The 70,463-nt window shown below is 40.5% G+C and overlaps 6 protein-coding genes across 9 annotated transcripts; 2 read left to right on the top strand and 4 right to left on the bottom strand.

Moving 5' to 3' along the window:
• Positions 1-18,757: 18,757 nt before the first annotated feature.
• On the bottom strand, positions 18,758-22,199 carry LOC115734791 (very-long-chain (3R)-3-hydroxyacyl-CoA dehydratase PASTICCINO 2A). 2 transcript variants are annotated; one of them, XM_030665721.2, is made up of 9 exons: positions 21,973-22,188; positions 21,770-21,881; positions 21,415-21,433; positions 21,226-21,314; positions 21,056-21,109; positions 19,948-20,018; positions 19,762-19,843; positions 19,117-19,213; positions 18,758-19,035 (listed from the first exon to the last, which is right to left on the bottom strand). In XM_030665721.2, exons 1-9 carry the CDS (start codon positions 22,044-22,046, stop codon positions 18,965-18,967), a joined length of 669 nt encoding a protein of 222 aa, XP_030521581.1. In that variant the 5' UTR covers positions 22,047-22,188; the 3' UTR covers positions 18,758-18,964. The 2 variants fall into 2 exon arrangements, with proteins under 2 accessions (XP_030521581.1, XP_030521582.1); XM_030665722.2 differs by lacking the exons at positions 21,226-21,314; positions 21,415-21,433 and having other exon boundaries at positions 21,973-22,199.
• Positions 22,200-22,699: 500 nt separating this feature from the next.
• Positions 22,700-25,333, bottom strand: LOC115734789 (transcription factor MYB1R1). Of its 2 annotated transcripts, none has more exons than XM_030665720.2 (3): positions 24,935-25,333; positions 24,153-24,361; positions 22,700-23,332 (listed from the first exon to the last, which is right to left on the bottom strand). In XM_030665720.2, exons 1-3 carry the CDS (start codon positions 25,200-25,202, stop codon positions 22,967-22,969), a joined length of 843 nt encoding a protein of 280 aa, XP_030521580.1. In that variant the 5' UTR covers positions 25,203-25,333; the 3' UTR covers positions 22,700-22,966. The 2 variants fall into 2 exon arrangements, with proteins under 2 accessions (XP_030521580.1, XP_030521577.1); XM_030665717.2 differs by having other exon boundaries at positions 22,700-23,407; positions 24,935-25,332.
• Positions 25,334-29,296: 3,963 nt separating this feature from the next.
• On the bottom strand, positions 29,297-34,796 carry LOC115734786 (pentatricopeptide repeat-containing protein At1g74850, chloroplastic). Its single transcript, XM_030665712.2, has 4 exons — positions 32,607-34,796; positions 31,240-31,554; positions 31,051-31,158; positions 29,297-30,115 (listed from the first exon to the last, which is right to left on the bottom strand). Exons 1-4 carry the CDS (start codon positions 34,445-34,447, stop codon positions 29,794-29,796), a joined length of 2,586 nt encoding a protein of 861 aa, XP_030521572.2. The 5' UTR covers positions 34,448-34,796; the 3' UTR covers positions 29,297-29,793.
• Positions 34,797-39,710: 4,914 nt separating this feature from the next.
• LOC115734788 lies at positions 39,711-48,752 on the top strand. Its single transcript, XM_030665714.2, has 4 exons — positions 39,711-39,865; positions 40,213-40,389; positions 45,592-46,857; positions 48,436-48,752. The coding sequence occupies exons 1-4, from the start codon at positions 39,851-39,853 to the stop codon at positions 48,463-48,465; spliced, it is 1,488 nt and encodes a 495-aa protein (XP_030521574.1). The 5' UTR covers positions 39,711-39,850; the 3' UTR covers positions 48,466-48,752.
• Positions 48,753-50,005: 1,253 nt separating this feature from the next.
• On the bottom strand, positions 50,006-53,802 carry LOC115734787 (TORTIFOLIA1-like protein 3). Of its 2 annotated transcripts, XM_048281983.1 has the most exons (6): positions 52,812-53,802; positions 52,397-52,505; positions 51,440-52,029; positions 50,874-51,088; positions 50,674-50,780; positions 50,006-50,264 (listed from the first exon to the last, which is right to left on the bottom strand). In XM_048281983.1, the coding sequence occupies exons 1-5, from the start codon at positions 53,607-53,609 to the stop codon at positions 50,690-50,692; spliced, it is 1,803 nt and encodes a 600-aa protein (XP_048137940.1). In that variant the 5' UTR covers positions 53,610-53,802; the 3' UTR covers positions 50,006-50,264; positions 50,674-50,689. The 2 variants fall into 2 exon arrangements, with proteins under 2 accessions (XP_048137940.1, XP_030521573.1); XM_030665713.2 differs by having other exon boundaries at positions 50,674-51,088.
• A 13,633-nt stretch (positions 53,803-67,435) lies between these two features.
• LOC115734790 lies at positions 67,436-69,095 on the top strand. The gene is made up of 3 exons (XM_048281984.1): positions 67,436-67,611; positions 67,748-67,814; positions 67,962-69,095. The coding sequence occupies exons 1-3, from the start codon at positions 67,537-67,539 to the stop codon at positions 68,831-68,833; spliced, it is 1,014 nt and encodes a 337-aa protein (XP_048137941.1). The 5' UTR covers positions 67,436-67,536; the 3' UTR covers positions 68,834-69,095.
• The last annotated feature ends 1,368 nt before the right edge of the window (positions 69,096-70,463 follow it).

Here is a 70,463-nt window from a genome sequence, read left to right as displayed (position 1 = left end):
TGCTAACCCTTTTCATGTGAACTTTTGAAAGATCGTCCTCCAACGACAACAATAATGATGACAAAGATGATGATATGGCCTCATAGATTTAAGAGTTTCAACGATTCTTGAAAAGAAATAAGAAATCCAAAGGCAATCATATCATGCATTCGAAGTTCGGGAAGAGGAGAAAAATCTGGAAAGAAAGATCTTTAAGCAAATCAGAATAAAGATCAGCCGATATCAAATATCGGCTTGGATATCACCAAAAGTAAACATCCGTATTGCCAGGATTTGCAAATGTTTAGCTGAATGTGATCCTACCCAAATTCTATCAACAAAGGATATCAAGTAAGTATTGACAATCATTAGATTCAAAGGTATGGCACTATTAAACATCTAGCTTGGGTAAGAGTATCAAAAGCTCTTGATTATTCTCTAACTTGCCTTACAAATATTTACACGGTTTATAATGATTCTTGATGATACTCGCTAAGTTGGTTATGATTACTCTTGATCTACATCTATAATGTTTCTTATCATTAATATAAAGCATTAATGCATTTATTTGAAAATACGGCAAGTGTAATGCTTATATGTGATAGAAACATCAACATCTCCTCTTGCAAATGTGCTAATACTACATGATATATTCTCATTGCACTTGAGATTGTTTGCATAAGGACAATCCCTTGGATATTGAAAGCAACCACTTCATGCTTTTGTCTATTCGGTTGCAAGTGCTATATTATTGGGAATGCTAATGACATGTTGGTAAGTTCAAACCAAAGGCTCATAAAGGTGCACAAAATGTGGTGAGGAAGTTTGGGACGGAATGTTGCAAGGAATGTGATAGGCAAATGGCACCGTCAACTAAACGTGAGAAGGATGAGAAATGTATGTTCTTGATGTACTTACTATCTTGCAAAGATCATCATGTTCTCTATGAAAAAAAATGCAGGTTGTAAGAGAATCCATCCATGCAAAGTTTGACATTCTTTCAAGGAAATATCAACAGCAACAAATTTCGCAAAGACCAGCAAAATTCGTAGACAGCAACATCCGCTCCCGTTTAGCCTACTAGCTATGCTACATTGAAAGGTTTGAAGTTTCTACTCTATACATTCAAATCACAAGTTATTAAAGATATACCAAAATATTTTGATTGATGTGAGTAATCCCTTAAGAGCTCCATATGAAAGGTTGGGTAGTTTCTTGATTGAAATGCTTGATATGCTCATAGATGCTGCTCCTACTTATTCGAAAACAAAGGCACATGATATTCTACTGGAGATATTATTTATTTAACATCATTCATGCAAGAATTGATGAGTTTATACAAATTGAAATCGAGATAAGCTTGATTGTTTAACTCAAATCTCCTTCTCAAACTTCAAAAAGCAAACAATGATAAGGATGATGCTGTTACAACGAAGATAGAAGTGGAACTTTCCATTCAAGACCGCAAAGCGGTGATATTAGCACCGAAAGAGAATTATCAGTACAAAGATTGTATCGGCACCATTGAAAGATGAAACAGGAGCTGATGTCAAAGATGTTTCAAATGGTGAAAATTTCTGAACCCTAATGAGAGCTATTCTCAAGAACTATGATGGTGATAGGGGGAGGAAAGCAAAAGGATGAGCTGCAATAAGAGGAAACGCAGAAGAAAGTAGAGAATCATTATATGAGAAACATCTCGTGAAGAAAGAATAAAGATCAGGCATAGACACATCTTGATGAACTTGAGCTGATTTTGGCCCGGATCCTTGTTATTATTCTAAGGATAAAAGGAGAGGTGAATGCATTGGTATAACTTACTAAGTTCCGCATAGTACGGTTAGTCAACCTTTTATATCTCTTATTCTTTATTACTTAATAATATTTATAAAGTGAGATGATTGTTCATGATATGTGCAAACAATGATGATGTTCTCTGCATGTTAATGATGTTTATATGCAAATGATGGTGATCTTAAGAGGTGATAGCATCAAAACAAGGAAAACTTGAGAAACAGGAGGAGAGTGACTGGATGTGAAAAATTTGGTTGCAAATGTTATGATATTTAGTGAAAGCACTTAGATAGGGGGAGCAACAATGTTCTTGCTAATGTTTAGATCAATTGTAAACATGTTGTCTCTCGGTGTTTGTATTTAGATAGAATTTCATGATAAATGCTTTTATTCGTCATCTCTTCGGCGATTATCATGAATTCCGATTGTCTCTATTATTTCTTGATGAATATCATGTTGAGACACTAAAATTTGCTTGTGCAAATTGTTTGAAATATCCTCAATGCATATCTTTATGTTTCCTTCGCAATATTATGCTTTTTACTATGACAAAAAGAGAGAGTTACTGTAATTGTATGCATATATGTTCCTTGACTTATATATTGATGCATATGATGTTTTATCTATCAAACACGAGCTTCATTGCATATCTTTTCTGTCCGTCCGAGCATGTCAAATTGGGGAAATGTAAACTTGTGTGAAAATGAGCCGAATTGCATATGCCTTATTAGCGTTTTTTTTATTATGATAAAACTAGGGAGAGATTTGATGAATATTGTGACATCCTGTGTTTCGACTCACTTTCTTAAACGTGATATTAATCACGGGTCGATACATGTAACTCCTAAAAGCCGTTCGTTAATTTGAGATATGCTGAAATTTCAATTAATCGAGATTGATCGCGAATCGAACTTTGGAATTTGACGTCGGACCTTCAGCGGTTCCAATAATTAAATTTTGGACATTTCCTCATCCAGAGTACGATTTATTCGCAGTTCGTCCCAAAGGGTTCGGGAAAATAAAATTTGGATTAGAAATGGGAAAAGACCCGTTTACCCTTGGAAAATATCCATTTTTCCACTTTTGTCAAAGGGTATTTTGATCAAATCACCCCCTAGTGGCCGAAATTGACTAGTCAATGTTGATGGAAATTACCAACTTGTCCTTCTTGCCTTTTAAGACCAAAATATCTTGCCCTAAAAATATCCTAACTTTTTATAGTCAATTTTTTAGTCATCTTCTTCATTATTGCAAGAAGCTTTCTCTCACTACCTCACTCTCTCTCTACTTGGCCAAATTTCATCATCCTCACCACTGCCCTCACCGAAAGTTTCCCAAGCCATCACTGCTGGCCACCCTTGAACCACCGAAGCTAGGCCGCCACCGTGAACCGTCCGGAGTCGCCGGAGTACCGTGGTTTAGAGCCGGCCGAGAGAGGATTGCCGGAGCCACCGTTTGGGGTCAAATTTCTCTCAACTTCTCACCAAAGGATTTGCTAGATTTTTTAGGTAAGATAGTTTCTACTCTTGGGTTAGGTAACTAGGATGCTAATGGATTATAGAATTGTATAGTTTTGATGAAAAATCGTTGAATTTGTGCTTGGAGTTGCTTTAGCCGAAATTTAGAGGAGAAGAGAGAGAAAGTTCGTGTTCTTGAAGTGAATAGAGATCCATGATTGGATTTGGATGGCCAAGATTGAAAGTTGCTTTATGCTAGTTGATCGTACGGCTACGATTGAATTCCGCTTTATGATACTTTAATCATGCGGCTTATATTGAATCTTGCTTTATGAAGATTAATCATGTGGTGGAGATTAATTGCACGTTAGGATATTTAAATCATACGGTCCCAATTAATTGCCACGTTAGTATAATTTAATTGGATGGTACGTATTAATTGTACGTTAGTATATTTTGATCGTACGGTGATTATTAATTGCTAGGTTAGCAAAATTTTAATCATATGACGTAGATTAATTTTTGTGGTAGCATAAATTAATCATGGGGTCCGATTGGCCGACGGCTTAAGTGTGATTTAATCGGGTGGTCCCGATTTATTATTTATTCAACGTGAGTGAATCACGTGGTCCCGATCGAATATTTATTCAATATAATTCAATCGAGTGGTCTCGATTGAGTAGTTAAAGAAAATTGGTGAGATCGTATGATCTCGATCTGCTAATCGGGAAATTTAGCAAGATCATGTGGTGAAGATGGATCGATTGGGAGGTTTCTATGAGACCGTATGGCATATGAAAAAGTGATTGAGGAATTATTATTATTATATAGTCTCTATGAGGAATAATCGAGCAGAAGTGCGGAATATTACCCTAAGGCGTTATGACGCGGGGTTCGTATTTATAAGATCATATTTTATCTTGAGGCGTTAAACGTGGGGTACTAACTTGAGGCATTATTACGCGGGTCTAGACCATATAATGGCCTAAGGTGTTATTACATGGGTCCGTCCATTTATATTACAGCCTGAGGTGTCAAACGCGGGCTTTGGAGTAAAGTGGAATTTTTATGAAGGTGTAGCAAGTTGAGAGGAAGATTGACGCTTATTCTAGAATTTATTTGGTGAATTATTGATTGTGAGAGGAATTGTTGAGAATTGCTGACCTAGGACGTATCCGGAGGCACTAGCGGCCCGATCTAGGATCGGGGACTTTCCTACTGAGATTTATTCTCACCCCGTCATGGGTTATCTCTTTTTCAGACCCTCCGCTTCGACAATGAATGACCCACCTCGGAGATTCGAAATCCCCGGGATATGGAGACAGTGGTGACGAAGTATCCGGTGGGGGTTGATAAGGTTTATTATAGGCATGCTACTACTATCCGGGTAGACATATGGGAGCTTTTCCGGAAGGCCCATACGTACGTGGCGTAGACATACCACCACGGGGATATGTTGGTGGGTCCGCTGAGGGATTTTGATATCCCCTACGATGGAGTTGGGGAATGGGACCCCACTCAAGCTGCCCCTCCGGACGGTGTAGTGGTGAGCCTTGATGCTAGACCCGAAGGCTTGGAGCCCAACCCAAAGGTTTTGGTGCCAAGAGAGGATGGGGAAGTTGTATAGCCTTCTGATGCGGAGCAGCCACCTGAGGTTGATGAGGAGGAGCAAGAAGCTATAGATTCCATAACTGACGATAGCGAGGATGGGGCCTAGTGTAGTTGGCCTCTTGGTTTTTACTTGAGGGTCTTCTTTTTTTGAAGTATAGTAGGCTTCGACCACTTGACCTTTTTATAGGACGTGGTCATAGGCTGGTATAGTGGCCTCCGAAGCCTTAAGTTGGAAAGCTGTAAAGAATATGTGTATATGTATATAAGTTTGTTTTTACAGTCCCAAGTCATCGTGATGTTATTTGTTTTTGTACGGGGAATGTTTTTTTTGCTTCGCAAGAATTTGTTGGCCTTTGGATCCTGGAGAACCTGCATACGCCGTGGCCCGGTGGGATGTCGACGAGCTCGCGGGGTTTGGGTCGTGACAAATATGCATATATGTTTGGAAGAGTATTAGTTCATATGATGTTTATTCATTCCTACTTAAAATTCATGTGACTAAATGAATTGTGTAGAAACATGAGATGTAATTATTTTTATGTTTGCTCAAAATGTTTCTACTTGTTATCTCCTATTTATTTACTAATATACCCGAGTTCAACAAAGACTAGATACAAGTATGAAGATCTTGACAAAGAGAAGAACAAGTCAAAGATGACGGGTTTCATAATGACTTGGAGATACCACGGTCGATCTACCATCAAGATGACGTCTTTGGGAACTGAGATACTTAAGAGGATCATTGGATAATTGATCATAAGTCATCAAGATGGTTTTTCTTATAAACGGCGTCGGCGGACCAAAAGATCGGGTGTGACAATGTTTACGTCGATATCGGGTTTGGCATTGTTTGAACAACATAAATGTGTGGATGTTTTGTTAGAAGAAAATATAGCCGTTGGAGGGTGAAAGATCCGTAGAGAAAGATCGGGAAGTTTATTGGGTAGAATACAGCTATTGCCATCTATCGCCTTTTTCGGAACAGTGTTAGAGCAAAAAATGTTTTAGAGCGATGTCGGAAACATTAGTTGCAGCAGTTCCGATGGATCTCTAACGACTAGTTGGACTTCGTAAGTCCCTCAAACGAAAAGAATAAAGTTGTCTGTATAATAGAAGACCATCTAGGCCAAGTGTGTGCGTGCGTTCATGCGTGCGTGCATGTGTGAGGGAGAGAGAGCAAATTGTAAAATGTATACTTGTTGTGAGCTAGGTTTCTCTCGTTGTTTCTTGTATCTCCCTAAAGAACTTCTCTGGTAATCTTTCCGTGTTGTAATTGTACTAAAGATCAAGTGTACAAGAGTAAGAGCAGAAGCTGAGTCTTGATAGTGTGGTCTATCAAGTGAAAGGATCGATGATTGCCAATTATAATTTGTTGAGTAGATTACTAGTGAATTCCAGCCTGAATTGTGATCGTTAGTCTTAAGAGTGGATGTAGGCTTGGGGATAAAGCCGAACCACTATATATCTTGTATGCTTGCATTTTACTTGATCTTTTACTCGGTCTTGCACATGTTCAAAAAATGTTTTGCGAAACATCGGCTGACCAAATTTTTTTACATCACCTACTGTTCTATGTACTCTTATTTTTTGTGATTTTCATACGCTTCAACACATAATCTTTTCACAGTATTTCAAACATCGATTAACCTAATCTCTATAATATCTTTGCAGATGTTTGATCCATTGTTTGAAATTGAACTTGTTTTATTCTGCAAAATATTTTTCAAAGTTCTCAAACAACCTATTCATCCTCCCTCTAGGATGTATTGTTAGCCCCAAAAAATTTATCGCTTTGGAATTTTTTGTAGTAAAAAAAATAATTTATGGTAAATTTATCACAAGTGTATTAGTTTTGAGTTTTCATAATATTACCCTTTGTTATTTCACATGTCCATGTCCTCAAATATTTTACAGGTGACTATGTCACCTAGATTTATCATGAAAAACAATGGATCTAAAGAATTGAAAATTGCATTTGTTAGATTCAATTTATTCTCATAACTATGTTCTGATGCAAGATACATGTGAATTGGACCGGTTATTTCGTATCCCTCGTATGGGCGGGGGACCGAACAACTTGTGTCCTCGTTGTCCTCCCACACAACCTTGAAATGACGCTTTTTGGTGTCAAACATAGTGAGTTAGTGATGCAGAGGGGGTAAGAGGCACCGGGTCCGTAGGAGTGGTGTCGGGATGATTTGTACTAAGAGTTATAGGATTAGATAGAATACATTCCTTAGGAATGCTGAAGGCGGGGTTGACCTCCCGTGTACAAACCGGTTGAGAGCTTATGTCACTCTCCCGATGAGGCCATAGCAGGCCAAAACCGGTTGTGGTTCCTAAAGTATTCTGCTCTCGCTAGATACAAAGGATGCCCGAGCTAAGCTGGATGTGATATGACTTGACACGATAAAGAAATTCGCCTAAATGTTCCATGGCACAACTAAAGAAACAGGGATAGCCTGGTGTGAACGACTCATCGGGCACCCCATGGGCTGTTCCGCGATCAAGGAATCTTTGAGCCCATGACAATTTGATATCAAAGCGGGAATCCCTCTAGTAGGTGTGTAAATTGGAAGAAATTTGTGGTCTACTCGATCCTACGAGTGCGGAGAGTGAATTGCTAAAGCCAAAACAAAAGAAAAAAGAAAAAGGCTCGAACAATGTGCGGCACTCAACTTGCTTCTGGGATGCCAATGGGGGCATAGAAAGAAACCGGTTCCTCACTGAAATGGGAGGCGTTCCTAGATCAATTCGACGAATCTCAAGATGAGTCCTCTACCATGTTTAAACAAGGAAACACCCTTCATTGGTTAGATAATGCAAAGAAAAACGTGTGTATTAGGGAGAAAGAAAGGTGCCGCCATGCGATTGACCAAAGTGCCATACTTTAAAAGTGACGGTGACTACAAAACGGTGTTGCCAAGGAAAGGCAATTGGCCAAAGAGCCACACCGAAACTACGATGACCAAAGAAAAAGAAGCTACTGATGTTGAGGAAAAACAATTACGTTAGGCAAGCGCGTGCCTCCATCTATGTAAGACCCGGATAAGTGGCGTTGATGGTAGGAAAAGACGCAAGGAAAAGACAAAAAAATCCCGCAGCAAGGGCGTTGCAAAATTGAGTGGGGGAGAATGACACAGACCCGTTGTTCCGTGTCCCTCGTATGGGCAAGGGAGCGAACAACTCATGTCCCCATTGTCCTCCCACACTCGTATAACCTTCAAGTGGCGTTTGTTGGTGTCAAACATAGTGAGTGAGTGACACAGAGAGGGTAAGAGGTAACTAGGTTTGTGGAAATGGTGTCGGGACGATTTGTGCTATGAGTTCTAGGATTAAATAAAAATACATCGCTTTAGAGCTCTGAAGGCGGGGTTGGCCTCCCGTGTACAAAATGGTCGGGAGCTGATACCACTCTCCCGATAAGACCGTGGCAGGCCGAAACCGGTTGTGGTGCCTAAAGTATTCTGCTCTCGTTCGATACAAAGGATGCCCGAACTAAGCTACACATAGTATGACTCGATACAATAAAGACATTTGCCTAAGTGTTCCATTGGATAACTAAAGAAATAGGGCTGGTTTGGTGTAAACAATTCACCAGGTGCCCCACTGGCTGTTCCGCGGCCAAGGAATCTCTAGGCCCATTACACATGCACATCAAATCCTTATCTACATGACACATTAGTCCATCATGAATTTAGACAAATTCATATTCAGGTCTTTTACTGTTTGAATCTTTACGGATGCTTACTACTAGTAAGATTTGGTTTTCCTAATACTTTGTCCCCAAATATGTCCACCGTAAGTTTGCGCCTGATTAAATGGGTTATATTTTTCTCCAAGAGGACTTTCATCGGTGGATTATGCGAATTGACTTAAATCATATTTATCTTTGGATAAGTATAAATGTGGGACACATCCATCTAGTTAGTCCACATCAATCAAGAGATAAGTCAAAACGAATTTTCTAAAATCCAGCGAGTTCCTAATTAAATCGCACATTCTTGAGGTACCATTCAAGATATGACACCGATAAACGAAGAGAACACCGATCATATGTGAATAATGAAGATGCTTCTAGAATTGAGTAACTAGAAACAACACGAGGTATCACTTTATAACACATGACATTCTACGGTAGCTATATTAGATCAACATTATCGAAAATCCCACAATGCTACGTACTTCGTGTCACTTTGTATACTTAGGCAATGGCTTGTGAGCTAAGAAGTGTTCGAACATGTTGAGCGCTTGAGTCGGCGTGTACATGGGGACTTCGTGACCGCAGACCACGATTGTGGCAAAGCTCATCCCTTCGTATATCTCGGACCAGCCACTAATCTAACATCGTATCAATCCGGATCGATCGTTAGCAAAAGGACATAGTTAATCCAACTGATTTATTTAACATGTGCTAACATTATAGAAGTGAACAAATTACCTTCTTCTTATGGCCCCAAGGATACCACTTTGCAATCCTCTTAAGATGCAACTTGGAAATAGCGGTCCGAGGGGCTATGAAGGGAATTGTTGAATCCGCATCTCCACCGATTAAAAAGAAACAAAGAAAAAGATATTCGGATTGAATAAATAACTGCTTTAATTGCAAAGACATTATACAACAAAACATTATTTTCATTCTCTTTTTTAACTTTCTACAAGGCTTCCACCATCTTAAAATGAACGAAAGCCATAAAGCACAACTTCCCTAGAGGCTTCACTCGCTTCATTTGTTTTCACACACAACAAAACAGGTTTGCTTTTTCGGATGAAAAGGAAATGAAGATTAAAAAAAACTCTCATTAAACAAACACGTAAACGTTATTGAATTCCTCACAACTCGATTACCGTCGTACAAGTTGGTGTGACTTCGAGTCCGTTCCCCCTTTAATTAATAATCATGTCGATTAATTACCTGTATATCCAAATTTGCAAGCCCGATTGAACGAGTAGCTTCAGAGTGGGCAACATTGACTTTCCCTTAGCCCGAAGGCTGTAATTATCTTGTATGGGGCTACTGCAAGGCCAAAAAGAAATAGTTTGATGAGACTTTTGAGTGGTGAATCAAAGCTAAAGCTAATAAAATATGGAATGGAAATAATGGAAGATAGGGAGGGATAAACCTGCAAGGTTTCCATATCATGGGGATTGCATGGAAGGCTTGCTGCACATCCTTCCTATTCATGTACTTGGGATAAACTAGCTTCGCGAGCTAGCGATTTACGGCCATGGCGTTTTCTTCTTCATCGTCATTGACGTGGTCTCCTTCTTCTTACGATGGCGATGGTTTGCCGAGAGAGAACACAGAGAGGGAAAGAAGAGGAACGTCGTATGAGAAAACGAAGGGGGCAATATGGTCAACAAATGGTCAAGGGAGGGGCAATATCGTAAATAAATTGCAATAATGCGTGGAAAAAACGTGCAAATCCTTAATCTCCCATTTTCACAGGTGCAAAAAGCCAACTGAAAAAAATAGTGTTGTTGGCTAGAGAATTCACCTAGAGGGGGGTGAATAGGTGATAACGTGTGATTTTAAGATTTTATTGCGAAATTCAAATCACACAGTGTAAAACAGAAATCTCAGATACTCAAGCAATTCAATTGATACTAGAAATGTAATAGGATCGATGCGTATTGACCGTGTGCAGTTTAGATATCACCAAATATTTAGAGTGATCAGAGTAAGAGATAAGGAAAACTGCACAAAAGGATTATAGTGGTTCGGCTTTGGTTAAGCCTACATCCACTTCTTCACCTGACAAACAATCGGCTAGATTCCACTATTAATGTGCTCAGAGGTTACAAATTAGTGATCTCCTTGACACGAAGGATTTCACACCTAGCGTTCAACACTCTTATGTACACCTCCTCACAATTACAATGGATGGATCAAGAAGTGTATTTAAAATGGAGTACACTCTATCTAGGAATTATGAACATTTTTCCCTCTTTACGCCGATCTCTATTCCCTTCGTCTTCGAGATGTCTTTTATACTCTTCTGCCTCCAATCTAGCCGTTGCAAGGCATCCGGAAGAGATCTCTCCAAATCTACCCTTTTGAACGAGATGTTTGCAAAAAGAAGATCTCTAAGCCGTTGGGGATCGCCAAAGGAAAGTCTTCCCCGTTTGGATCAAAAGCCCATAAAATTATGATCCCGGGTTTCCATAGATGGTTTCTTCCATTTAGAAAGTCTTGAACTGTCTTCTTGGTTCCGCATTCTTGATTGATCTCAATCAATGAGAATCTATCAAGGATGATCCAGCTCGATGGCGTCCGTTGATATACATCAATTAAGCTCAATTTGTATTCCTCTTGAAATTCTGATTACTGCTAGTGAAATACTTCTCTCAGAACTTGAGCGTCATTCCAACGTCCGAGCTCGAACCAGCATCTAAGACTCTCGAAACAACATCTCGAGCCAAATCTTTTTGCTAGATTCAATCCCGTACATCCCCACACCAAAGGATAATCTGCAAAACAAGTAAATCACAGCATTATCTCAAAATACAAGAGTACTAGGATTGTTTTGTCAACTTCAAAACCGTCTAGAGATTTTTTCTCAATAAATAGATCACCCAAACTCGAAGCAAGGCAATAAAATAACTTATTCAAGGATTATTTGGCCCAAAAAAAAGAGGAGTATTTACGATTGTGCCCTTATCCAGCAATTGATCTCTTTCCTCATCCCTTTTATGCTCGCGGCTTGAGCATTTTGTTCTTTCTTCCATTCTTCACCCTCGTCCACTTCTGGTTCTTCGTCCTCCTCTTCTTCTTCTTCCGCCCCGTGGGAGTACAGCCTTCCCCATTCGTGTCGGGATTTCCAATCTCGGGTTGATAATCCTCGCAGAACCGGAGAACGTCCCCATGGAAAATTACGGTCTCTAGGCAATAGCTGAAAAACAGATAAAAAACAAAAAAAAAGAGGCCGACAGTCAAAATTTTTAACGGCGAGCATTCTCTTGCATGCATGCACACGAGTTCGCACATGTATCATTATGTGATGTAATTGTAGAGGGTGTAAGGGGTGAACTTACCGGTGGACAGCGTATTCCTTACGATCGTTACAATAGATCAAAGTCCCGTCAAAACCAGTATCTCCGCGATGGAGGCAGACAATCGCCCGCACGAACATAAAATCATGGTAGACTTCAAACCTTATTTGGATTTTTAGGCATTTAAAAATGTACGGCCTTTAAAACCGATTAAGCTAATTCTCATAAAATGGAAACCAAATTTGTGATGGTTATAGAAAACAGTGATGACAAGTGAACCTTTACGAGAAATTAGCGACGAAAAGTCGAGGACGGCCAGAGTTTGCGTACCACTTCCTTCGCCGGATACGCTGCCACGAACGTAAAATCTCCGTCTTGGCCGTGGCGGCGGGGGTAGTCGCCACGCTCGGCGGTTCGGTCTTGTTGGACGAGAGAAATCATCCTCTCCTTCCTTTCTTTCACGAAGCTCTTAAGAACGAGAGCAAATGACCGGGAATAACTTGATTTTTGAGCTCCGAAACCGACTTCCTTCCCGTCATTATGCCGTTATAGCGGGTATAGGGGGTGGGGCCCACTCGGCGGTCATACTGCCGACCGAGCCCCGCCCTTCCCCAAAACTTGGCCCCCCTCCCTACCCCCGCCCCCACTTGGCCCCCCATGTGGTGATGCCCCCTACAGCATCTACGAAGATGCTGCGGTGCCATTATTTCCATCTGCGGCACCTTCACGGGTGCTACATTTCTTCACTGTGTTTGGAGGAAAGCTGAAGCCCCCCTCTCTCTCAGGCCAAATTCATTTCAAATTCGCACGAAATAGGACAACATCTCTTCAACTATGTAATGTGGACATCGAACGAATAAATGATGAAATATCGCGCAATTGAGATATTGTAATATTAAAAAAAAATTACACATGTAATATAAAAATCAACTAAAAAAATGAACGTAATAAATATGATTGTTGAACGATATTATAACATTACAAAAGTGTCATCAAACTATTCTACATAATTGATACAACTTTCAACTAATCCCGGGCTGATCTGTGCGCACATGTTTGCCACTTGTGCCCCGATTTCCCGCAGTTCGTGTAATGGTTACGCGAATCGCTCTTGCTCGGGGTTCTCCAATCCATATCATTACGTATCCGGGATGTACGAGGCCTTCCTTTCTTCCTAATACGCCTTGGATCCGGCACTAATGGCAACTCATTAGATTTATCCCGGGAGTCATGATGCCCTAACGGATGAAACATGTACCGGTAGCACCGAAGGGTTTTGTCCAACGTATAACATTCATCTACGAACCCAGTGTAATCAATTGCATGTAGTTGGCATACTGCAATTATGTGGGAACAAGGAATTTTCAACTGTTCAAATTTCTCACATGTTCATATTCGCACATCTAAGTGCACTTTGTATTTGTTGCCTCCAGATCCTCTAGTTCTATCACGTGTAGTTTTCACTTCGTAAATCCCTTTTTCATAGTCGAAACATCTTACCCGATGCTTATTTGCCTTTTCGCTGTTTTTTAGGAGCGTTTCACCCCCAATTTGCGTAAATTTCCATTGGTTGACCTTCTGCATCGTGTACATTATTCTCCTCGTGTCGAAATAATGGGACAACTGGTAGAATATCTTTTCAACCATGGCTGTTATTGGTAGACCACGAACAGGTTTCAGCATCCCGTTGACCGATTCAACCAAATTTGTGGTCATCGACCCATATCTCTTCCCTCCATCATAAGCCTTTGTCCATTTCTCCCCTGGAATCTGATCACACCATTCAACCGTGGGTTGATCGACCTCCCTAATTCGGCTTATGATGAAATCGAACTTCCGTTGTTGATTCGTGTAAGCTGCACATTACAACAATAATGAATACATTATAGTAAAATTTTTGAATAAGTATTTAGTTGGGAATTCACGAATTTCAATGTTTACCCGCCATCTAAACATGTTTTATCCCGTCAGCATTTTTGAAATGTTTTTTGTAGTTCTTGACAATGTGAAGAATGCAATATCTATGGTAGGCATGTGGAGGACGCCACCGTGTTGTCTGCATTACTTGTTGAATCCCGATATGTCTGTCTGATGTTACATAAAATCATCACTTCTGGTGACATATCTCTGCAGCATATTCATAAACCACCGCCAATTGTCAACATTTTCCCGAACAACCACAGCAAATGCCAATGGGAAATTATGATTGTTCCCATCAAGTGAAACCGCACAAAAGAGTGTTCCTCGGTATTTTCCATACAAGAAAGTACCGTCAATAAATATAACAGGCCGACAACTTTTGAAATATTTAATCGTCTGTTTGAAAGTCCAAAATATCCGGTCGAAAACCGTGCAGCTCCGATCCTCGCCCATGCGATCCTCAATCACGAAATGAGAACCCGGATTCTCTTTTATCATTGCGTTCATGTACCTCCTCAACCTACCGTATGACTCATCCTATTCGCCAAATTCTTTGGCAATCGCCATTTGTTTAGCCTTCCAGGTTTTACGGTAAGTAGGTTGGAAGTTCAGCTTGTCTTGAATCTCCACCATCATTGCCTTGATTTTGATATCCGGTTGAGTGGAGACCATTTGTTGGATGAAGCTGCATATGTGCATTTGAACAAGGTGCGGATGATCTACAGATGCATGTAAATTACTGCATGTATGTGGGTCATTATACTTACTTATTTTTCAAAACACGCCACCCACTTTTGTGATCGCACGGAGCCTCCAGTCGCATGGTCCATTCGGATTACCGTATTTGATGACATATTCTCTCTTCTTTGTGGTATCATAGCAAAACCTATGATTTCTTCTCATTGAGTACTCTTTGGCGACTAGCTGTACCGCATCCCGTGATGGAAAAATCTGCCCAATAGCAAATTCTTTCGACGGATCAAATATCGTACCGTCCGGCTTTGCTATTGTATCGTCTTGCATCATATCAAAGTCGATCTCCAAATAGGGCGGTGGATGTACCAATAGCTGAATGGGGTTACTATACTGCGTGTTGTAGTAACTCTCCATAATGTCAAATTCGACGACTTCGGCATCACTATCATCGGTGTTCATCCAACTATCATCTTCTTCATCACTAACCTCATCATGGTCATTATCATCATTATCACCATCATCATCATTATTATTGTTATTATCATCGGACTCACCCGGTCGATTACGCACATCATCATCATCATCATCTTCTTCTTATTCTTCTTCTTCTTCTTCACAAACATTGGACCCTTCCCCCGTATGGTAATTATGTATCACCCGGTGTTCATCTACAATGACATAAAACACTACAAACCAGGCCTCGATCTAAGCATTGATAGCAATCCATACTTGGAATTGCTCTTAAAAGTCTTACACCCGCAAAAAAATAGGCACTTCGAAAGGGGAAAACTATCCAAAAAAGTCCTAAACCTATAGTATGCATGGGTGTAGAGAGGGAGGATTTATGGAAGTCCCTCTCTAATCGAATTGTGGATGATGAGTTAATCCAAGTTCTTGTCCTCTTGTCAATTGCTTCTTGCTGTATTTACACGTTTGCACGTCGAATTAAACTTTCTATTTCCTGTCTTCCCCCCTATTTCTTTACCGGTCTCCCCGCAAAGCCGAAGCTGCGGTGAGAGAGTTTCCGAGAAGAAATTCAATGCTTGAAAGCAACCATAAACAAACCATAAGTTTAAGTTAAAGAAACTATAGCGAACCATATAATTAGGGGATAATGACATAAATAGTCTCCGAACTTTGGCTCAATGTGCAATGTGGTCTCCGAACTTTGGTTCAATATGCAATATGGTTCCTAAACTTTCAATTTGTTCAATGTGATCCCCGAACTTTAGCCTAATGTTCAACGTAATCTCTGAACTTTTAATTTGTTTGATTCGATCCGTGGACCTATGATATATGTTCAATGTAGTCCTAAACTATATTAAAAAAAATCCAGGGTAGTCATTCCATTACTTTAAGATCATGGACAATAATGAATGTTTTATATGGTTCCGGAATCTAAAAATAAAAAATAAAAAGAATGGTCCCGAGACTAAATTGAACATATACTAAAATTAAGGAAGACTGAATAAGTTAAAAATTCAAGGATCACATTGAACAAATTAAAAATTTAAGTTGTATATTTCGGCCAAAGTTCAAAAACTATGTGTGTCGGTTTTCCCTAAAATCGGGCTATTCAATGCACATGCTGACTGCAGCATTGATCACCAACAAAAAGATCAAGAAGCAGAGGAGGATGGGTCGTCATGTACTGCTCATACGTCTATAGTTATATAAAAATGACATTTAATTAGGCATAGGATGAGCAGGTTAGCTAAATAGTGATTCCATGTCATGTAGGGGCCTAATTGGAGATTAGAATAAATTACCTAAACCAATTCTGAAAAACATTATAAATAGAAATCCTCGTTGATCTAATAATTCACACTATCTTATTCATTTCGATTCGTGAAAAATCTCCTTGCATCGAAATAAAAGTCATAAAATAACCAGAAATTGGCTGCACATACATTACGAAGATAAATTGAAATAACTTCGAATTTGTACATTCTTACAAGACACAGTCTCCGATTAATTACTTAGGAAAGTAATAATCAACATGTTGTTTAGTTATTGAATAACTTCAATAAAACACGTACTATAATTTTACTCAAAATTAAAAATTTATTCTCATACAACGCACGAGTTGTGCTAGAAGGTTCAATGAGAGAAATGGACACCTATTCCTTCGGGTGTCTTCAATGGTCACCAAACTATACATATTGCTTCAATGATGTAAAACAAATGGTGTCTAACTAGATAGAACTCATCATAAGAGTATAAATTTCTAGCAAAAAATGACATAAACTAATCTACAATAATTCATTGTGAATACCTTAAAAAATGTTGAGACTGAATAAAGAGTAATATCGATCTATCTATGTGAAGGGAAAATTATACAAAAAGTCAAAAACCTGTTACACTTTTGCCAATTCAGTCACAAATCTTTTACGTTTACCAATTGAGTCCTCACCTTTTTCACATTTTTTCAATTGAGTCCATCAAGCTAGTTTTGGTATAACGTGGATGTCGATCGTCCTATTTGTGACGAGCGCCGACATGGACAATCATCTTAAAACTTTTTAAAATGAAATATTTCTTTATTATTTTTTCTCTTCTTCTTTTCATTTCTTTTGTTTTTCCTTCTTGATGTGGCTGGCGAGAATCACCAGGACCTTGCTGGCCACAGTAAGAAAAAAAAATAAAAGAAATGAGAAAAATAAAAGAAAAAATAAATAAAATATATAATAAAATATTGTTAAAAATTATGTACATAAGCATTGGTTATATCACATAGGACGGTCGATGTCCATGTCAGCAATTTCCTGTTAAAATTGACTCGATGGACTTAATCAACAAAATGAGAAAAGTTTTTAGGATTCAACTAGCACAAATAAAAGGTTTATCATTGAATTGACAAAAGCACAATAGAAGTAAGAGTTTATGAACAATTTCCCTTTTAAGCGAAAAGTAGGTTTTGCCTGACTTTTAAATTTCAATTTAACTCGGATCTACTGTGATTTTGTTATGGAGTTTAATTACAATTAGAAAAAATATTGGCCAACGAGAAAAATAAAAAGGAAAAAGGAAAAAAAAATTAACTACTCACTTTTTACTAAAAATTACATTTTGTGAAATTTTTTAATCGTCCTTCCAGTGCAACAACTAACTTCATCCTTCTCTCGTTTTCCTTTTGCCAATTATGAAAAAGAAAATGTTTGTTTTCGGTTTTTAAAAGGATAGCCAAATGTTCGTGCAATATTTCTTTCTAGAAAAGAATCAATGTAGTAGTAGAAAAAATAAAATAAGTCGCACACGTGCATCAGAACTAGTTAATCCAAACAGTTCTCACGCTCTTCGCCAGCATATCCCTTTACATTACAAACCGACGTCCTCTGCATGCATTGGTTCACAAGACCCTCGGTGTTCACGAAAATCTTCTTGAAACACCAAAAAACAGGATAACCCAAGCTTAATGCTTTACCTCGCTTAATCGAAACATTAAAAGATTAATCGCGGAATTCGTCCCGTAAGAGGCTCTGATGTTGTTTCTAAGTTCATATTAAGCAGGAGCAGATACAGCAGCAACGATTACAAAGAGACCGTTCTGCTAACAAGCAATGGAAGTTGAACGTTTGCCAAAACATTAATTAGTAACCTATACCCGATGAGCAGAGCTGGCACAGGCAATATAGCTACAAAATTTTCCCAGACATACTTCGAAATGATCTGCTGCTACTAACTGAACCATGCAACAAGCATTTTCGATTTTGTTTCGCCGACATGTAACATGCTTGTTAAAAAGCATTTTTTTTCCACTGACTAAAACTACAAAGAAACCACACAAACAGGAATGGTAAATGAAGATGAATCCGCAGCAATGAACAGCTTGCAGTATGAAGAAACGCGTTCGATTGAAAAAGATACTCATGGGCATCGAGAATGCATTCAATCGCAACATGTCATTCAATTGGCACAAGTGTAATACCAAGCATAACAGCGGGGCAGAAACTGAGCGACTTGACTTACATTCATCTGCACAGGTTATTTATCGCATCATGCATCAAGGGGCGAGGGGGTGGGTGGTGGGCATGTGCATAAGACAAGACAAAAATGGCAATATCAAGAACAAAAAAGCATTCTTCACTCGTAAAAATTAAAACATGTACATGCAGCCGCATTATTTATACAATCCACCTTCAGCACCATCATATCGTTTACCTGATTCCCGGAGGTATTTGTATGCCAGCAATTTGACAGAGTAAGTATCGACAAGATTCCACAATCAGATAGTTAAAAGTACTTGATCATGAAAGGGTGTTAAAAAGAAAAGTCGGAGAACAAAATTGAAAAAATAGCAGAAGTTAGAAGAGAAAATGAAAGGAAGACGTATATTAAAATTCTGAACTTGCATTAAATTGTTCTTTGCAAGCTGAATAAATCAATTCACAGACAGCACAAATAAACCTTGCCCCCTCCCCCCTCCCAGCAAATATATCGTTGACAGGGCTTAAAACAAAACTAAAATACAAGCTTTGGAAATTCATGTGGCATTGCAGAATCATTGTCCCATCCTACTCTCTCTTTGATTTAGCCAAAGCCTTTTTCCTCTGCCCAAGCATATAGCTGTACATGTGAGGACCCCCTGAACCAAAATTTCATTGCGCCTCTCAGATAAAAGCCTCAATAAACATTAAAATGAAGAAAGTAAATTCTTCACTCTTACCTGGGACATAGATTCCAAGAGCAAGGATAGCGGCATAGAAATAATCAAAAGAGTAGTTCCATTTGTTGGGCATTCTTACACAATACTTCTCAGATCTCTGCACAGACCGACACTTTAGTCAGTCACCAGATGCCAATTCAATCTCAAACAAATGAGCCAGAGGCAAGAAACTATCATGTATCTGATGCTGAGAATGTCAATAAGGCAAGCGATGCATTTGATTTAGGACCGCACATGGACAGTACAAAGTTGCAAGCAGGAAGTGAAACCATGAATAAGGGCCCTGCCTAGCACACACTCACTGTCTGCAAATACTTCAGATTTGAGGCAAATAACCATTTAGTGGTCCTATCTACAGAGAACTTTCATTGAAGGGCCTATGCAGAGCTCCTAACTCAACGTAGTTAATGCAGCTGCAGAAACGATCAGACAATTTGGTCTTTTCAATCCAACAAATCTTTGGCGCGATAAGCCAGACATAAAAAATCAAAACCAACCAAAGGATGATAACTGAATTATAAAAACTTGTCTTTGAGCAGAGTAGGAATACAGTGCCAAATAAAGTGGCATGTTCATCGTTTAACAATTGGCTGGAAGTAATTCAGTTAAAAAAGAATGAAAAGAAAGAAAGAAAGAAAGAAATACCTTAATGTATGGAAGTGCAATATAGATTAGCCCAACTTCACTGGCAATGCCAGTTGGATACAACAACAGGAAAGTGCTGTACCTGCACAGTGAAAACATATCATTCAGGAAAGGTACAGCAATATAATATCGGATTGATCAAACTTCTCTAAGAGTTTAAATAGGCTACAACTAATTTATTAGTACCTCAACCACAATAGCCATGATGGCGTAAAACCTAGAGTCTCCTTCATGCCAAAGAAAGAGTAACGGATAATCTGTCACAAAGAAATATCCATAATCATTCCGTAAGGCACTAAACCTCTGAGTTTTTTTGACTTCCCAATTTGACTAAAGCAACAAAGCCAGTAGCACAATTTAGTATGAATTTATATGGATAACATAGCAGCACAGACAACAGACGGTGCAAGATAAGCAAAGTCAGAAACTCATTGGACCATTTCAGTCCTTTCTACTGTTTCCATGAATTAGACCAAATTAAGAACATATGAAAGTAACAAGGCTAGAATATTACGAGTGTTGATGAACAAAGAATTATAACTAAAGACAAATTGAGGAAAAAAGAAGTCTTGAGGAATATGTTAACCAACGATAGACTACAGCAAACATTTTTGAAACTCTTTCGATGCATACGATTTAAATTTCATTGTAGAAAGGGAGGCAAACATTCGAAGGAAGATCATATATTGGATTGAATAAACCAACTTTGTTCAAATCACAGCTTAGATTAGACTACGTTCACAAGGTGATAATTACATTACGAGATATATCATATAAAGGTGTCAAAATAAATGTTTACCACATTATACAGACACTCAATAAGAGGAGTTGTATCACAGTACAAAAGGAATCAACATATTCTAGATACACAAAATTCCATTAGGAATCGTACCATGAAGGAACTAGGCAGAAATCAATGTCAGATAATGTACGTCAGTTTGGTAGTAATACGAGATGGAAGTTCCAGAAGTATACGTCATTTACATTGTCACACACAGGAAGAATATTCTGACGTCTGAACTAAATATAACAAAACGAAAAGCAGATTAAGGCAAGTGCTTCTGTCGCCTTGCGAAGTGCATGGAAACTAAACCCAAGGTCATTTATCATATAGAGAAAGTTCATGATGCTAAGTCCTTGATGTCACAGTTCATCTCACTATTCAGTAAATGCGTATCCATACATAAAAGCAGGTCTATGTATCTTTGGTATATGTTCAAAAATATCTTGTCTAAAATGGCAAGAATTTGTACAGCTGACTACCGGAGCGAGAGCACAAAAAACCTGTGTTTACCTCAGTGATGGACCAGCTAATTACCAAGGAGCTAACCATTATGTGTTTCTGAGTCTGCCCATAGGAAGTATGAGATAGTCAGTACGAGAACATTCATGAGTTTAGCTCAAATTACAATGCCCAACTACATTAAGTTGAAAAGACAAGATTGCATGAGTAGGACGAATCACCTCGGGAAAACTATAGAGGATGCCCCAAGTTACATACAATCTCGAACCAATCTGAGGCAGGGTGGCAGTTATCGGGGATCTAACCAGACCTATGAACAGAAGATTAAAGAGAAAGCGAATTAATCCAGCATCCATGAAATGTGAATAGAACAGATTCCACTTGATAATGTCAAGAGAGAATTAACTCACCAACAAGACCATGGAGGATCTACCCGAGATCCAATCCGGAAACCCAGAAAAGGGGACAACAAAGAGAGAGAAACGTGAGAGGCCATCTTTGACGAATATCAACGGCAGAGCGCAATTCAGCCACGAAAGAAGCAATTATTCGAGCGCCGAAATGAACTTCAACTCGGATAACGCAAACAAAAAGCCCTCACGGCACGCATTGTTCAGCGAATTGATAATGGCTATTCCCAAAACCTCTAAACCTGGTTCGCAGTCCAGACGCATCCTCTTTAGAAGCACACAGCCCCACGAGACAAAGTGCAATAGAAGCCGAACACTGAGCAAACACAAAGATCAATGCGGTGCGGGGGTGTACCTCCAAGATGGCGGCAGTCTGAGCGAGCTGGAGAGGGCGCTCGACGGCGCTGTAGACATGCTCGTGGCCCGATTCATGGAGCGTCTTGACAGCGAGAACCAACACTTGTAACCTGAAAACGGAACGTGGGAGTAATCAGGACGCTATTCGGGACGGGGGGAGAGAGAGAGACAGAGAGACAGAGGCGGAGTGTAATGGAGTACCATCCGAAGAAGACAGTCCAGTTGTAGATGGAGAGGTATAGGCGCCTAAGGGCCGAGGGGAGACCGCCCGCCATTCGAGGGAAAGAGAAGAGGAGACCTGAGAAACTAAATGCGACGCTCGCTCGCTCGCTCGCGGTGTCTCTTGCTCGGATATAGGGGGTTGAAGCCTCCGGAAGATGTGAATTCGGAGAGGAGTACGATGTTCGACATTCAAGAGGAGAAAGGAGGGACGGTTGAGCTGATCAACCACTTCCCACCTGCCCTCCCCCCACCCCCTCATCATTGGCATAATGAGCCGACAAGTCCGCAAATAGGTAAGGCTTTTGGAGATGGAGAACGATTAACAAAAAGGCCGGCCCGTCTCCTTCTTATTGGGCTCTCCACTCCCCCGGCTATGCCCAATCAAATCCTATGGAACAGTTCCATCCTCGGATATGGGATCGCGATCGTATATCGACGTGCTTGTATGCTTCGACATTTTGTGCGACAAATACGATGAAATGTACCTAAGGATACGTCCGTTTTCAGGACGAGACTCTAGAAACCCATGTCCATTCATCCGATCCGGTTCACACTTATTTGTGAAGCCCAACTAGGCCACCGATAGTTATTTCTTGGGTTCATTTGTAAACCCGACCCCCAACGAATCTTGCTCACTATCTTCCAGTGAAACTCCATAGCTGACCTTGACATGTGAAAGTCGAGAGCAAGCAAGCAACACTAATAGTAGCCAAAGACAGATGATATTATTGTTTTCAGTCACACGAGAGCCGACAACTTAGTAACCATCTGACCGGGATAGAGAGAGCATTAAACAGAAAGGGAAAAGCACATGGCAATGTTTACTTTGTTGCCCCGTGCTCTGTACAACAATTGGCAAATCAAATTCAGTAGCCCGGTCACCAAGTATCTTATCTTTACCCGGATGATTATCCAAAGCATGAACCACCCCTTCTTCTTTTTTTTTGCCTTTTCTATCAAGATAAAAAGATTCTCAAGCAACACTGATTATGCTCTCTCCACTGTGGAAGCCCGACATCCCCTGAAAGGCTGGATGCCTTGAAGGCGAATCTCCTTGATCTGAGGGCAGAGAGAGGTTGAGGGATAGGGACAGTGGCTCCATTGTCAACTTCGTACTCGCACCGGGACTGGAGGTAATTGAAGCATGAGGGATTGGGACAAGAGGTGTCGGCTGGTTGAGCTTCGATGGCGAATCCCCAGGCCCATCGCCTTGCACTAGAGTTAAATTCGGGACCTGATTCTGAACAGGAACTGAAAATGCTGCTGGTCCAATCGGCACCTGGAAAGGGGCCATTGTAAGATATCCATTTGGGTTGCAAGTATCTTGCAACAGGGAATGCTGAGGCAAGGAATTCAGCTGAAATGTATTATGTTGATGAGGAACATGTTCGTTCTCCATTGTACTTGCAGTTACCTAAAAGAAATGGACGCAGCAGCATCAGAAAAATTGCGTGATTTTAACGTAAAGATCAAGATTTGGCACAAAAGATTAGAAAGACAAAGGTTGCAAGGGGGTTCCAGTTTTTTAATTGCCACAGCAAGAGAGCAACGTGATCCTTCACTCAATTTTTTAAAAGCCTTGCACATGGAAGAGCGAGCTTTTTCCTAGTACTTACTCCACAGTAAACAAATTGGCTTTTCTAAATCCGAGAAACCAAACCCACCATAAGCACATGATTGAGATCTAACTTAATACACTAAACTTTTCCTCGATTTTGTTGTAAGAACCAGAATGCCTAACAAAAACAGTGACCTCCTCCTGCTTTTCTCTAAGAAAATGAAAGAAAGAAAAGGACACAGTTTGCCTGAGTAAAGAAAACTCATCCATAAATTTATGGCAGCTATTCAGGAGATTCATGCTTCAAGCCACTTGATCACTTCATCTAGACATGAGCTCCATGAAACCACAGCCTGATTTCTTCTTTCATCTCATTCTATTGTGTATGAGTAAAAGAAAGGCTGTGATTAGGTCGCTCAATTAAGGCAGGGCCTGAAGTCAATATTTACTTTGATTGAACCTGAAGAAACTAGACCGAAAAAAAGGCTCTATTGATCTAGGTCAACTTTCAGACACTTTCATCGAATCTCATCAGCTAACGGGAACAAAGACAGACCTTCAAAGATAACAGAGGCCAGCACAAAGTTAACAAAATACGTACAGAATCGGTGGTTATGTCGAAGAGGCTAGACCGACGCCGCCGACGATTGAGGTTGCTTCGCCGAAGGAAATATTTCTGAGCATGGCTTGCAACCTGAGTGGGCGTGCGAGTCTTGACAAAGTTTCTGGAGATTGCTCTCCAATCTCCTTTTCCCACTTTCTGTAAACCCAACAAGAACAACCTGTGCTCCTCCTCTGTCCAGGGAACTCCTGATTAAGTCCACAGACAAAAACACGTTAACACATTTCAGATAAACATATGGTCAAATTCCATCTGATTGAGGCATCAAATGACTTTCCTTGTACATGTTAACGGCAATAACGGCAATAACTCAACATCAGAAGACCTTCAAGGAGAAGACCGATATAAACTAGCAAAAGCCACCGATTTTAGAACATTCACATCAGTATTTGTGAACTGACATCAAATCAGGCTTTCATTGTGCAGCTGATTAATACTAACAGCTCTTAATTAATCTTCCGTATTGAAACTAATTCATTGAAAGTTCTAATTAAAGTCATCGAAATCAACGGTTCCCGCAGAATCGCATCGGATAAAGAAACTATAAGGTAGATACAATAATCGAAATGACGAGTGATAAATGATGAGAAGTTTGTAGAAAGCAGTGATCACATCGCATGCGGGTAATTAAATCTCGAATCAGGCACTTTGGAGACCGATTACTACTAATACCTCTACGTATGCACTACTCCAAAGATCGACCGACCATTCCAACGAAAACGCATCGAAATTAACTGGAAAATAAAGAGCGAAATGCATACCTCTCTTGCGCTCGCGGCCACCGCCGGAGTTGTGCACGACATCGTCGGCCGATGCATAACCTTTGGCGACCTCTTCCTTGTTGCCGCTTCCATTGTCGGCGCTAGGAATTGCATCCTGATGCTGCTGATACTGAGACAAGTTGTTCAGACTCACGCTCTTCCTCATCGAGTCCACAACCACCCTCACGCCGAACAGCATGATCTCTCCAGCACCGGCGCCAGAGCTTTCGCCGCCGGCGACGTCGGTGGTGGCGCGTGAAGGAGACATTCTAGCACCAGCGACGGCGAGGAGCCGAGTTCTCTCCGTTCCTTTTTGCGACGAGACCGAGAGTCCGTACAGTTGGAGAGGGAAAGGGAGAGAGAGAGAGAGAGGAGAGGAGGCAAGACGAGTGAGACGGAATGAAAATGGCATATATAAGGCGAAAGTCAAAAAAGAAAAAGTAAAAAAAAAATGGACGGTGCATTTTACTTGTCGTGAAACGTGGATATTTCCCTAATCTGACGGCTGAGATACTTTCTGAATGAAATTCACTTGGAATTCAGTCCATGTGCAACGAGGATTAGGGGCTGAGATGTCACTGCTTTGGTTTTTTTGTTTTTTTTTTGTGTATTATAGCTGAGAATTAGGTTTGCCAAATGATTGAGTCGGGTCAAATTTGAATCGGAACATAAATGATCCGACTCAAACTGATCCATTAACTCGTTTATGACTCATTTATTCGAATTCGAATGCAAAGTTCTTGAATCATATCTGATCCGACACATATCGCTAACATGCTTCTCTATTTATCTCAATTTAAGAAAACTTAGTTTTTATAATTTTATATTGCTAAAACACTTCTATGCAATATAAATTTAATGGACAACTTTCATAGTTTTTTATCAGTAGCATTAAATTGAAGCTTTCTTATTCGATTATGTGCTAAAGTTTAGATATATTTCGTACACACTCTCTTTAATGCACAATAAATTAGCATCTTTTCATGAATTTCAAAAATGGTTATCTCAAATATATTTTGTTGGTAATGTTGTCCTAAGTTCTTCATGCTTAATGCACAAATTGAGCATGTTTTGTTTTTGTACACACATCTCGCATGAGTCAATGCTAGAATGGCTAGATACAAGTCACATAGATTTGAAGGAATTTCATTGACTTGGGGGTCATTGTGCAAGAGATTTTTTGCCAAAGGGGATTCTGTATGATTTGGCACTTTGAGCAGAGAGACTTGCGGTTCTAAATTGAACAGCTGTAGTTGTCGAAAGTAGGAAGAAGTAGAAGAAATCTGAGAAGCGCTCGTCGCTATGAATGTCAAAACGTCGATATCATCCCTCATCGATTCGCCTCGCGTCCATTCACTGCAATTATCCTAGTAGTGTCAACAATCATGTAATGAGTTCTTCGGAACCATCATTTGTGGGTCTCTTAGAAAAATTGTTCGAAAAATCCTAAGCATATTACATTTTTGCCAATGCAATCCTAAACCTTTTAATTTTGCCAATTCAATCCTAAATATTTTCACGTTTTGCCAATTGAATCCAATTCGGCCAAATTTGGGCATAAATCGATGACGTGAAAAGTTTTTGATAATTCCTTAATATTTCTTCTCGTGTATTTTCTTTTCTTTTCTTTTCTTTTTACTGTCTTCCCTTCTTTCTCTAGCAAGTCACGCAATTTTCAAGCAAAATTGACTTAATATACTCAATTAGCAAAACATGAAAACATATAAGACTCAATTGGCAAAATTAAATAATTTAGGACCGAATTGACAAAAGTATAATAGATTTAGGACTTTTTGGACAATTTTCTCATATCTTTTAGATGTTAAAAAAAAAATGAAAAAACACTCTGTTACTTCACCTGCAAAAAATAACTAAAGTAAGATATCAAGGACAAGATACATTCGGGTGAAATAAACTTCTTAATTTTCGGACGAAGAAAAGGAAAGGTATCTCGAATGTGGATTTTTTATTTTTTATTTTACCAGTCCAACCAGATTGCAACAACCAACCTCAGAACTCCCAATAGCATGTGACTCGCAGAATCGAGAATGGAGCACACAGCACATGATCCTCAACCCGAGGGCCCTTCTATGAAATATTATCATCATCTCCAAAAGTACACACTTTCCTTAGCCAAACGAATCTGGTCAAAATACGTTCAGAGGTTGTTGTCTCATGAGTTGGGCCTCTTTAGAAAATAAAATATTTGTCGATCTAGGACAAAAACCAACAGTTTCCAGCCATTATGGCCGCTAAATAATCCCATCTGACCTAAATCGACTCGATAATTTAGTAGTGAAAAGCAATATCCACTCGAGTCCTTTCCCCTTTTTTATCCAAAATAAAGCAAAGCGAAGTGCCAAAGCTACCTTCGCTTCTTCCTAGAATACACAGACAATACCCCCTAGCTGTCATGCACGCCAATTCCGAAATAGAAAGAAAGAAGAACGCGGACCTTATCATAATTTGCTTCTTTACGACCACGACGTCGAGCATCCGACTAATTTTCATTAACCTAAACGCTCCCGTTTTGACTAATTACCGATGCTGAGATTTGCACGCCTCACTAGCGTTGTTAAGAGGACGCAACTAATACCTCGAGCACGAACAGAGCTAAAAGGCTGAACACTGTTATCAAACATCTAAACAATCTCTAGGGTTTACAATGGAAATAGAAAACGAATAAGATGTTGGGTTGAACTATTCTTTGTTTGAGGGGGAGGAGATGGCAATTCTTTGGGGGGGGGGCCAATGAAGATGGCGTTTCGAGGGTGGGAATCGAATATTCGATCTTTATCAAATGAAGAAGAGATATATATATATTTGACTTTAGTCTTATCTCTGGACGTCCGTACAATTTTGTGAACCCTTGGTGGTGGGGGTGCGTTGGCAGGATAAGACGAGATAAGGTTTTCTGGGCCTCCACCAATAACCATCAATCAACTCCCGTCTCACCTTAAAAGTTCCAAAAAAATTTCTCACAATTCCGTGGACATCTTATCAATCATCGTAGGTTATATATAACTTATGTTAGCCCTCTCCTTAATTTGAGCTAGAACAAGTAACATCTGAAGTAATAAAATTAGACCCGTCAAGAGCATATACAATCATAGAACCCGAACCCACCCATAACATTTAAGGAAATACACTAGGATAGTTTAGTTCAAAAATCGGAACCCAAAAGTCCTCTTGGCCTATACAAAGTAGGGAAAATCCAACTACTGAATTCGATGAACGATCCAAACCAAAGATAGTTGAAAAGACATAAAGAACAATTGATTGTCAGTAATCTTGACGGAAATGCAAGCAACTGTTCTCTCAATATGCGTGCCCGCTCGCATAATTTGCCCATGACATTTTGCGAACTATCTTTTCTACTCCAAAAATTCCAGACTACAAATAGTAGGTAAAAGCTAAAGTGGTTCCTTAGTCTCGAAGATAAATCATGTCTCCCTAAATTGGATAAAAAGAGAGAAAGAAGCGAGTAGGATCGAAAGCAACAGCCACGTATGTTACATCGACTTTTGCTTCGAATAATCCAAAAGCCGTAAAGTGGAGAAAACACCATGCTTTCCCAAGTTAGGATCTTATCTTTTTGAGCTATTCAGATACATATCAGACTCCACCTTTTGATCTTTTCACTGAAGTCTAACAAAATGGAGAGAGCTGTGACTAGTTATACAGAGAGGGTAGAGGCACACCACGAATAATCTATGCGCCACAACAGATGTAAAGTCATTTTTGCCAAGTCTCAAAAACCTACTCTACGTCTTGATTAATTGCAAGTTGTTGCTAATGAAATCACGTTTCATCTTTACTCATTGTACTCTTTACCAGAGATCTGCTTTTTATAATAATGCCATTTGAGCAGCACGAGTAACATGCACTCTGCTTTTGAACTGTGCTTTTCCCAGTTTCTATTTGTTCATAAAAGATTCTCAAATCCCACCAGTGCGAAAAAGGAAGAGAATAGTAAAACAATGTTAGTGGTGAAGTACCACTTACCAGCTTTTCACAATAAAGCCCCACTCATGTCCACTGCCCATGCAAAGAGTCCACAACCATCAATACACAGGGCGAAACAGCAACTTGGCGCCTCCCTGAATCGAAGAAGTAGTTGCCAAGTTAAACACAAGTTTCAATTGCTACAAAATCTAGGATAGTTGATGTATTCTCAGAAGACTTGATAAAGGTATGATTAAGGAAAAGAAATCCACTTCGCAGGACAATTCCTCATGTCCTCTGAAGCTACGGGAATTTTCTGCACCCAAAAGCTCTCTATGATCTAACAGAAATTAATGATATTTGTCCAGAAGAAAACAGATCAGAAACAAAAATCAGCACATACCTTGGAAGCAAGCATTTCACGACCAGCTTCTCTTTATTCAAGTCATTATATTGGCTTCCGACCATTACTTGAAGATCAAGTTTGAGAGAAACCTAGAATAAATGCCAATGTAGCGCAAGCTTCTTGCTTCACTGAATGACCTTATAACAGAAACAATAACACTGACACGCAATTGCAAGTTCAAAAAGACAACCCTTTACTACATGCAAAATTTAACGTACATCTTAAGCTGAAGGTAAGAAATATCTCCAAAGCTGCAAAATCATAATCCTTCCATTCATTCTGTTTGTATCCCAGTGTGGAGTTGAAGGACCAAGTCTCCATTACTGGCTTGTCTTCCTGGGGCAGAGTCTCCCTGAGATTTGGCCAAGGCCTTAACCGCTCTTGAAAAGGAGATTCTTCAGCCAAATTGTGTAGCTGGAGCTGATTCTTGAAATCCCAACTCTGTCACTGAGTTGGGAAGAAACATGTCACGTTTTCACAGAACTGAGGACAGATTTCATATACCCCTTCAGGCTGTGCTAGTAACAAGCTCTCTCTTTTTCCTCTCTTTTGCTTTGGTACGGGGATTATCGTTCCTTTGAGAGATTCTCGTTCCCGAAGGAGAAAAGGGGGAGTTGCTTAAAATTACTAATCTATCATTTTTGGATCCTTCTGAAGAGGATTCGATCCCAGAAAGAAGTTTCTTTAGCTGTGTCCTCTGGCAGACAATTCTGCCCCTGTTCCAGCCTGGGGAGCCAAAGGACGATGACAAAGTTTCTTGAAGGAATGACCAGGCAGCCTTTGCAATAGGAGATTCTTGACTGGTTGAGCTTTTCTCCGTCTGTCCTCGACTGGCCAACGCATAACCGAGTGAGAATAAGGAAGCATGAGCAGTTTAACACAAGGCAAACAATTAAAACATAAGTACAAATGGACTCAAAAGCCTCATTGTTTGACCAGTACTCTGAGAATTGTCAATGGCGAACATGAGAGGCAAAATGGACTTGATAGCATATTTAACAACCACATGATACGAAAGAGAAACTCATGAATCTTGATTAGTAGAATGAGCCTAGGAGACCAAGTAAGGATTCTGATTGATCATCAATTGTGTATTATCCTCAATGAGAAGCAGAAATGCTAAGAATCTGCCACAAATTGATTGTGCGGTTTTCATAGTTAGCTTGACTTATCTTTCCTGTCAAATTTCCCCAAATAGCCCGCGATAGGCAATTCACGACCTTAAAATTGGAAAGAAAGTAATGTTTGCAGCTGTTGGACAATTCAACTAATGCAAGGATATGAGGAGCAGTAAGGAGTCCAACAATACTCTAACCAAAAGAAAGCAAGTGCGTCGCTACTTAAAAGCTTCAGTAGGAAGGGTTAAGAAGCATATTCGTTTAATGGATTTTTCTAAACCTAGCTGCTGCTCATTGAGATTCCACCGATAAAGCCACAAAGAATTGAGTTCAAGAAAGTTCTCACCAGGTGCATAAAATAAATATGGCATCACTTGTAGCTTACATGTCAGAGTACTAATTTGACAAATACACTAAAGATTGTCGGACTTTTTAGCACCCTAGGACCAAGGTTTAATCTCATTATTGGAGAAATGGGTGCACCTGCCAGGTGCAGCTCATAAACTTGGAGAGACTCAACTTAGCTCAACCCAGTGAAAAATCATGGCTGGAATTTAATTACAGCTAACATCTTTATTCAATGTATCCATTTATCATTATAAATGTGAAGAAGAGAAAAGCAGAATATGAGCAGAAAAGGAGCTTACACAACAACAATGCTTGCGATTTGAGGAAGATCCTCTCCATTCAATAACGCTTCCCTCATACTATTTAGCCAAACTGATATGGCAGTATATGCACCACCTTCCCACATTCTGTGACACATGCGACGTCAGCACAGAGAAGCAAATGGTTTAAGAGAATATAAGTGAGAATAAAAGACAAATCCTACATACCTGTGTACGTCAACGGACCATACTAGTTTGCTTTTCCGAAAAAGTTCAGGAAACAGACCCCTCTTGGTCGCTTCACTGAGCACTCTGGCAGCACGTTCTCTTTGGCCTAGCCACCAAAGTGCCTCTAAAAGCGCATTGTAAAATCTCTTTCCCAAACCACATCCTTCGGAGTTAAGTTTGTCAAGAACATACTCCACAATCTGCCAATTGGCATCGTGATCATAGTCCCCTTTAATCATTTGCCCAATCACTTGATGAATATTTGATCCACTATTTATGCACATCTCATCCAGCAAACCACAGGCGTCATCCCACCTGGAAATACAGCAGCTTAAAAGTGAGAATGATCATCAAGAGGTACACTGCAAAAGGGTATTTTACTTCTTGACGGAGTATGGAACCACCAAATCCTCTTGCAGTAATGGTTGGTAATTCCTCTAAAGTGTTTAGCATTTAGTAGATAATTCACCAACGCACCAATGATGACATCCAGCACATGGATACAATTGCAGATTTCCAACCATAAAACCAGATAAACAGACAAGGTAAGACAAAAACACAATTCTACCATGTACTTCTGATTTATTTATGTTTTCCCACATTAAACTTGTAAAAGATAATACCACAAAAGCAATAAATATTTCCTACTGAGATAAGGTATTCATAAAGCATAAACATGAAAGGATAGAGATCACTTTAACGATGAAAACATTATTAACTGAATCTCACTCCGGATAACATTAGCTCATCCACACGAAAACAAGGTATGGATCATCATTCTCTACTATCTATCTTTTCATATTGACTTGTTCCCTTAAATTTAGGCAAAAAAGGTCGACCAAGTGAAGTAATTTGTGGAAAAACAGAATTAGGGCATTGTAGAGCAGGATTTCATGGATAAATGAGTCATCATACCTGAGCCAACCAAGAGATGGGCTCAGGGAAAATAAATCCAAGTTAGCTATGCAAAAAGAATTACAGGATATAAGGATTTCTGACAACAATTTAATTGATGATTCTTCCATATAGGAAAGGACGGCCATCTCCATAGCAGTAAGATGTAGAGACTAATTACCTAGCAGACACAATCCCTATCAGTAGGTTAAACTTGAGATACTGAAGAGAGATGATCAAGTAATGTCATCTTTCTCTAAGAGCAAGGACAGCATTACATAGCACAATTGACACTAAGAACTTCCTAGCACTACTGCTGCTTTGTTTCTCAAACAACCAGTAATCCATGCCTATTCATTAAAGTGGATGAAACCATGAACGAGCACTATGGCAGAAGTGGCCAGGCAGCACAGCACAGGTAGAGTGTAAAGTGACTTTTAAATTTTTTGGATGAAGACAGAATGAGCACTCACCGGTCACACTTTGCATAGACTGCCACCATCATACAGTAACACATAACGCTAGGCAATATTCCAGAGGATTTGATTTCCTTGAACTGCTCTTCACTCTCATCAACTAGCCCTGAAAAGCAGTAAACGCTCAAAACAGCTTCAAGAGTCCTCTCGTCGGGATTACATCGGACCTTTTCCATATCAACGTAAGTTTTAATTGCTTCTTCAAATTGGCCTCCTTGCCTGAAAGCCTCAATCATGCCATTGAAGGAGTCCCTGTTCCTTGCAACTCCTAAGTCTCCCATCCTTGTCAATATTACTTCAGCCTCTTTATATAGACCACCTCCTGCAAATGTATGAATAAGCGAGTTGTAGGTTTCAACATTTGGCTTGCTACCCACCTCATTCATTGTATTAAAAGCAACAAGAGCTTCCTCATAGAATGAAGCTTGCCCATATGCTTCGATGACCCCAGTAAAGACCTTGGAACTTGGTAATATCCCTCTCTCATTCATGTGAAGTAATACCTTCTTAGAATCCTCATACAGTCCTCCCCTCCCACATGCATAAATTAAGCCTTCATATGTTTCCATATTTGGCTTAACATTCTCCTCTACCATATCATTGAACAAAGTCACCACCTCCTTGAAGTAACCACCCTCACCAAATACTTGGATCAGTATATTATATGTAGCAGCATCAGGCTCAGTATTGCTCACTTTCATCTCAAGAAAGAGGTCACGAACGTCATCATATCTCCCCTGCTTCCCATAAAGATTCAACAGTATACTATAAGTAGATGCATTAGGGGCGCACCCGGCTGCCTGCATCTGCCTAAACACATCCATAGACTCTTTGATAGACCCAGATTGCGCATACGCCTCTAACAAAACATTATACGATGTGATATCTGGCAGATTCCCTCCGGACTCCATTTCCTTAAGGAGTTCCGAAACCTTCTCTAGCTTACCCAATTTCCCGAAAGTCTCAACAAGGTAACTGTAAGTCGTTATATCAGGAATTACCCCTCCTTCATTCATAGTCCTAAAAACCATCTCTGCCTCGTCACCTAAACCCCTATTTGAACAAGCACTCAGCAATGTATTGTAAGTAACCAGATCAGGTTGTATTCCCTCGTGCCTCATCTCCGCAAACAAACCCAACAAGCCCTCCCAATCCAAACCACCTCTAGCACAAGAATTGATCACAGTATTGTAAGTCAAAATACTAGGAGGCACCCTCTCCTTCTTCATTTGATCAAGGAACTCGAGTGAAACCTCGTACTGACCATTTCTCCCATACGCATTGATCAGAGCCGTGTACGAGAACACGCTTCGAGAGACGCCGTTGCTGGGCATTTCATCGAATATCTCTCTGCACTTATCTAGCAAGCCCTCGCGCCCCAACAGGCTGATCATAATTGTATAAATGTGCTCGTTCGGCTTGCACCAGATTTGCCGCTGCATGTACTTGAAGAGACGGAGCGAGCGCTGCCAATCACCTCGCTGCGCGAACTCCTTGAACACCAGAGCGAAGTCGTTCAACGATAGCTTGTTCTTGAAGACGTCGAGGCAACGCGCTATGCTGCCGCGGGGTGGCAAGCTGCTTAGCTTGTTGATTAGGGTTTCGACGTCGTAGCTGTACTTGCCTTTCTCGACGGTCACCGACGGGTTGCCGAGGACCAGGTCCTTGGGCTTGGCTCTGACTATTCCGGCGCCGGAGCAGCATCTCCGCTCGCCGGCGAGGAAGTTGAGGTCCCCGGTGAGGAATCTCCGGCCAATGGGGAATTCCAGGATTTCCTTGGAGGATCGAAGACTCTGATGTTTAGGAGAAGGTAAGGGAAGAGAGAGTGAGAAGGTCATTGCGGTAATTTAACTAATCATGAGGTTCCCAGCTCGATGGAAATTGAAGGTCGACTGATTGTCCAAACTCTCCGCGAAGTGCTGTTCTGCTACGGAGAGAGCGACCGAGCGCGAGACGGAGGTTGAAGATGGACACGTGGTGCGCTTTCTTGGATAAACAGGGCCATTATCCGGGGCGAGATGGAATGGGTCGGGTCGTCCGATTAGAATCTGCAATCCAAACAGGATTCGTCGACGTGTCGAGGTGAAGATATGTCTTTAAGGACAATAGTCAAACAATTACAAATGGTCGTTACTCGTCAGGCGACGTTCATGAATTCACACCCCTCTCTCTCTCTCTCTCTCTCTCTCTCTCTCTCTCTCTCTCTATATATCCTTCTCCTTCCTTAATCTTCATCTTCGACTTTTACGGTTTTCTTCTTCTCGCTGCCATAGCCGCGCTCTGCGCGAAGCTCGCACAACCCTGGTGAGCGTGAGGCCAATCTCGCGCGGCTCACTGCGGCACAAGGAGAGGGTCGGCGGCTGACCGTGGGCATCGATGGCACGTCAAGCTGCTACGGGGATGTCAGCATTGGGCGACGGCTTCCCTCTCCCGGAGAGTCAGGTAAGAGCAACGTCCGGTATAGCTAGACATGACCGGTTCGGCCGAACCACCGGTTCCGATTCCTGTCCGGGAACCGCCGATTTCCGAGCCCAACGGCTCTTTCCCCTCAGGCCTCCTCTTTTTTTTTTTTTAACGGAGCGGAACCGGAACTGGAACCGGCCCTTGAGGACCAGTGGCTCACGGTTCTATTTGGCCATATCTAGGTATAACTTTCTCAAAAGGAATTTTATTAGACCTCCAAAATCTATTGAAAAAAGGATATTTTCGTTAGAAATCCTACTATCACTTTTAAATTGGCAAATGAAAAATATTGACGTGGCTTTTTAAATATTTTCTCTCTCCTTCGTAGCGATAACGTGGCTAAAACGATATCGTTTTGACCAAAATCAAATTTTTAATGTAACTTTTATTTAGATTAATTTAAAAATGAACTGTAAAAAAAGAACTAGAACCAATGACGGGGGGCGGCAAAAAACAAATAAAACCAGAACAAGAACCGCCCTTGTCACCGCCGCCACACCACCGTCGAGAAAGGCCGGCAATGTTGGGGGAGTGGTTGGCGGGGGTTGGCGGCCTCTGGCTAGGCCCAACGGTCAAAGACAAAGCTGTGACAGAGCGTTGGAACTACACGTGGATCTATGAAAATAAAAAATTCAGTCCGCCTTTTTCTCAGGCATTTCATCGAACATCATCCTAGAGCCGAGAATCAACCTCTATTAACGAAGCTCGACGAAGGACGGCGGGGATCTGGCAACAGCTATAGAATCACTCGATGGAGATGCTCAGGTACGATTGGCTTTGGCCTGAGCAAGATGAGGGAACTTGGACTAAAAATAGCCAAATCAATGACGGATCGAAGCTGGAATTGCGAAAACGAAGATGCAACCAGAGAGCTCTGCCATGGAAGAAGCTCTAGAATGGCGTTCTGGAAAGCACGAGGGAGATGTGATGTGGTTGAGATCACTCGAAATAAAATCGAAACAAATTGAGTCTTGCGGTTGGCGAGAGTTGCCGGGCCCCGGTCACCACTTCCCCACCATCATCGGCCCTACCCGGCCGTGCTAGGGTGGCGTCAAGGGCAGCAAAGCCCTTGCCACAGGTTTTGGTTCTGGGTTTTTTTTTTTTTCTTAATTTTAGCTTATTTTTATAGTTATATTTTAAATAAAAATTATATTAAGAATCATATTTGGACCAAAACAACGTCGTTTTAGTCATGTCATTGCCTCGTAGGGTTTAGAAAATATTTAAAAAGTCATACCAACATTTTCCGTTAACCAAATTGAACGGAGTAAATGGAAAGACTCAATTGTAATTTTTACAAATTTTAGGACTTAATTGAGCTAATTTTAGGATTTCTAGTGAACATATCCATCGAAAAAAAGGCCCAAGCATTTGGCATATTTTTTCAAGACAATTCGGAGAAATATCATATTGACAAAGCTGAAAGAACTACCTTGACCTTTCGGAAATTGCGGAAAGCTATCTTTAGATTTAATGATTTTTTTTTTCTTTTCATCTTACCCTCATTAAATTATCTAAACTTGTGTTCTGCCCTCACATTACACACCAAGCTATCTTTAGATTTAATGATTTTTTTTTCTTTTCATCTTACCCTCATTAAATTATCTAAACTTATGTTCTGCCCTCACATTACACACCAAGCTCTCTCTCCTCCATAGTGCCCTTGCTCAACTCTGCCATCTCCGGCGAGCCTAATTTGACACCGACAGCCCTCATGACCTCGGTCAAGGGTCGCCCGAGGTAGTGCAACATCAACTTGTGGTCATTGGGGTCATGCAACCCCAAACAGCCCTCATCGGAGGTCACTTGAGGTGATGCAACCTTAGGTGAGGCTAATTGCCTGCATCTAACTGTCGTAAGTAGATTTTCCTTTTTTAATTAATTAATTTAGAATATTTAACGAAAGTCATTTACAAGTTTAGTTTTTCCAAATAGTATTCAAATTAAAGTCAATTCCCAAGGCACTCTCTAATTACACTTCACAAAATATTATTTGTATTTTGAATATGCTATTTAACTTAATGTCTTTATATTTTTCCAATTCTTTCCTTGAATACCAAACCAAACGCAACCTAAATTGTGTGTTAATAGAGGGGGTGGTTGCTTAGTATTAGATCACCTAGTCACGCATAATGCAGATGAGGATTTAATCTTTGAATCAACCATTTAAAAACGAACGATCATTGATACAAGCGAGGAAAAACTTCAAATAAATGCCCGAAATACCTTCATTTTTTTCAAATAAGAGCCTATAACGAACATTGTTTCAATTAATGGCTTAAAGTGCCTTCATTATTTCAAAGAAGAGCCTGGTTAAGGATATTTTTGTCATTTGCATTTTCTTATTTTTTTCCTTTTTCTTTTTTCTTTTCTTTTTTTAATTTTTCTTCCTTCTTTTTTCTTTCCTTTTCACCAACGGCGGCGGGTCTTAGGTAATGGCTAGCCATCGGTGAGGGCTAAACGAGGTGAGCCCTTGCCCGATCTACCGAGGGTTGCCCTCGCTGGTTGTAACAAAGGAAAAAAAGAGAGAAATGAGAAAAATGAAAAGAAAAAAAATAACAAAATAAAAAAAATAAATGAAGAAAATGCATTTAGTCAGGTCTTTCTTTAAAACAAGGAAAAATTTCAAATAAAAGTTAAAAGTGCCCTCATCTCAAAGAAGGGCTTGAAAGAGACATCGTTTCAAATAAGGGTATGAATTACTTGCATTGTCTCAAATAAGGGTCTCACATGAATATTATTGTACATAAGGACATAAAGTGACAATATCAATCTTCAATAAGGGCCGGACCTAAGGAATTTGAGCATTTTACTTTTTGTTTATTTTTTCTTTTTCCTTATTTTTGTTAGTGGCCGGACTAAGGCAATGGCCAACCACCGATGTTGCTTGGATAGGGCTGGGTGAGGGCCACCCTCACCGGCCATAAGCAAGGCCAACGAGGGACGGCCTCACCTCGCAAAGAGAGGGCCAGCCATGGGCAACGGCTAGCCTCACTTGTGGCAAAAGTTGGAGATCAACATACAAAGAAGAAGGGCTGGCCAATCGCAAGTTCGATGGGAAATGTAGAGGTCAAGATAGAGCCAAAGTATAACTTCTTGTGGATAAGAGCATATGGTTATAAGTGAAATAAAGTAGAGGCTAGGAATCTTGGAAGCAGCTGGAGTTAGAATGCGAATAATAACCGCTCTCGATGGTTACATTATGTACATGACTATGGAAGCCCGTGAAAGCATCATTTGTAGATGGTTCACAATCGATAATGCTTATCAACTTATGATCCATTTGTTTGAAAGGAAATTGTTTACATGGATGACTAGAAATTAACCGATCTGCAAAAAATAATTTCCATAGGCCAAGAACATTAAGTTTAGATTGAGGAAAAACTTAGTCCCTCTCATCTTATAAATGAAATCTCTTTCCCAAATCAACAAACAAATGAAAATTAAATAGTTTTCTTGAAAATGATTTATGTAGAAAACATTTTTCATTATTTCAAAATTTTCAGCGGAACAAACACACCCCTATCTTTATTGCATTGCATTTCAACCTAGGAAAACATATAATGGGTATGAAGGAGGCAATTTTTGTAGAATTTATTGCGTGTCATTCTAGTTTTAGGGGAAAATTTAGAGGATATTAGAGTCATTATTCACCACCCATTGCCTTTGTTATTGAAAATTTGCTGTCATGCATATATCATAGGTGATGTTTCAATAAGAAAATTGCTCGTGTCTTCCTTCTTCGGGATTCGAACCCGCTGAACGGGATTACCATACTCTCTTTTGAGTTACAATAATTTGATTAGTAAGATTAATTAAGGAGCTAATCTATAATTTACTCACTTGCCAAATTAGTTGTATTGCACCGCATTAAATTTTCGCAGCATAAACGGCAACATAGTTCGCATTGCTCCGCTCGAGGACAGCCTGAATCTGAACAGGACTTATCTAAGAACCGATACGATCCAACTTGCAATGAACAAGGCAAGAAGTTATTGCGCGTCCCATTACATTCTCCTAGAAAAGAGTGAATAATTTAATGAACTGCAAAAGGCATATCAACAAAAAAGAGAAATAAAAAAACAAGAAGTCAAAGTGTTTTCAAACCGGTCCTTATCCTCGTATCTTCTCTTCTTGTCCCCATTCGCCCAACAACGACTGGGATTGAACTGACGGCGTCCGCGTTCGTATGGAGCGCCACCCACCGTAAGCCCGCCGACACCCGCAAGTCCAACCGCGACGCCGTGCTTTCTCCGGGGAAAAAAATTGTCTACCCCCGTCTACACCTGAATCCAATCTATATGAGCCCTTGATATCAGTGGGTTGCACGCGGGACCCATGTGATCGAACGGGGTTGACTGTACTAAGCTCACGTGATGCGTATGCATCCAAGAATTGCTCAAGTTTCCAATGCAACCGTCGCCTAAGACCACATGCAGGAGTCCACGTGGCAGCATGCCTGGCCCATGTCGCCGGTGGGCCCCGGCCTTCGGAAGCGCGCGCGCCCACAGACTAAAAACCTCTCTTCCCCCCGGACGAAAGAAGGTGAGGGCACCAGTGGTTCTTTTGTAATTAGGAGCGCCTCCGAGGGCAATCTCTGTTGGGGGAAATGGGAGTTTGAAGTTCCTAACAGACAGCTGGTCCTGCTTGTGAGTAAACGAATAAAACACAACTGCCTCTCTCGCTCTCAGTCTCCCTCTCTACTGTGGTCGCTCTCAGAATTCGCGACCCAAGCTCGAAGAAGCAGGAGAGAAGGCGATCGAATCCACTAGTCGAAGATGGACGATTTCCAGGTAAAATTCCATTGGAACGACGGACCGATCGATTCCCTTTTGCGTCTTCATTGTCGATCATAGCCGTGCGTCTCTCCCTCTCTCTCTCTCCAGCGGGGAATGGCGTTTGCTGTGCTCGTTTTGGTTGGTTTACCGTGTTCCTCTCGATGCTTCGCGTGATTCGGGTGGTGTTTCTGGTCGATTTCCATTTCTTTTGAGGCGTTTTGGTTTTTTCTCTTCTCTTCCTCCGCGGGCAACGGTAGGTGATTGATGGCTGTTCTGATTGTGCTGATGTTCGTTTCCATTTTGGCGGATGGTTTTGTATTCGATTTTGGTCTGAGGCTTTTTCTGAATTTCTGTTTGGTTAGAAACTGATGGCCTTGAAGAAGGCGTACGCGGAGATTATCTTAGGCATGGCCAAGGAGGAGGCGGCGCGAGTGATGGCAGCTGAAAGAAGAGCTACTCAGTTTAAGGAGGAGCTCCTTGGTTCGAAGGAAGAGGCGTTGCGTTTGCTTTTGAGGTTGAAGCAAATGTATGATGCCAAGGTATAATATGTCGTTTTGTCTTGCTTTGGCTTTTGTTTTACAGGCAGCGAGGTTGATGAGGAGCCTGTGGTCTTTTTGTCAATTAATTGGCATGGCCAGTGTGGATAGTTGTTCGATAATCAAACTTTGGTCTTTAGTGGATATCATCGCACTCGTTTTCTAGAAGCTGCAGCTGTCTGTCTGCTTTCGATACCTATATTTCACCAGTTGTGTAACTCTGTGAATGTTACACTAATTTTGTGGTAAAACAAATACCACGTAAAGCCGTTAGTTTTAGAGTTTTTTTGCCTACATTTTATTTCGTTTACTATTGGGTACAGCAATAGATGATAGATTGTGTGTGAAACAAATCCAATCGCCACTAGTACACGCGGATAGGTCATTTTTCCTGCTGCAATAGGAGTTCCAATTAGCTTTCTGCATAGGCCTGGCGGTCGTGTTGGTCGGTCTTTCTCATTATTTATGTCTAATGCATAAGTGGTAGGGCCGTCAACAATCACTTAAATCTGTGCTTAACTTCCCAAGGCTGTGTGCCTAATGATAAGATCAGACTTGGGCTGATAGAGGATGCTTTCTTCCTCTAATTTTGTTACGAGTGATGTGCATTTAACTATACAACCCATGTATGGTGAAGCGGAAAATCCCATGATTTGATTTAAGCTCCTGACTTACGAGACAGTCTTCCCTTCAATACAGTAGACATAATAGAAAATCTCGATCTGCTTCCTGTTTCAGCTCATGGAAAGTTTCATTGGCTCACCTTTTTATAAGGCGTGGCCGAATATGGAGAATCTCTAGATTCTTCTCCGGTCAAAACAGTTAACTAATTGCCTCTCCATTCTATTTCCATCTTTCTAGTTGGCTTATGTTGTCATCCAACAATGAAGCATTGTTAAGGCATAAGTGTGTTGGGTGCCATTAATTTGCTCCAGGGCACTTTGGAAGCAATTGTGCCTGATTGTACTCCGAGCACGATGATACAGAAAATTGGTGCAACTGAAGCTGCAAGCATTTTAGTTTGTCATGCCAATTTGTAGCTACATTATACACCATAATTTGTAATTACATATCAATTTCAGCATTTTACCTGATGGTTGTTATTAAAATAGCAGTTTTCTCTCTATGTGAAAGTTCTCCAATTTCATTAAGCTTGTGCCCAAAAATCCATGAAGAATCCAAAACAACGATGTCAAAGTTTCCACTATATGGAGGCATTGCATGAATTCATGCATAAACATCTTGATGCACGTGTAGGGGATGTGAATTGAGTGGAGCTACTACAATAACCGGCCTCTGAGGCTGAGAAATCTCCATGCCTCTCTCTGTTAAGATGATGCAAAATGAAGGACTTGATTCCTGCTAGTGTACCTGTACCACGATAATCCTTGGTTTTGATCTCTTTAGTTAGTGCCTCCCTTGTCATTAAAGAAAAAGATAGGTGAATCTGATCCTACAGTTCAGACTCGGAGATTCTTTTTTTCATATATCGAGGAGCACCAACTGAAGACACATATCCTTGCATACGACCTACTGAACATTTCTTTTACTCTGTTAGTTCAGCAACCTTGAACGAAACATTACTTTGTACACTGAGAAAGATGTACCAATTCAAATGATAATGAAGTGATTGTGCTTTAATGCTAAACTCAGAAAATCTTCAGTAATAAATGGTCTTTATTGTCAGATTGTTTGTATAATGTCAAAATCTTTAGAGCTTAAACTATCTTCAAATTGTAGTTTACCACCCAGGCATGTCGTATTTCTGCTTTCAATCTTGTCGCCAAGGATGCAAACAAACAGCTTTAGTCTTTTCCAATTCGTGACGGATAAAATGCATACTCAGCCTGAGAGAAAATTTCTCCGTTACTAAAAAGACGAGTGTCTTAGAGCAGGTTATCGCCCAGGCATGTTGTATTTCTGCTTTCAATCTTGTTGCCAAGGATGCAAACAAACAGCTTTAGTCTTTTCCAATTCGTGATGGATAAAATGCATACTCAGCCTGAGAGAAAATTTCTCTGTTCCTAGAAAGACAAGTGTCTTAGAGTAGTTTATCGGACAAGGTACCTATGTTTACTAGCATTTTGTTTGTACTTTTGAGCAGTTTATTCTTTGTTGTAGTCAGCTGATGTTCGGCAGAAGCTAATCATTCACAAATATACATATTGTTTTCTTTTGCAATTCTTTGTTCTGGTACGCATGGACCAAGGTAAATCAACTAATGATCATGTGAGTGTTTGCACATATAGTGCTGTTCCTTGGTTGACAATAGGCTCATGCTAGATCACGCGGCCAATGGTTACTTATGAATTGTTAAGTGTTACGGATGGATATAAGGAGAAACCTGAGAGACAGTGGATGTTAGTTGTTATATGATTTGTCTGGCATGGGACATTCTCTTCAGATGCTCATGACATTAGTTGTCATATGGAAAGTGTTAGACTTATGATAGAGTGAACTGGTGATGTATGGGTTGAGGATATATTCCGCATGAGAAAACGTAGAGTATACGCAACTAGCCCAGTTTTTGTTTTGCAGTTTAAGCTTTTGAGTCAAATTGTGTCCAATGTATTGTTTCGTCCCGAAGAAGATATGTCTTTCACCATATGGTACCACAATCTAGCCAGCATTGACATGGAAGTCATCAACCGAAATGAAACCTGAAAATGTTCTTATGCGAAGAAACAGAAAGTTCAAGTTGAGCAACTGTTTATTTCAAAATGAAAATAAAGTAAGAAAGAAATAAAGAGAAGAAGAACTCCGAAATGTGTCTTATTACGTCATTTTTCCTTATTACAGTGCAGTCCTTTTGATTACTTGGCAGAATATGGCATGCGTTGATTCCATAACAAAACAATATGTTTGCTTCCTTGATTGGCTGTGCATGTAATTTGCAACTCGCAGTTAAATGTCGAGGAATAGCTCTATTATTAGTTTTTTCTATCAAGCTCTCTTAGAAGTCATATCTTTGATGATCTTGAGATGATATTATACCTTTCAATAACAACATCTAAAGTGTCCATGCGAAGTTTCAGATGTGCTGACTTCTTGATGGGCCAGTTTGAGTCCTATGTTTTCTCTATTACGTAACAAACGGAAAATAGTTCTTCAGAGAATGGGCATCCTCCCCTCAACCTGCTTGAGATTCAAGTTTCTGGATCTTGGATTATGCAATGAGCATGTAACGGATAGAAATCTTGGATTATGCCTTTCAACTAAGTGGCTTTGGAAATCCAGTGACACATAAGAAAGCATGTTGAGGAAATTAAATAGCATATTGTGCTTTCCAAATTTCCTTTTTAGAGAGATTTCTATAGTCCTATCGTTTGAAATTGCAAAAATAGTTACCAAAGCAATTTTTCTTCCGCTTTCTTGTGTACATTGTATTTTATCTGCCTTGACATACTTTTTACATGTATACAACTGAGCATTTGTTTTCCCAAATTTGGTTTGACATTTTGGATTTGATAGTGTATTTATTATTTTGGGTGGCATTGTGAACATTCAGGTATGCTAGAATATGTCCCTCTTTGTTGAAATGTTCAAGTGCCCTTAAATTGTAACAATTGTTTCGCTGCAAGCAATGAGAAATATTGCATCTCAGTTGGCGGTTACTTCAAACCGATTACTAATTGCTTATAATTTCTTTGAAACCTCTAAGTTCCTGCTCATATCATTTACAAGTTCATGATTTTCATTTCCATTTACTTGAAGATTTTAGTTCTATCAAAGGAGGCCGTATTATCAATAGATGTCTGGCCGGACAGTTCTACCTCTTGTTTGGCTTGAAATGAGACCTGTTTATAGGCATATTAGGCATTTTTTGAAGCACGACTGCTTTTCAAACCTCGACTCAGCCTATTGGTTGATTCATTGACGATTTCCCTCCTTTTGGGATGAATCTTACCCTTTTACAAACTTTTACTGCATGCACATCTTGTCTATCACCTTCTGTCATGATTTGATGTCCATCACATTTAGGTAAACAATACATGGTTACTTATTTTAGGCAGAAGTTTGGAAAGTAGTAGCTAATTTTACTTGTCAATATCTTACGTATCTTATCGTATAACAGCTACATGATATTGAAATGGGACTTGTTTGGTGGCATATTAGGTATTTTTTAAATGACGGTTACCTTGTCTTGGAGTCCTCAATTGAGCACACAAAACGAGTTAGTTTTCCGCCTTTTTGGCATGAAACATACCTTCCACATTCTTTTCCTGCATGCATATGCATGCATATTGCCTAAATTTCCTCTAATGGTTTGAGCATCTCGGATTTAGGGGCGTTTATAATTTATTACGTTGTGTAATGTGTGGTCCTTACTTTTTGCTGAATTTTGAAAGTACTGTTTGATTTTACTGCGGTCAATATCCTATGTTTTAGTAAATTAGGGTATCTCCTGATATTTTCTTCAAACATCTTGCACCATTAAGCTTTTCTTGACACTTTAATGTATTGCCTTGCTTTCTTTGGCATGAAAACAGTGATCTTGGAAACAGTTTTCTTGCATAGCTGGGATTTTAAACTACAACAGCGTTACTGCACGTTACGCCGAAAATTACACGGGAGGAGAGTCATCCATGCAGCTTTTCTCCAAAGTTGCAGAATTTACTCGAATTCATGATTTTTAAGTCATGATGGAACAACTATTGATGCTTTGGCCTCACCAATTTTCATCCTATGATTGTATCATTATGCATTTTCTCTGCGATGTTTATATTCATGATATTCTTGGCAAGACCTAGTATCTTTATGCATTTCTCTGTATGTTTATGTTTGTAATAACCTCTGTACCGATTCCTTCTGCTTAATCTCATTTATAGTGAGTAGGTAGGAAAGTGCTTGAAATTCTTTAAATATTACTAGAGTCAAATTATCTTTTCGGGGATGGCAATACCTGCTTCATGACAAAATGAAGTTATTCAATGTCCTCATTGTATAATTTGGTAAACTGGAGATGTCTTTTGCAAATTTCTGGAGTGCCGAAATTCTTTCACACCTTTTCTTGGACTGTTTCCTGTTGGAAGACTTACAACTTATGAATTAGGCTGCAAAATAGAGGAATGAAACTCTTATCCTTTTTTATTGGATTTGTAAGCTAACACGCATCATTTATTTCCAAAATCTATTTAAAAATCTTCAAATCCTTCTAGTACTTTGGAATAGAACCTGCATTAATTTATTCTTCTTTATATGCAGTTGAGTGAAGCAGAAACAACATCAGCATGGCGGCAAGAGAGAATTGTAGAGCTTGAGGCACAACTTCAGGAATCTAAGAATACTGTCAAAGAGCTTAGAGAAGAGTTGAAGGAAGCTCGAGATCAGTTGGAAAATGAAACAACTCATAAATCACATCATGTTAGTAAGACTCGTACAACTGGTGATACTGTGAAACCTGAAGAAGTAGTAGGGGGGAAAAGACATACTACTTCTGGTTCTGTAGGACAGTCTCAGTCAGATTCACAGACTGCTTATGAAGTTTCTGGCATGAATATCAGTTCCAATAAAGGATCGGTGGGGAGTAATTGCTCCTGTAAAGGTCAAGCTCTCAATGACTACTGCTGTGTTCATAACCGCAATTTTTCTGTCACAGTAATGAGAGGCAAAGAGCCTAAGCTTAGGAGAAACAAGGACACTCAGAGAGTGTGGGCATTTGAAAAGAATTCATCTCCACAGCTGTCTTTCTCTGGACAAAAGGAGAATGTTAGACATGGGACACACAGTGGGGGAAGAGAAGGTAAAGTGTCAGATGCGATATCCAACCTCTCTGCAGATAAGAAGTATGGGAGGAAGAGAGAACCCTCTCCATTGAAAGTGATAAAAGCGGACTGCAATGCGGTCGTTGAAACTTATGTGAAAAAAAGAAAAAGGACTCCAGGATGCAGAAGCAAAAATACCTCATGGGGGAAGCTGCATGACCAGACTTTGACAAAGCAGAGAGCAACTGATGTTTTTTCCTTCGGGATTTCTAAGGAATCTCATCCACCATGCAGACTACATTCACCTTCAGAGGCAACCAAAGTAACGGAGAAATTGGATACTCTGGTTACTCGTAAAGATGTTGAGCTTGTTAAATCAGGTATTATGGTGGATGCAGATAATGGAAGTAAGGCGCCGAAGGAATCAAAAATTATAGGACAGGGTAATGGTGGAGTCCAGAATTTAAATGTTTTAGTCACCACATCAGATCAAGATAAAATCAACGACTTATCAAACTCAGATCTGAAAGCTTCTGGTGTAAGTGACGGGATTTCAGGCAGACCTCTGGAGAAGAAGATTATCAAGTTCACATTTGCTAGGCGTAAGAAGGAAACTTTGTGCAGCCCTGATGGCACTTTCTGTGGTGCTGATATTACTTCGAAGAAAAAGAGACGAAAACATGACCGTTCTTTGAAGCAGGAGAACTCTGCCCTTTCATGTGAAACATCTCAAGACAGTCAACAGCTAGCGCAAATTGCAGAACAGGTTTGTGATGTATTATCTGGTTGTATGCGAAGTTGTGTAAAATTTGGCTTAGCTTATCTAGTTATGTAGCCTCTAACTAGTTGTGTATGATCTGCTGTTGGAAATGCAGTACATTAGGTAGTGGTGTGCAGGTTCTAGGGTGGAAAGGGTGTTTGTCCTCCTTTAGGATCTACCACGTGGACATTGATGGTAAAATTTTGAAAGTCGAAATCTACCTTGTAGGCTCTTAGAACGGCCCTGAGACCTAAGAACCTTTCGGTTCTACATGTTTCACTACCTGGTATTTTAGTATTTTAAATTTCTTATTAAGTGAAAATTCACTGCACCTATATCAATTACTAAAACACTCAGACACATTAGACAATATGTGCATTCTACAATAATGGACGATCATAAACCAAAACGCTGCACAGGTGAAGTACTTAAAACATAATAGCTCCAGAAATTTGCACATTATTTAAATACGTTTTTTAGGGTACCTACATTTTTCTGCAAGTATCTTGCATTAGGTGTAGATCATGAGGTACAAGGTGGAGGTCTGAACCCACACCCTGAAACATACACCGTACTTACCAGTTCTAAACTTTTCTTGTGACCTCTAATGTTATCCTAGGTTCTTCTGCACACCTCTATGGGGAATAAGTTAGAACAAGCTGTAGTGGAAACCTGTTATTATATTTCTAACTATCGTTGGAATTGCTTGATTGCCACGACAACATCCTTAACTACTACATCCTGATGCATTACTAAATTGCTTTTTCCAATTACAATGAGTGTATTATGCTTCTTTCTAGTTTTATAAGCATATTGTTTGGAAATTCTTTACCTCAGTACATCAATTGTTCAGAGCAGCGGGTCCTCATTGATTATAGCTTCAGCTGCAATCATGCGAGTGCACTTTTTGTGCAAATTAAGCTTTTATTTGCTTGAAAACCAACTGCAGCAGTAAGTTGTGTCCATCTTTTCAACTTCTGTTTCCATAGTTGTCCTCAGTGGCTGCTAAACTTCTCTATGCTTGTGTGCTTCGAGAATAAAGGTTTTCCCCATGGCCTTTCGTTTTGTTTTGGGTTCTAGTTGCTGTGCGCACTGTAGGTATGGCCTTCCCGGTTCCTAAACCTCCCAATTGCAGATTAGTTACCCATTTCTCACGTGCGCAGTTTTTAGGAATCAAATACTCTCAAAGTGATGATTTACTTAAGAATTCCGTTCTTCTAACTTTTAAGTAAGACCATTTATGTATCCTGAAATGTCATTCTTTCCTTTCCTTTGCCTCTTTGCGCAAAGTGAGTTTTATGGCAATGAATTGGGAGCTATGAGTGCCCTAATCATGTTTCATAGCACTGCCAGTCTGCCTTGTGTAGTACAAACCTTCTGCTGTCGGATATGTGGTTAGGCCAGGTGGATAAAATCGTGCTATTCGATGATTAGAGAAAGAAGGTTATGCTCATAGGATAAGCAATAAAGTAGAATTTTCACCTTTTCCGCTGCTCAGGTTGCCTGTTAACATGAGTCCCCTTTGTCATGTTGTTGATCCATTGGTTTCTTTAACTCTTTCTAATTGTAAAATGCGCTGTGCAGCTTATGTCTCTGGCGAAGAACAAATGGTAGTAAAGGCCATGTCACTGTTACATGAAGAGAGACCAGGAGAGTCCCTCAATATCCATACAAATAGCAGCGAGGCGGTTTGCATAGACATAAAGGAAGCGATCGGATCATTTATGAAGTATTTATGCTCATTAATTTATCAATATCCTCATATTTATCTAGTTGTACATAAATAATGACCGTGGAACCTGCATGATATAGTTATTCTTGACTTATCATTCATAGCAGTATCATAGAGAGACAGATGATATGAAACTTTTCGTTATCTATTTAATGACGACATTCATTGCCGTGAATAGTGTTGTGATTTGTCATTTTGAGATACATGGAGAATTGCTTGTTTTTCTTTGAAGCTCGTTGCCTGTCATGAATAATCAGGGCTCCATCTCTCGTTAACTAGTCTCAACCCGAGCAACGTAGTTCACATTTACCGATCTCGTTTAGCTTACTCTTGGCGAGATCTTGAGATTTTCGCTCCAGACTTGATCCGTGAATTCTCTCCCCTGCTCGAATTGAAGAAACTCGATTTGTTATCGTTTGAGATTGGAACAGAGAACTTCATGCCGGTATAACCAGCCCAGATCAGAGTAATGCAATTAGAACAACTCGAATCGTGTAAGCAAATCCATTCATAATTGATGGATCTTACCAAGGTTAACAATGGGGACACTAGATAAATAAAAGCGATGAATGCAACTAGATTTAACGTAGGTCCACTGGATTCGACCATTCAGATACACGCACGGCACATTTGTCTGGTCCATACAGCAATTTCCCGTCCACTCCTTGGAAACAAATAGAGGTGGCAAAATGGATCAAAAACTCATATTATAACCCATATTTAAGAGCATCGATTATAAATGAGTTGCTTAATAAATTTAAATGGGTCATAAATAGATTGTTAAGAAATTGATGGGTCTTAAATGAGTTAGATAATTATCTTAAGTGAGTTTATTCTTTATTTTTATTTTTTTAGTTATAAAAATTGTCCACAATGTTCATAAATTTTGCTAAATTAGATTAAATATGAAAATATTTTAATAATATGGGTCGGATCGATATAGATCGTTAAATTTGTAGTGTATGAAAATAAATCAAAACGGATTAAATGGATCAATATAGATCAAATCACATTCCGCTCAACCCACCTATTTAACTCCTCTAATAACAAATTCACGATTTCTTGAAAGTTTGCAGTGTTTCCTCCTTCCAATGAAGTTGTTGGGGCTTGGACCCCGATCTTTATCGATTGTAGACAAATCATCTCCCTCATATATGACTACCTCCTATCTTAACGCTCCGCTCGCGACGTATGCATCGCACGAGGCAAACACGGTTCCATTTGTCCAGTGAAGTGAGATTTGCAGACAAGATTCGAGTTATGGCTCTGCCGACACTGACCGGTGGAGTGATTACAACAGCGTTCAATCATTACGAGAGCAATACAAGAATCCTGAGACCTAAGGAAGAGATCAAAGTTTAAGGCGACCAACGCGAAAGAGAAGACACATAACCCTCTGTACACATTCCAGGCTCTGTATTCGGGGATGCCCAGGTTGATGTCATCTGGTTTCTTGATCTTTCACTTCAAATATGGCAAAAGGCGATCTGTGACGGCTTCTGCCGGCAGCCCCACGTAGAGTCAGACAAATTAATCTGTTTGTCTTCTCTCTCTCTCACCAGATTCATCTTTACAGGAACTTCAACAAGAGAAGTTTAAAGTCTTAAAAGGCAGAACCTTCCATCTGGTAAGCTGCTCGACTTCAGAGGTTCCGGTTTCTGATGGAAACAAAACTATGCATCTGTTGCATAGAATGCGAAAAATCAGGGTCAGATACTGCAAATGAACCACAAATTTACAGGACACCTATTCCTCCAACTAGTGGTTCGTTAGTAGGACTGAAAATGGTAAGATTAACCGGATATAGGGGTTACCACAGAGGTGGAACAGCTACGGAATTAAAACGAAATTTATCTTGATTTTCGAAATGGGACATTGAGAATATGAGTCTGCAGTGGCAGGGGGTTTGGGTCTTGCTATTTCAGAAGTGAAATGAAACCTTCAATATGATCTCTAATGAGTTGCAACTGAAGAATGTGAGGCAGTACAATGTGATGACTTGTCTTGCGAGGAGGTTTCAGTCACTAAGGCCAATTCATTTATCCGCCAAGACAGAACTAAAGAAAGGTGGAAATATCATGACTCAGTACCTGACAATTGTATTGGCTACTGCACCATCTCAGGAATTGACCGATTCTCAGTATGAATCTTGGCCAATGGATTCACCATGAAGCCAGCACCACCCTGCTGTCGAAACCTGCGGTTCTCCAAATTACACACTCCATTGTCACAGCTCCTATCAGTTCTGAAGCGTGTGGAGGATACTGATGGTGTATCGGAAGAGATGAACCTGGAACTTGAGTACCGACCCTCTGGCTTCCTCCGAAATCTTGAACTCAAGAAATCGGTAGGTAACATGCAACAAGAGGTTCTCTTGGAGTTGGTACTAGTCATCCTTCCACTTGTTAGTGCCAAGTCATATGAGATCTCATCCAATGCCATCTCTAAACCATGCACACGTGTCTCCAGAGAACGCATTCCATTTTGTGAGCTCCCAATGAATCGCTAATAGGAGTACACAGGAATGTAAAATGAGAACAAGCACCAGCACAAGTGTTGATATGGATATAACCATAAAAGGTAACCGAAGAGCAAAAATAGCTCACAGTATTAGCATACTATCTTGAATATTCAATTGTGCAAACATTGCTACGGATGAGGCAACTAATTATGCAAATCTTCACATTGTCTGCATGTGAAGAAATCCTAACTGTTTTTCTATTGGAATATGCAAACTCTCACACTGTTACTTGATACAATGACGGTGTCACTTTTTCTTTTTCTAGTGTATTCCTGGTGCAGTCAGCAGTGATTAATTGGATAAAACATTTCGATGCACATGCTTGGAAAACAGACCTGAAGGAGATCTAGTAGACTTGATTGCTGCTGCTCGATCTGAACAAGCTGATTGCGGATTAATGATAAATCTTCAGAGTCCTTGTGATTCCTGTGGTGATCTTCAGCAGCGTTACTAGCTACAAGCGTAAAATCAGACCTCCCCTCGGGACATGGAACCACACGAGATCCAGACCTGAATCCACTAGGCTTGGGCAAATTCTCATCTGAGTTCTTGCTGAAAAGGGCTCTTTTAGTTTCTGGCTTTGAGACCTCATAAATCTCACTGCTCTTTCTTTGAGGAATGTTTTCATTCGTCTCCCTGAGATCATCCCCACCAGTCCCCTTTGATAAAGTAGATCTGGAAATAGCAATTTCAACTTTCCAGTCCGAAGGCTTCTTATGATCCACCTTCCGAAGGATGGGACTGACATTTCTGTTGCTACTCTTCAGTGGACTTCTCTTCCTTAGAGTGCTTGCAGATGCAGATGAACCAGTCAGTGCAGTTGGACGGCTGGGTGGTGTTGGTTTTTTCCTCATCTGAGGCCCAACAGATCCAGAAGAAGAGAGAGTTCTTGATGTAGATGGATAACGACCGTCACTCGCATTTTCTGTGTTGACAGATGGAAGAAAGAGCTTGAATCAAGCAGATACCACAACAGAAAAATATTGGCAAACGATCTTGAGAATATGGCAGGCAATAAAATAAACTAACGTCACAACTTTGTCAAATCTGAACCTATTGAGCAACCATGAATCCTATGGCTATGTCTATGGCTCGGCAAACTGTTCCAACATTCATAATCCAAGAAGACATCAATCCAGATTAATATCTAATTTGCGTAACCATTTTTTTTGTTGTTGTTGCCATTTTCAGGTCCAGAGTGGTTAGCACCACAATAATGTGAATGGAATTTAACCTTTTGTAGATCTCGCGGCAAACCCAGCAAGAAGTAAAAATGCTAGAAAGATCCGAACCTTTGGAAGAAGAGACTGACTGAAGCGGAGTGGACACCTCCTCAGAAAGATCAGGAATCAGCTTCCAGGCCTCCACCGTCTGGTTCATAACCTCCCTAACTGCCTTCACCTAGAAAACCATACGGATTAATTCGACCTTCAATTCATGATCCAAAAATTGGAAAATCGACACCAATGAGAAGTTTGTCACGGGATGACTAATGCAGAAATCCAGGTCCAAATCTACTGCCCACCTAATACATACACTAGCAAATTACCCCTAAAAAGGAAATCACGGTTCAACTACCACGTTATTGTCATGGATCATGTCCTGGAGATCAAAATTCTTCAAAGCTGCCATTTTGATCAGAGCCACCATCCCAAATCATACAGATAAAGTTGCAAATTATGCAGTGTCAAAGATTAAGAATCAGACCTTATCAAACCGCCGATTCTCAAAGACCTTTAGGCATGCGGGCTTAAACTCCACCAACAAATCTCTCTCCACGACCGCCAATTTCAGTAGAACCTCCGCGGAGGCCTTCCTCGCAGCCCAGTCCTCGCCACTGAGGAACCCAAGCACACAAGGCACCAAATTCTTCAACACTGCCTCGCTCCTAGCCGCGCCGACACCAACTACGCTCTCAATCAGCGTCAGTGCCGCCGAGTTCGCCCTAAAAGCGTCGGCCTTCAACAGTCTCTCGAACCTCGGCAACAACCTGCACAACTTTGCAGGCTCAGGATCCGGCGAAGCATTGATAGCCGACGCTAAACACAGAGCCGCGCTCATCTGCGCGTTCACGTCTTGCTCGGTGAAGAGTGCGTCGGAGAAAGCCTTCAGGAACGAATCGAAGGAAGGTTTGTTCACGTTCGTGGCAAGAGCAGCAGTGGCGCTGACGCAGCCGGATCGGACGGCGGAGTCCGGATCGCGGAGGCGGCGCGTGATGCCGGAGATCATCTTCGGAAGGTGAGGAGAGAGAGTGTTGCCGTGAGTGACCGAGAGAGTCGTGAGGAGGCTCACGCATTGCTTGCGCACCGGAGACTTGTCAGACGCGTCGGTGGAGTTGATGCAAGAGATGAAGGCCGAGAACGACGCCGGATCGAGCGACCGAGCAATGGAGTCCAGCTCCGAGGACGCGATGGAGTGAGTGTCGCGGTCGGCGAGCTTGGTGATGCAGGTGAGAACCCTCTGCTTGAGGTTCTGCAGCGGTTGCGGAGGAGTGTAGGCTGGCATTGTGGCGGTTTCCGGCGGGCGGCGATTCGGTCGCGGTGGTGGAAGTGGGCGGAATTAGGAGGCAGGAGGAGAAGGTGGCGCCGCCGGCATCTCCGGCGATATCGCCGGCGGCATCGGCCTCGGCTGGGGTAGAGAGAGAGAGTGTCTGTGCACTTTTTCGATGCCGTGCTGTGCCGTGCTGTGCTTCTGCTCCTGCTCCGTTGGCTTGGCTTCTTCTTTTTAAAGGAGGAAGGTGGTAACAGGGGAGTGATGTGGCGGGAGCGAGACGACGTCGTTTGGCATCAGCTTTGAACGTCATTTTAATTTGAAAAAATCTCAAATAAAGACATCAAGCCTCTTTATTTTCTTAAATAAAAACCTAAAGTAAATTTTATTTTAAATAAAGGCCTGAAAGGTCTTTTTTATCTCAAAAGATAGTCTCACCAAAATCATTCTCGTCATTTACTTTTTTTTATTTATTTTTATTTTTCTTTTTTTCTCGCCCAACCATCGCCCATGCAACCTAGGCAAGGGTGACCCTCGACTGACACGGGAGGGAAACCATTGCCCGATCGATGCCGGTGATGGCAAGGGGAGGGGAAAAGAAAACAGGAAAAAAAAGAAAAAAGGGAAATAAGAAAAACAGAAAAATCGAAAAAAAAAAAGAAAAAAAATTCGAAAAAGAAATTGACAAAAAGGCTCTTAGTCATTTGTTTATGTGAAATAAGATCCACCGTAAGAATAAGGCCATTTCAGACATTTATTTAAAATTTTATCTTTTAATTTTAAAGAGTTAATGCGTAAAGCGACCTTAAACTTTCTTGTTCTGCTCCGAAGCAATTGTCACATGCTCAATTTTCGTATGGAGGGAAGATCAAACTAATCACTCAAGTCATTCATATATTTTTTTTCCTCTGTCTTTTTTCCAAATTTGTCCAAATTCTAAAAAGGTAATAATATCTATATATATATATATATATATCATGAATTATTAAGTTTTCCAATTGCTCGATCGCTCATAATTTATAAGACTACATACTTAATGACGCGAATAATGTGGATTAGGACATGATTTTTGGGCTTGTGGAATGCCGTTGTGTGGTTTCGACGTTTCTGCCTTTTTCACACTTCGCTCGTGTCCACGTGGACAAGTCATTTGGTTTCTCAACGAATTTGGAACGACCCACATCCGGAAATTTCTAAATTAAGGTTTGAAATATATTATTTGGGAGTTTCTTGATTATTATTATTATTATTTTTTTTTTTTTGGAGTGTCGGCGAGTGCATTTTTTTTCAATATTCTATTAATTTCCCAAATTAGATAAGGCGCGAATTTTAGAGATTTTATCTTTTTTTTTATATGATTCGAAGCTGCACACGTGGCGGCACCGTTTCACTGGGCGGTCGAGATTATGACAAATGTCACCAGCGATCTGATAATCTTTTTCTTTTTCCTTTTTTTCCTGTTGAATTTTATACTCTTTTTTTTTTTTAGCAGATATACAATGTGACTGTAAAAATTGAAGAGGTGTGGACACCAAGGACGCGAGAATGGGGGCCACGTGCGCCACTGTGGCTTTGCGACCTGCCAACGACTAGGTTGCCCCCCCGGTTCCTGCCTTCACCAACATTTCCGGTCGCGATAACTATTCTGTTTTTAAAATTAATTTTTAATGAAAGTAATTTTTTCTTTTTTTAAATTTCTGGACGAGTTTTCGAACAGATGAATGCGTTTAATAGTAACACGATATTTCTATTCTCGGAACAGAAATTCATTTGATACTAACATGAAGTTCCGGGGTCGCCGGCGAACGGTGGACCGACGGCGATTGGCGGACGGTGGACTGACGGCGATTGATGGACAGCGGACCAGCGATTGGCGAAAAGGACGCAAGAGAGAGGGAATGGGCGATGAGAAAAATTCTTATTTCCCATTTTTGTTCCGAAAATAGAAAAATTGAAAATTTTAAGTTTTCATTTCTATTTCAAATCTATTTTTGGAACAAATTTTTGTTCCGGAAATAGAAAATTGAAATTGCATTACCGAAAGGATATCGGCTTGGAACTATGTGGCCTAAATTGCATGAGTTACGCGTATGTCGATTTTGTGAATAGAAAGCTCTTCTTCGTCTGATTTATAATGTGAGTTTTTTTTTTTTTTAATGATTGGCAAGATTATGATTTTAAATAATTCTCACTCAAAAATATGAGTCATCCTCGTAAATCCCTTAAACCTGTGCGTGCATTACAAACCTTTAACTCATCTAGAGAGACGAATTAGGTCGTTCCCACGCGTTCCTACGCAGCAAGCTGCCAGGCTTGAGTTTCATCTTACCATTTTGAATTTAAAAAGAAAAAGAAAAAGAGAAAGGAGAGATCGCCAACATAGAGCCCAAATCCGAATCAGTCAATATATCCAAAGGATCCACCTTCACTCAATTAGGATATATTAACTGTTCAAGTCCACATCGATTCTCCGATGTAATATTCTATAATGACGTGTATTTCAACATACCCTATAATAGTCTATATACGAGCAAAGTGGAATGTTAAGGTGCTATCGAACAAGAGATGAGGTTTGGAAATCCAGAGGCGTGAATAGATTACGCATGAAATCGAATAGCATTAACATTTACCAAAAAGAGATCAGATTGCTCGATGAACTCGTTATTCAAAGGACTCTCGGATCTATCTATTCGTATCGATGTCTAGTCTATCTACCCGGAGCAGAAGATTGGAGTTTCGATCTCATCATCATTTCCAACCGCGCCCATTCGAAACATCTGTGGTGTCTCACCTTTGATGTCCCTTTGCTTCCTCCATGGATCCAGAGCACCATCAGTCAACCAGAACAGCAAGCAAAGCCAAGCACATCACTTTTGAGATTCCAGCGACACCCCACCAAAAAGCTTTTGCGAATATTAAGGTGGGCGATGTCGATCCCAGGACCGCCCAACAAACCCAAGTGATGGTCACTGGACAACGGTGGTGGCAGCAAGCAATAACGCAGGGTTGCATAGCAAGACGAGCATCTGAAGCATCATTGCCCCCGCAATCAATGCGGGTAAAAATTCATTAGGACAGGGAATTCACGCGACGCCTGTGCCAGCATTTAGTGTCCGTAAGCCCATCAACCGAGTTGCTCGTATCATTACTCCTCCACGTTGCTGCTCCATAGCTTGTTCAGTTGATTTGCTTGCATGCGTGCAATCGATGAGAATTGGATGTTTGTAAAACCCTCCACAGCTCGCCCGTAAATCCAATTCTAAGTAAAAAAAGATCAATGGCAAAAACCATATTTAGGTTTATATTATCTATGGTCGAACTGTTATCTTAACTTCTTCCTTCCGAACATATATGTTCTTGTTATTGTTGTTTTTTTTTTATGATGATAATTTATGTCAGGCAGTCAGATTATCCTGACCCCCACGAGATATGTTATGGCCGATGTGTCTGTAATCTGCTCAATGTCGAAGTGCTGTCGATCCGAGCCTCGAAACTCGAGCATGCGCGCGATTAGGTCAAGTGGGTGGTTAAATCTTGGTGTTAAGGGACAATGTATGTGAACTAGGGGACAGTTGTGATGGGTCGTGGTCATTCGGTTGGGAGCACCAAACCCGGATGTGGGTCTCATCTTCCCACACCCACCCGATAATTAGGTCCTCCGAGAGCACAATCGGGGGGGTAAATTAGGGTTTGGTTGGTGACCCGAATTGGTCCTTGACCTTGATTTTATATTGAGCGGTCATGATGGAAAAGGGAACCGCTCTCATCATGCATGGAATAAATCTAATGTCTTTCATCCTTTTCTTCTTGTTCCAAGTTTTATATCCCAAATAGGGAGTTCTCTAATGGGGTCATCTTTAGGGTCGATATCATTACCTTGTTGCGGAATTTTCATAGGCTCTCTTAAAGGTTATGTAGATATGTAGAGGCTAGAGCTCGATGAGAATAGACTGTGAGAGGAGATAATTACTTGAAGTTGATAAAAGCTCTCTTCTTTTTAGAGTGGCAAAAGCTTATTGGATGAGAGTTCTTTCTTAGCACTCTGTTTGAGAGAAATTCCATTGAAATTACTAAAAAAGTCTTGAACTTATTGTAATTATGCCAATTTAGTCCTAAATCTTTTGTATTTATGCCATCTAAATCTAAATTCAAAGAATAAGGTGAAATTCAAAAGAAGAAGAAGAAGAAGAAAGAAGAATGCGGGGAGAGCTGCAAGCTCTTGCCGCCGCCGCCCCACCATCGTCGGGAAGGGCGGGCGAGGGTGGGGGATGGCCGGCAGGGGTTGCTGGGCTCCAAAAGGAGCTAGGTGGCTCCGGTTTGCCCTTCCCCTCCCAACTCCTCATCTCTCTCTAGGCTAGGCTTTGCAATTTTTGAACGTTTTTCATTTTTCAGTCCACCTCGGAAGATTGCTGGAGAAGCGCATTGACATGGCATTGACGTGGATACTGGATGGCCATGTCAGCATAGTATATGCATGAATCCACAACATATACTCCAACAACTCTTCAGACCCATCCAAATGAACTTGTTACGTTTGTTATAAGCAAATTTATGGCCCAAAATATTACAACAAAAAAAAAAAAAGGCAAATCAATCACACTATTTGGCAAAAGGAATATGCTTATATGAAATTTGTTTTTTAATCGATTGTTAGAATGACAGCATGTTGGAAGTCACAAAAATAGATAATAAATAATTAAAAATTATTGTAGGGTCCACTTGAAGAATTTATGGCCCACAACATACTGCTATTTTCACGGTCACCAAAAGACAGTTATATTAGCAAAATCTTTTGGCAAATGAGAGGTTGTGATAGCCAATAAGGGGCCCTCGGTGAGAAGAAAAAAAAAAAAAGGAAACGTGAAGTCAATAAATTATTCCGGATATTTAAGGGGGAATAAAACCAGGCTTTCTTTTTTTTTTTTTTATATATGCTTGCAAATTTAATATAAAAAACAGTGTTTAAATTTTTAATATATGTTTGCAAATTTAATACAAAAGAAAAGAGCTTTTATTCACAATTTGTAGCTTTTGTTATTTTTCACAATAGATATTAAATTGATTTCCCTGACCTTTTTTAGCCTTGGAGTCGAATCAATCGCTACCCCACCACCTCCTCACCTTTTACGTTTCATCTACTTTATGCGTAGTCAACGGGAAATCTATCCGACTAAGCCACATGCTTAAGCATAAGCAATTGCACCTCACTGGCCATAGATTAAAAAAAAAATCGTTATTTATTCGCACAAGTTACTTCAACTTGGGTCATTTCGAAGCCTTGTTAAAATAGATTTTTTCTAACATGGGTGAAGCAGATCTATCTATCTTTTGAAGTTTGAACTTTATAAAGGAATAATCACACAAACGGTCCATGAACTTTTATTCAATATACAATATGATAATTGAACTTTTAATTTTACTTATATAGTCATTGAACTTTAGCCTAATGTGCTATGTGGTCCTTAAATTTTTAATTTGATCAATATGATTCTCGAACTTTTGGAACATGTTCAACTTAGTCCATGAATTATAGAAAAATGTTCAATGTGGTATTTCCATTACTTCAAGTTCGGGTACGACATTGGACATTTTCTTGCGGTTCATGGACTAAGTTGAATATGTTTCAAAAGTTCGGAGACCGGATTGAACAAATTGAAAGTTCAAGGATCACATTACACATTGAGCTAAAGTTTATAAATCATATTGATCAAATTAAAAGTTCAGGCGGCCACATAACACATTAAGCTAAAGTTTAAGGGCTCATCTTACCTTTTATAAATGGGAATTCGCTAAATTATATTTTCCCGACATTATTATCCACGTGGCCACGTATTTTACTATGTTGGTTTTGGGGTTGCTAGATCTGACCCATCCTTACATGTGGCCTTCGCTTTTTGGTGCGTGGCGAGACACATAACATGAGCAGATGGGCTTACATGCATGGAATAAGAACAACAATCGCCAGATCCGAAAGACATTCCTTCGAGCTTCAGGCTGAATCATGTGATCTTTCCTCGGAGGCCTCGACCCAACTTCATAATCATCTCCATATGCCCCAACCCCACAAATATATATCGAGAAATCTACTTAATAAAAGATTTTTTGTTTTTTTGATTTATCAATCTCCATCTGTAATGATATGGTGATGTGCATAAGAGGAAGAATTGATTCTTCGTTAAGGTGTTAATTAACTGTTTAGTCAATGACTTATAACCCACAACTCATTTTCACTTACCTTTTTACCTTTCTTGTCTCTCGAAGGGATCATTTCTTGTGACTTAGAATCCAAGAAAAGGTGAAGAAGATACCGCTTTGTTGCAGCCGAAATGGGGACCATCGCACCATGTGGTGGACCCTCGTCATCAAGCACAGGAGCAGTAGAATATCGCATGTAATCCGGTGCATGTGAGCCGACTCTCTCTCTCTCTCGGCATTCAGATCGTATGGGTTCGAAGTGAAGTTCTCGTTGTTCGAAGGTTGAGATGGAGTGAGCTCACACGTTTCGATACTTTGAGCGCGTAAAAAGGGCTGTTGCAATCTTAAAGTCATTATTTTTTTTTTCTAGATACCAACTTAATTTTGTCAATTTAGTGCTGCTTTTACTGTTGTGTGTTTTTTTTTTCTTTTTTAAGATTATCATTCTTTGTCACGACTCTATAGTCTCATCATGTTGAGCATCGTGGTAGGTGTGCCACAGGCTAATTAGTTTTTTGATCGTCCTCCATAATTTCACATGCAAGCCTAAGAGGCTAAAGCATTTTTGTCTCTTGGGTGCCGTCTCCCTCCAATAATATAACTCGTCGTTCTTCGTAATTTTCAATTCTTCGTACGTCTAACTGAATTCGGCTTATGCCAAGCATTTCGACGAATTTAGCCATTCAAACTACCGTCACTCTCCATGTTTTACTACCAATCTCTTTCTTTGTTAGGTTGGGACGATAACTTAATTATATAGATTAGTAACATGTTTCGGGTTTGCACGCAAATTTAGGGTGCTATGACCCGAAATACAACCGAACTTTGTTAACATAGTATCGTCGTTGCCTTATAGTCGTCTAGATTATTTAAGTTGTTACGACATTTATGTGTTCAATTTTTTCTATAGTGCAGCGTTTTTGGGTTTCAAGTGCTCATTTACTTGATCGGATTCGATGCGTCACTCAGATTTACACCTCCGTTTTCGGGTTTCGGATACATTCGGGGTCGGGTGCGAACGATCTCGAGTCCGCACTCGTGGTGTGAGACGGAGCTTCGATCGCCGGCTCTCCTATCATCGTGTCACTAACTTCCTTAACCTTCCGGCACTGGGCAGGCATCGGCCCCGTTCATGGTCTTATGACTTTGCAGAGACTTGTGTTTTTGGTAAATAGTCGCATGGGCCGTGAACTGTGATTCAATTGATGATGAAGAGAGAGAATTCTTGGTTCAGTTTTCCACATTAACAACAGAAAAAATGATTGATCAAATTCTATTGAGTTTGATTCATAAAAAAACGAAAAAAATACAAATTTTTTTTATATTTATCATATTACACAAAGGGATTCGCAAATAAAAGTGCTAAGGTTACAATCATAGATAATCTCTTAACCATCCCATCAAATAAGTAGAAGATTCATTAAACCGTGAAACGTTACCCCGCCATAATGTGATGTGTTTCCAAGACCATGACCTTTTATCATGACTTCCGCTCATTGCATACCTTGATCTACTACTGTCCGAATAGCATCGATTCAAAGCCCCGAAAAGGTTGTAGAAGATGAAAAAGATCCGTTTCGTGCCTCATGGCTATGTCATAATAGATCCGGATCCCTATTAGTAACCTAATCTTTTCTTAGAAAATATACTCTATTACCTTCATTGATAATAGCTAAAACTATAGCCCATATCTTATTATTTCAATTTTTCGAGTGGTCCAAGGACTTAAAAGATGAGCCGAAGAACACCATGCATTGATGTGTGGTGAGGTCCCATATTGACTATCATAAGGTCTTTTTCTTGTAGTTGTTACATTCATAGGTTATGGGTTAAGTCCCGCAACGAGCGCAACCCTCGTGTTTAATTGTCACAGTTGAGTTTGGAACCCAGAACAAACTGCCGTGATTTTTCAAATTGGTCAAGGCTCCCTAGTTTATGGCCGCTTCCTTATGGTACCAGTTGGCAGTTGTTGCTTCGAAGAGAAAACTCTACTGATTTCAATTTGACTAAAAAATATAGGCATTTGTGGGTTCAATGCGAAAATTGTTATGGATTAAATTATAAGAAACTTTTGGATTCGAATCTTTTTGGATCAGATTGAAATAGGATTTTGAGGTACATCTTGGATCCGTCGATTATGTTATGGTAGGAGTCCTACTCATGGTGACCTGGTCGAATTGGGGACATCCTTCTTGCAATCATCCTCACCGGTTGGTGGAGGAGCTCCTTGATTTCTCTCTTCGGATGCCAAAAGGAAACCAAGATAAAAGAAACTTCCAATAGACTGAGGACACCGCGGGGACAAAGTTCAAAATTTCGAGCACGAAACTTGTAATCGACAAAGGAAATTGAATGCCACCAAATCTAATAAGAAGTTGGTGCGCAGCAAATCTGGTGGGGTTGGTTGTCTGCTGCAGAGCGCCATGGCGTTGCAGTTGATGAGGCCATTTTTGAAGTTTCAAAAATTTTGGGGAAAGCGACATTTCCAGGTCCATTTCCTTCTTCGTGTTTTGCATTTATGGCCCTTAGATTTATTGCCAAAATTATCGCTCGTCCTTTACCTATTGGCTGTGCACGTTAGCACATTTCACATGATCTACTAAACCGTGTGAGCCACTCGTGAATCCCTCCTAATGTGATGATTCGTGTGAAGAAAATTGACAGCCGTCACTCACTACCTGATCATTTTCTCATCTCCCGACGCCTCGACCATTTAAAGCGAGGCAAAGCTAATGGGTTAGCACACTCCAATAATTTCATCTACTCTAACCAAGGAAAAGGGAAAGCATCTTGCATTGGTGAAACACATGGTGGTGGGGAAGACATCTAACTCTTATATTTATCATCGCTAGAGCGGTTCTATCTCGGTCATATTTATCGTCGCAAGCATTGCCGGTTGCACGAAACGAATGTCTTTGCGACCGAGGTGCTCGTGTGGAAGGCCGTCGCGCGGCGCGGTGGATCTCATACGAATCCATCAAGGATGGCTGGTGAATGCAACTCGTTGAATCTTTGAGAGTTAATGACCTTTCGATCGGGCATGGACCGGACGGGATGAGCACTCCACTTATGGACCTAGCCCAATCTTCCGCCAAAAGAGATTCACAGATGGCCCAAAATTTGAAATCGGAACTGTTCATGCATGGCCCAAATTCCAAATTCTTGCGTGGCCTGCTCATCAGCGGGATTGTTATAATTTTTTTTTTTTTTGGTGTGTGCTATTTCTAACTATGTATCTCTAACTTGGGAGTCAAACTCAGCACCTATAATACTAGCGTCTTCACCTCTGATCTCTTATCAGCAATGCCGCATGTCTATTGGCAAATTGTTATGAGTTGATGAGACGAGAAATTGAAAGAGCGAGACAAACGTTGTTTTTTGAGGAATTTCATAGGCAACTAAGCTAGATTTCTGATAGAAAAAGTGTTTACGATGACAGATTCAATATCGAAAGTCCAAGATGAAAAGGAAAAAAAAAAAAAAAATCTGCTGAAGTACTACTATCCGTGAAGTCATGGAAACAATCATGAGAAAAACAAAACTTGGACACCTCTCCTTCAAACCCATCTTGCACAGTCGTGAGCTCAGTGAGGATTGGCCACGAATGAACTGAAGATTTCCAAGATCAATGGGTCGTCATGAAACAGCTGCTTCGTCTGTGGCAAGCAAAGCATATATACAGAAGAATTTTGAATGAATTAGACAACATCATGACATGAGGATTCGACCGGCTTTTGTTGTGAAATTACCTCGTCGCCGAACTCTTCAGAGGTTATTAATTCATTCTGGTAGCGGCAGAATATGCGGAGGAAGCGATGTCGGACCTCGTCGTTGCATCGTCTCTGATGCACGCAAAAATCATAGCAGTAAGGGGATTATGTTTCAATCAAGGTCTAAGAAACTAAAGCACCGATGTTAAAAGAATATATTTCTCGACGAGAATTAGATTATAAGATATGACATGTAGGTTAACTTAGTCACCTTAACAATGTCGGCGAATTTACTAGCCCAAAGCTCGCTATTTCTTTTTAGAATCCTCTTCGCTTCTACATGTCGCATTATGGTCCGGAGCTTGGGTCCAATATCGTCGTTCCATCGCTTGAGAAGTTGAGGTTTCTCCTCCAGTGATTCTGCAACCTTCGAAAATCTCTCTGTAATGTAATTACTGCACATGATTCAGAATCCGATTAAGATTAGAGGGGCAGATAAAAAGGAACCAATATATTGCTCATCGGATTATTAGTTTCACATGCATTATTACTCCCTTAAACCCTAGAGCATCGTGTGAACATGTTGCATACGCACCAGCTTAAACCCTAGAGACACGTTTTTTAGGGTTTATAGAGAAAGGCTTTTGACAGAAACAAAAACCCTAGAGACACGCCAAGAAAGTAGTAAACGTCAGAAGTTCAAGAACTCACGGTGCATTCTCTTCGCGGACGCGATTCGCCTCCAAGAACGCGTCGAAGAACCTCGTGTACTCCTCCGGCTCGTTCTTGAAGGCGACACGCGCTTCATCGTGGACGAAGCCGACAACGTCCTGGCGCAACGAGTCTGGACCTCCCTCGCCGTATTCGCCGGACCTAACAAGCACGGCCAAGAGCGCTCAACCCATTGATACGAGTTGCAGATGCAGAGCAAAATTTGGACTCTGGGAAAATAATAGATTACGGACCTCGGGTCATGGAGAGACGGGTTGTGGTCGTCCATGATGGGGTTTTTTCTCTATGCAACGACGACGACGATGACGAGGGATGGCCTTGTGGGTTCGGGTCTCGGAAATCAGTTGAGGGGCTCTTGAAGTGGAGAGAGAACGGGCGGCGATCAAGCAAGTTTCAGGAGGAAGAAGAAAGACGATGCTTATATACGTTTATGCAGTTGGGGATTAAAGAGGCGGTCAATACTCCGTTTGGACGCAGGAGTGCCCCATCCATGTTCCCGAATCCCTGCGAATGATTTAAGTTTCTCCTTAACTGCACACTATGGAATACATCTATCCCATGAGTTCTATGATTGTCGTACGAATTTTTAGCCTGTGGTACGTGACAAAAAGGGTACTGAAATCAGATTATTTAATGTGCAAGCTATATTTTAAAGGAAATTTTGAGAATGATTTAACAATTCAATGGGATGATTTATTTACAATGTCGAATTACTCCTAAAAGTTAATACCCTGTAATTCGCGAGAATGTTATGTGCCACAGTATTTGATCGATTTACCATTTTTTTTTAATCGAAGAACGATGTACTTAAATCATGAAGCTCTCTAAGGTATTTCTTATTTTCACGTGAGAAACTTTTTTCATCTCATAAAATTTTTGACATTGAGTATTGTACAAAATCGATATATACTTTTTTTTTTGTTACATACTTAAGTTCTAGTGTGTTTTTTTTTTTTTTTCAGAAGACACTCAAGTATGTGTACTGTAGTGACAGACAATGGGCTTTTCGATGGACTCTATTGGAGAAACTTTGAGATCGATATGATGTTTGAGTTTTTGCTTTACTGTACATAGAGATTTATGAGGTATGAATGAAATCAGTAGCAATTTAGTCTCGGTTTGTTTTGCGAAAAATATGATGTTTTTGGAAAAGGTTTTCCCGAAAATCATTTTCTCAGAAAAATGACAATATTTTTTAGTTGTTTGGCTGAAACCTAGCTAGAAATGAATTGGAAAATATTTTTTTTGTCGTTTGGTCAAAATTTGCTAACATGGACATTGATCGTTCTGTGTGGCACAACCGGCACTAAGATGAACAATTTTTATAATTTAAAAATTAAAATTTTTTTATCATTTTATTTTATTTTTTGCTCTTCCTTTTTTTTTTCCTCCTTCCTCCACCACGACCAGCTGGCGATAGCTACCAAGGCTTGAGCTCACCGGATCTAGGTAAAACTCGAGCTTGTTGAGATCTACCGAGCCTCAAGCTAGTTGGCCCGGCCTCGAGCGAGCTCGAGCTAGGCGACGCCGCCCACATCTATGGCATCGGCGCCACCGGCGTCTATGGCCAATCACCACCAGGCTTTCGACCGTTGCCGAGACCTAGCAATTGGTGGACGAAGAAGGAAAAAAGAAAAAGAAAGAAAAAATAAATTTATTCAAAATTTGGTTACGATGGATTCGGGCATGGTTGCTAAGACCAAGGGCTTGGCTCGATATTACCAAATTTAACGTCTCGGGCCTGGCTTTGATGGACTTGTGCATAGCAACTAAGGTCTCAAGCAGGGCCTAAATGGACATAGGCTAAGGCGCTAGTCTCAGGCTTGACCTTGATGGATCCAACCCCGCTGCCAAGAGCCCAAGAACGAGCATTGGTGTTCCCTTGCCCACGTAGAGTAACTGATCCAAGCTTGGAAAATGATTTCCTCTTTTTCTCAAGTTTAAGTTTTGATGGGAAAACATTTTCTGTTGACTAGGAAAACACTTTCCGTCAACTCATTTTCTTAATCGATCCAAATGCCAAAAAATGAGAAAAATATTTTTCGCGAAACAAACGGAGTCATAAGCACATTTGATTTAATGACAAATCGGAAGCATGTGAAAATGATTGCTTTCATGGGCTTTTTCTGTGGGCTTAATTAGCCCAAACTGCTCGTGATTATTCCTCCCCCCCCCAATCTTCTTGGGCCTGGGAGTGGGATCCATGAGTAAAGCCCCCTATCTACTTTGACTTGTCAAACTCTCTTTTTCTCTCCGTCTCCATCAATTTACTTTCCTAACATTTTAGTTCGAATTTTCGATTAATTTTTTTTTATAGAAAACTTCATATTTTGCAGATACATGAATAAGTTACTGCAATTCTCAAATCACTTAGATTAATTTTGGCACCATTGCTTGATGACAGCTACCTAAATCGATTTCATGGAAAAACAAGGATTTTCATTAATATAAACTTAAATTCTATATTTTCTCATTTGTTACACTCGTTTCTTGGACCTTGACGGCATATAAGAAAGCATTTAGTACGATATCTCTAAGCATGCATTGCAATTCAATGCCCTTGCCTTTCATTCGTAACAATCACTCTATCAAATCTTACATTTAATAAGGTGCTATTGGGATTAATGATGAAGATAAAACAAAAAAAAAATCACATATCATAAATGCGATCTAATTAATTTGCTAAACGTCGCTATGATTGCATGGGTTTTATGTGCCTCAAAAAAGAAAACGCTTACCCTAAATAATCCGATCGAGTTAATGTGATTAACTAATTTTGCATTTTGAGTATTTATTCTGCTAAATTCGAAAGTAACATTCATAGAAAGATTTTAATGGACCCTAACAATTCCGGAAAGATTTTAATTGGCCAATCTTGGTTCGAACATGTCCGAAAACGACAGCGTTAGATCTGCAGTCGCGAGGCACGAGTACGATGTATGCCGCTAGAGAGGCCGCGTCAGCACAGCACTCCGCCAGGCGGAAGGCCTATCAATGCGAGCGATGAATATTTTGTTGCCTAAAATAAAAAGAAAATCAAAATGAGAAACTCGCGTTACGACTCGCTTGGGCCGCACCGTAAATAACGCGACGGGCGGAGGGCAGTTTGGTAAACCGGGCGACTACATATATCTCCTCTCGTGCGATCGCTGTAAGGGTCTGAAGAAACCGAGCGAGCGAAGCAGAGGAGTTTCCGTTATCCTATCTCTCTCTCTCTCTCTCTCGCCAATCTCTCCATCTGGAAATTTCCTCTTGAGCGAAACGAATTAGGGTTCTGCCGAATCGATCGAGCGAAGGAAGCGGCCATGGTTTCCGATTCGATCACCAATGCCTACGCCAATTCGGCGCCGAACGCGAAGGATTTCGCCAAGAAGAAGAGAGTACGTCCTCCAGCTTCTATTTCGAAACGCCTTTTTGCCCCGTCCTTCTTTCTGGCAATGTGTTTTGACCCATGGGATGGTTTGATTTGCGATTCTTATTCGCTTTCGCTAAGAATCTTTGATTGCCGTTGTACAGGCCAACAGGTCGGCGAAGCTGAAGCAGTGCAAGCTCGACGCTCGTCGCGAGCAGTGGCTTTCGCAGGGTACGCAGTCGATTGTTCTTTATGCTAATAATCGGGGTCCCTTCTTTCGTTGTGATGATTGCCTAGTGTTGTTTTCGGCGTATTTGTTGAGTTTTATAGACGATCTGCGTTCCTCTGTTGATTTTTGGTGCTGTGGTGAATATCCAGTCAAGAATAAGCAAAGCAGTGAGGATTGGAAAGGTGAGAATCGCCAGCGAAGTGGGAGCGGCCAGTTGCTGGAGAATTTAGAGACGAGGAGGCAGAGAGATGACCAGAACGGATCTGTCCACCAAGACAGTGATTCCGAGTCTCCATCGAACAGTCCGATTGGTCTCACCAGTGTATTGAGCGGCAATCATTTGAGTGGCAATTGTATTGGTAGCAGCAGCAGCTGTAGCAGTGGTAGCAGCACTGGGTGCTTTTCTGGGAGTACTACTGAAGAAGAGGAGGGAGGGGATGATGGGTGCTTGGATGATTGGGAAGCCGTGGCTGATGCCTTAGCTGCCGATGAAAAGCCCCAGAATCCTCCTTTTGACCCTCCTCCCAAGGGCGAAACAGTTGGCGGATTGCAGTCTCGAGGAGAGCACAAGGAAGAGTTGGTGGTTCCAGATAGTTCGAGACCTGAGTGCGTTAAAAGGCCTCCGAGAACTGCCACTGCGAACAACCAAGCGTGGAGGCCTGACGATGCTTTTCGCCCCCAGAGTCTACCCAATTTGTCTAAGCAGTACAGTTTCCCTGACACAAACCGGCATTATGGTAGTGGACCCATCCCTTGGGGGTGTAATAAGGCTATATCCGCGCCCTCGTCATGCCCCATATGCTTCGAGGATTTGGACAAGACAGACTCTAGCTTCTTGCCATGCCTGTGTGGGTTCAGGCTCTGCCTGTTCTGCCACAAGAGGATCCTCGAGGAAGATGGGCGTTGCCCTGGTTGTAGAAAGCCATATGAACATGAGTGCATCGAGGCAGAGCCAAGCTTGCTTGAAGGGAGTCTGACGTTCCGGCTGACTCGTTCTTGCAGCATGATAACCAGGACATAGGATGTCTACGTTGCAAAGAGTTCTGTATGTCTGGTCTCTCTTTTTTTGATGTGTGGAGGGTTTTAATCGTTTTGATGGAGTTATATGTGATCATAGGACAATGTCTTACCGCACCTGATTTGAACTGTTTCTCTGATGAGTCTGGTTCTGAACAGTGTGGGTTCTTAGCCAATGTAGAGAACTCCTGTTGCTATGTGAATAGATAAATGGTATAGAAATTTACTATCGAGAAAGAATAAGATCCTGAGTTTTTCCTCTTAAATTTGTCGTGCCCTCTTAGACCAGCTTAGTACCAGAAACTGTGTAGCTTGGACCTGGCTTTCATCTTGTCTTTTCTATGCTGCATAAACTCAAATGCATTCATCCAATGAGTGGACTGCCCTACTGGAATTTGTCCTTATCAGGTGTTCCGAGATCGGATATATGAGTTTTATCTCCAAGGTTTATTTGGTTTATTCCTTGACTTGTACATGTGATGAGTTTCCTGGGTAGCAAACTAATCAAATGGCAAATAACTGTTCTCAAGGGAGATTTTTAAGTATTGAAGAACATCTTCCTGCTAACTAGTCACAAATACTTTTGACACAATTCGCGGGTTGAGGGCAGTATCTGGACTTGCTTAGCTTATGCAGAAGTTGGTCTTGAGGTAAATATCGTGGAATTTCTTACTGAGACAAGCAGAGAAGTTATCATCTAGTATTTTTGTATGTATCAATGTGTATGACTGTGGACATGATCTCAGATTTTACCTTCTCCTAACTTTCACTTAATTTGCACTCAATTACCCTGAGATAATGTAACTTGGTTTTGTTTGATCTTTATGCCTACACTGCACCATGGAATACATTTAGTTCTAGACTTGCTCTTAGGGAGATCTGTTCATCCATTGTTCTGAAGTTGGACGAATGAATCATGATAAAGGAGGATGAGGTTGCTCGCTGCAATCATACACGATGACATTGCTGATTGCTTTCTGTGCTGGCGCAATTTGTTGACAAATAATTCTCAGTAAGGCGGGGTATAATACAGATCCTAAGCTTCGAAATAAAAAGCTTTTTGCAGCATCTGATTATGTATGAACTTCCTGATGGTATTACAACTAGGCAGGGTAAAGTAAGACCTTAAATTTAAAGCAAACCGGGTTTCTTGCTTTGAGATAATTCGTTAGCTAACTGACCTTTTCTTTTTAATGCACCTGACTGGAGAAATGCACAATCTTTAAGTTTGTAAGTCTAAACTCTTTTTTTTTTTTTTGGTCGAAGTTTAAACTTTCTTGCCATTGTAAGAGTTGATTTGTGAGCCCAAATAAGAAAGCAATATTCACCTTGTTTATCAATCTAGCTTCAGTTTGGAAAAATGCAGAAGCCTAACCAAGATTGGATTAGTCGGTTCTGTCTAATCTTTAACTAAGAGCAAACCCATAAACTGAAATCTGAGTCTTGAGGATTGGGTGTTTTTTTGCTCGGTTTAAACTTATTTTCCATGTACCTGCCTTATTGATTTAGCTTCAGCTTTGAAATATGCAAGACAAACTCATATCAGATTAACTCACTCAATGTTCTCTTAGATTAAATCAAACAAGTAAAAAAAAACCCTGAGTGTGGGATATCATGTTTGGGGGGCTGTTTTC

Source organism: Rhodamnia argentea, chromosome 7 (genome assembly GCF_020921035.1).
Source record: "Rhodamnia argentea isolate NSW1041297 chromosome 7, ASM2092103v1, whole genome shotgun sequence".
Classification (NCBI taxonomy): Eukaryota; Viridiplantae; Streptophyta; class Magnoliopsida; order Myrtales; family Myrtaceae; genus Rhodamnia; species Rhodamnia argentea.
This window is presented reverse-complemented; position numbering and strand designations above follow the sequence as displayed.

Bases quoted from the DNA above. Each gene is read 5' to 3' on its own strand.
- LOC115734791 (XM_030665721.2), bottom strand. From the start codon at position 22,046: ATGGCGGGCGGTCTCCCCTCGGCCCTTAGGCGCCTATACCTCTCCATC. The intron at 19,844-19,947 runs GTACTAATAAAT...TTCACTGTGCAG, and splicing joins TCATGGCTATTGTGGTTGAG to GTACAGCACTTTCCTGTTGT. The intron at 19,214-19,761 runs GTATTTCTTTCT...CGGTCTGTGCAG, and splicing joins TTGCACTTCCATACATTAAG to AGATCTGAGAAGTATTGTGT.
- LOC115734789 (XM_030665717.2), bottom strand. From the start codon at position 25,202: ATGTCTCCTTCACGCGCCACCACCGACGTCGCCGGCGGCGAAAGCTCT. The intron at 24,362-24,934 runs GTATGCATTTCG...GGACTTAATCAG, and splicing joins TGGCCGCGAGCGCAAGAGAG to GAGTTCCCTGGACAGAGGAG. The intron at 23,408-24,152 runs GTACGTATTTTG...CATTTCTTTTAG, and splicing joins TCGACATAACCACCGATTCT to GTAACTGCAAGTACAATGGA.
- LOC115734786 (XM_030665712.2), bottom strand. From the start codon at position 34,447: ATGACCTTCTCACTCTCTCTTCCCTTACCTTCTCCTAAACATCAGAGT. The intron at 31,555-32,606 runs GTGAGTGCTCAT...CTGTATTTCCAG, and splicing joins GTCTATGCAAAGTGTGACCG to GTGGGATGACGCCTGTGGTT. The intron at 31,159-31,239 runs GTATGTAGGATT...CATGTGTCACAG, and splicing joins TGGTCCGTTGACGTACACAG to AATGTGGGAAGGTGGTGCAT.
- LOC115734788 (XM_030665714.2), top strand. The intron at 40,390-45,591 runs GTATAATATGTC...CTTTATATGCAG, and splicing joins AGCAAATGTATGATGCCAAG to TTGAGTGAAGCAGAAACAAC. The intron at 46,858-48,435 runs GTTTGTGATGTA...TGCGCTGTGCAG, and splicing joins TAGCGCAAATTGCAGAACAG to CTTATGTCTCTGGCGAAGAA.
- LOC115734787 (XM_030665713.2), bottom strand. From the start codon at position 53,609: ATGCCAGCCTACACTCCTCCGCAACCGCTGCAGAACCTCAAGCAGAGG. The intron at 52,506-52,811 runs GTCTGATTCTTA...ATGGTTTTCTAG, and splicing joins AGAATCGGCGGTTTGATAAG to GTGAAGGCAGTTAGGGAGGT. The intron at 52,030-52,396 runs GTTCGGATCTTT...CTGTCAACACAG, and splicing joins GTCAGTCTCTTCTTCCAAAG to AAAATGCGAGTGACGGTCGT.
- LOC115734790 (XM_048281984.1), top strand. From the start codon at position 67,537: ATGGTTTCCGATTCGATCACCAATGCCTACGCCAATTCGGCGCCGAAC. The intron at 67,612-67,747 runs GTACGTCCTCCA...GCCGTTGTACAG, and splicing joins ATTTCGCCAAGAAGAAGAGA to GCCAACAGGTCGGCGAAGCT. The intron at 67,815-67,961 runs GTACGCAGTCGA...GTGAATATCCAG, and splicing joins CGAGCAGTGGCTTTCGCAGG to TCAAGAATAAGCAAAGCAGT.